Source organism: Phoenix dactylifera, chromosome 2 (genome assembly GCF_009389715.1).
Source record: "Phoenix dactylifera cultivar Barhee BC4 chromosome 2, palm_55x_up_171113_PBpolish2nd_filt_p, whole genome shotgun sequence".
In the NCBI taxonomy this organism is placed as follows: domain Eukaryota; kingdom Viridiplantae; phylum Streptophyta; class Magnoliopsida; order Arecales; family Arecaceae; genus Phoenix; species Phoenix dactylifera.
Genome location: NC_052393.1, coordinates 1,184,293 through 1,248,357, shown reverse-complemented (window position 1 = coordinate 1,248,357; position 64,065 = coordinate 1,184,293). Strand labels below are relative to the sequence as shown.

At 37.8% G+C, this 64,065-nt stretch overlaps 6 protein-coding genes across 19 annotated transcripts; 4 read left to right on the top strand and 2 right to left on the bottom strand.

The window, feature by feature from the left end:
• Window positions 1–4,309: 4,309 nt before the first annotated feature.
• On the top strand, window positions 4,310–7,111 carry LOC103716085 (CRIB domain-containing protein RIC7-like). Of its 3 annotated transcripts, none has more exons than XM_008803950.4 (5): window positions 4,310–4,608; window positions 5,452–5,501; window positions 5,582–5,679; window positions 5,784–5,862; window positions 6,515–7,111. In XM_008803950.4, exons 2-5 carry the CDS (start codon window positions 5,453–5,455, stop codon window positions 6,916–6,918), a joined length of 630 nt encoding a protein of 209 aa, XP_008802172.2. In that variant the 5' UTR covers window positions 4,310–4,608; window position 5,452; the 3' UTR covers window positions 6,919–7,111. The 3 variants fall into 3 exon arrangements, with proteins under 3 accessions (XP_008802172.2, XP_008802173.2, XP_008802171.2); XM_008803951.4 differs by having other exon boundaries at window positions 4,311–4,664; XM_008803949.4 differs by lacking the exon at window positions 4,310–4,608 and having other exon boundaries at window positions 5,441–5,501.
• A 3,023-nt stretch (window positions 7,112–10,134) lies between these two features.
• LOC103716083 (H/ACA ribonucleoprotein complex subunit 3-like protein) lies at window positions 10,135–15,770 on the top strand. 2 transcript variants are annotated; one of them, XM_008803942.4, is made up of 4 exons: window positions 10,135–10,285; window positions 10,673–10,752; window positions 13,942–13,984; window positions 15,419–15,770. In XM_008803942.4, exons 2-4 carry the CDS (start codon window positions 10,699–10,701, stop codon window positions 15,514–15,516), a joined length of 195 nt encoding a protein of 64 aa, XP_008802164.2. In that variant the 5' UTR covers window positions 10,135–10,285; window positions 10,673–10,698; the 3' UTR covers window positions 15,517–15,770. The 2 variants fall into 2 exon arrangements, with proteins under 2 accessions (XP_008802164.2, XP_008802166.2); XM_008803944.4 differs by having other exon boundaries at window positions 10,232–10,318.
• Window positions 15,771–16,868: 1,098 nt separating this feature from the next.
• On the top strand, window positions 16,869–30,736 carry LOC103716084 (dolichyl-diphosphooligosaccharide--protein glycosyltransferase subunit 2-like). Of its 2 annotated transcripts, none has more exons than XM_039116645.1 (19): window positions 16,869–17,217; window positions 19,377–19,569; window positions 19,681–19,770; window positions 19,941–19,997; window positions 20,114–20,183; window positions 20,375–20,439; window positions 22,181–22,235; window positions 23,158–23,285; window positions 23,377–23,492; window positions 24,875–24,944; window positions 25,938–26,042; window positions 26,253–26,342; window positions 26,435–26,583; window positions 27,088–27,199; window positions 27,278–27,361; window positions 29,089–29,169; window positions 29,245–29,469; window positions 29,896–30,018; window positions 30,101–30,736. In XM_039116645.1, exons 1-19 carry the CDS (start codon window positions 17,069–17,071, stop codon window positions 30,215–30,217), a joined length of 2,079 nt encoding a protein of 692 aa, XP_038972573.1. In that variant the 5' UTR covers window positions 16,869–17,068; the 3' UTR covers window positions 30,218–30,736. The 2 variants fall into 2 exon arrangements, with proteins under 2 accessions (XP_038972573.1, XP_038972568.1); XM_039116640.1 differs by having other exon boundaries at window positions 23,143–23,285.
• A 556-nt stretch (window positions 30,737–31,292) lies between these two features.
• Window positions 31,293–36,160, bottom strand: LOC103716082 (pentatricopeptide repeat-containing protein At1g08610-like). Of its 4 annotated transcripts, none has more exons than XR_003387373.2 (3): window positions 35,967–36,160; window positions 33,592–35,526; window positions 31,293–32,192 (listed from the first exon to the last, which is right to left on the bottom strand). XR_003387373.2 is itself a non-coding variant. In XM_026808098.2 (2 exons), exon 2 carries the CDS (start codon window positions 35,507–35,509, stop codon window positions 33,716–33,718), a length of 1,794 nt encoding a protein of 597 aa, XP_026663899.2. In that variant the 5' UTR covers window positions 35,510–35,526; window positions 35,967–36,160; the 3' UTR covers window positions 33,293–33,715. The 4 variants fall into 4 exon arrangements, 1 of the variants encoding a protein (XP_026663899.2); XR_003387374.2 differs by lacking the exon at window positions 31,293–32,192 and adding an exon at window positions 32,475–32,704; XR_003387371.2 differs by lacking the exon at window positions 31,293–32,192 and adding an exon at window positions 32,860–33,055 and having other exon boundaries at window positions 35,967–36,159.
• Window positions 36,161–44,380: 8,220 nt separating this feature from the next.
• On the top strand, window positions 44,381–53,151 carry LOC103716080 (probable methyltransferase PMT3). 4 transcript variants are annotated; one of them, XM_008803937.4, is made up of 8 exons: window positions 44,381–44,711; window positions 45,671–46,161; window positions 46,257–46,421; window positions 46,552–46,734; window positions 46,921–47,515; window positions 50,641–50,753; window positions 50,883–51,103; window positions 52,532–52,966. In XM_008803937.4, the coding sequence occupies exons 2-8, from the start codon at window positions 45,898–45,900 to the stop codon at window positions 52,851–52,853; spliced, it is 1,863 nt and encodes a 620-aa protein (XP_008802159.2). In that variant the 5' UTR covers window positions 44,381–44,711; window positions 45,671–45,897; the 3' UTR covers window positions 52,854–52,966. The 4 variants fall into 4 exon arrangements, with proteins under 4 accessions (XP_008802159.2, XP_008802161.2, XP_038972555.1 ...); XM_008803939.4 differs by lacking the exon at window positions 44,381–44,711 and adding an exon at window positions 45,298–45,553 and having other exon boundaries at window positions 52,532–53,151; XM_039116627.1 differs by lacking the exon at window positions 44,381–44,711 and adding an exon at window positions 45,312–45,330.
• Window positions 53,152–55,134: 1,983 nt separating this feature from the next.
• Window positions 55,135–63,862, bottom strand: LOC103716071 (RNA-binding protein 42-like). Of its 4 annotated transcripts, XM_008803926.4 has the most exons (7): window positions 63,503–63,862; window positions 60,040–60,217; window positions 56,465–56,562; window positions 55,898–55,994; window positions 55,687–55,772; window positions 55,501–55,589; window positions 55,135–55,340 (listed from the first exon to the last, which is right to left on the bottom strand). In XM_008803926.4, exons 1-6 carry the CDS (start codon window positions 63,719–63,721, stop codon window positions 55,536–55,538), a joined length of 732 nt encoding a protein of 243 aa, XP_008802148.1. In that variant the 5' UTR covers window positions 63,722–63,862; the 3' UTR covers window positions 55,135–55,340; window positions 55,501–55,535. The 4 variants fall into 4 exon arrangements, 2 of the variants coding, with proteins under 2 accessions (XP_008802148.1, XP_038972544.1); XM_039116616.1 differs by having other exon boundaries at window positions 55,135–55,589; XR_005507177.1 differs by lacking the exons at window positions 60,040–60,217; window positions 63,503–63,862 and adding an exon at window positions 59,637–59,830 and having other exon boundaries at window positions 55,135–55,589; window positions 55,898–56,151.
• Between the last annotated feature and the right edge of the window lie 203 nt (window positions 63,863–64,065).

Below are 64,065 nucleotides of genomic sequence, written 5' to 3'. Positions count from 1 at the left end.
TGCGGCCGGGCCACGAATGATTCCCCCCGCTGGGCAAGGGGGGCAGGGCAAGGAGGGGCCGATGGGCTCGCACCACTGACCACCCGCTCCCGCCTCGGGTCGGCCGCAGGGGCCCCCGCCTCGGGGCCACTCATCCCGGCCGACGAGGAAGCGCCGTCCGTCCTCGCCCTCCTCCGAGGCTGGGGATTAGCCCCCCCGGCCTCGGCCTCCCGCCTCCTCAGGCGGGAAAAAAGCGACGTGTTGCTGGTCGGCATGCGGGGAATATCTGAAATCAAAAATTTTGTTAAGTGTCAGGCCAGTGGCAGTAAAAGCGAAAGACAAAGAATGAAAATAACGTAGCCGCCCTTACCCTCGGGGCGCGCCGAGCTCAGACCCACGCTCGCCAGGGCGCCCTCCCGCAGGAGCTCGGTCAGGTCGTTGCCCCTCCCGAGGGCTCGCACAGAGTCTAGGATCCTCAGCTCCCTCCCCGTGGGCTCGGAGAGTCTGTTGAGGGCCTTCAGCCGTGGGTGTCCCCACCTCGGCTCAAACCCCCAAGGCGCCGCGGACGCCAGAAAGAAAAACTTCACCTTCCACTCGTGGATCGAGGAAGGGGCGCCCCGGAAGAGTGACATACCGCCCCGAAAGGCGAAATATAGCCACCCTGCGTCCGCCGGGTTCTTCTTTAACAGAAAACACCGGCGGAAAAGGCCTACCGTGATCGGGATCCCGTGCCCGAGGCACAGGGACAAAAACCCGATTATGGTCCTCCATGAGTTCGGAGCCAACTGCGCCGGGACGAGCTGGTACTCGGCCAGCAAGCTGCTCACGAACTCATGGGTGGGAAAACGCAGGCCCGCCCAGAGTGTCTCGCGGTAAACCGCGATCCGACCTGGGGGCGGCTGCGTCACCCTGTCCCCCGGCCCTGCGGTTTCAAGACGAAACCCGGGCTGGAAGAAGAAACGGGAGCGGATTGTCTCCAGTTCCTCCTCTGACATATTCGACCCAACTTCTTCGGGACCGAGACTCATTCTCACAGAAGAATGGAGTAAAAATTAAGAGCAGAAAATGGAAGTTGGCAAGGAGAAGAAAAGAGGAAACTCTAGAGAAAACAGGAAGAAAACCTACTGGACATTGCCAGAAATTGCTCCGAGCACCGCCGGCAAAATTCGGTTGAGGGAGAAAACAAGGGAAAAAAGACGACGAAAATGAGGAGAAGCCAAACAAGACCTTTAGGGCAGACTCGTGGGGTTTATATAGACCCCCCTGATGGCCCAGATCGATGGGGTCGGTTCCCATCCCCCGATCGGGCTGCGCCACGTGGCGACCTCTGAGGCCGAGGCACTGCATCCACTCCGGATCAATAAATCGAATACGAAATCAAAGTGTTGTCCCATCGGATCTCGGGACCTCATTATGGGTCCACAGAACCCCATCGCCTCGAAGAATGAGCGGACGGCACCCCCGCTCCCCTCGTTTAATAAAATCTGGGACACGTGGAGCCCCGGTGTGGCCTCCACTCCTCCGAAATTATGACCCGGTAACACGAAATCGGAAGCGTCCGACCCCTGGTCATGCCGCGTGTCCGTTTTGAAACCCAAAATGGCACGCTCATTGATGAGCGGGAATTCTCGATTGTGGGGCCGAGGCGCCACCCCGTCGAACCCGAGGACCCTCATCCTGGGTCCGCCTCACAAACCAACCTCGGTAATCCAAGAGACACCGCCCCCGCTATAGTCGCCTCGAAAGACGTAGGGATATGGACCCCATCATTAATTCGCCGAACAAAGTAACCTCGAAACGCCCAAGGGCGCAGGTCCTACCACGAAAATTCCAAGAAACATGAGGGTGCGGACGAAGTTCGCCCCCCAACTTTAACGATGGACTTTACTTCCTACGTCCGAGCCCACAAGCCGCTCGAACTCGGAAGTCGGGGGGTAGTGTTGGGGGAATAAGGTTTTTCCCCCAAATGACACGAATGCCCCAAAGAAGCCGCACAATCGTCGACCCTGGAAGGCCGAAGTCGGCACCCGAACTCGGAACCTCCGACCTAAGAGAAACCCCAATGCCCGAGGCCTACTTTTGTCAGCCACCTACTACGGCTATACGTCTCCGAGGTCCGGCCAGAGACCGTACTATGACGCCCCTCCGGCATTTATTGCGCATGACCGCTGTGATCCTCCGGCACACTCCACAATAAATATGGATCTCCAGCTTACTCCACAATAAATATGGATCTCCGGCTTACTCCACAATGAATGCGGATCTCCGGCTTACTCCACAATAAATGCGGATCTCCGGCTTACTCCACAATAAATGTGGATCTCCGGCTCACTCAACAATTAATGCACGTGACTCCTGTCATCTACGGACTCCCAGCTCTCCACGGCAAATAAGCCCAGCAGAGTCTAGTCAACTGTGATAAGTCTCTGATCTCGGCCATACCTCCGACACTGATGCAATAAATTCGCCTGGTAGCGTGCTAGTTCGGGTTGTACAACGCCCTCATCGCCGACATCAGTGCAATTATTCGCCTGACCAAGCGCCGACCTGAACGACATGCCGAGCCGTACTACGGCTTCGCCCCGTTACATCGCAGGTAAACCGACCCCCGGTCTATAAAAGGGGGTTGGAAAATCGATACTGAGGAGACGCACCGTTTACCTCTACTCTACACGATTTGCCCCCTCCCTGACTTGAGCGTCGGAGGGCCGGCGCCGGGAGACCCGGCCACCGGCTCGTGTGCAGGCACCCAGACGGAGGACGCCGCCCACTGTCGGATCGTCGCCCAGCCGCGGGAATCAGCCGCTCCTTCTCGCCGATCGCCCCAGACGGAGGACGCCGCCCGTCGACGAACCACCGCCCCGCCGTGAGTAACCACCTCCCGCTCCCTCTCCTCGACCGAAGATTGCCCCCGGGTCCAATTTCCAGCAACAATACCAATGCACTATATACAGTATGCAAACATGACATCCCGAGCGAAGTTTCCTTTACCATTCAAGAATGTACCTTTAACAATATTAAAATATTATGCCATTTTAGAATGTAGATGGATAAGAAATCACCTAGAAAAACTCTTTTTTCTTTATAAAGTTAATACCTTGTATTTTGTTATTTTTCTTCTTGAAAATAATAATATGGTACAACCTCATGACCAACTTGCTATGTTGGGAAAGTTCGCATTATAGCAACATAGGTAGCTTGCTTCATCTTTTTTTCTCTCCAATTATTCTTCAAAAGAAGCCACTAAAAGGTCATTCAATAACTATTCTACTATATGATCCTAATTGCATTGATGTGCTGGTATGTGAGGCATATTTCACCATCCACATTTCCCTCCAATGGTTTTCCCAATCTCATGCTCTCTTTCTTTGGAGGATAAAAAACTTTTTTGAGAATCTGTATTTTCCTAGGTAAACATTTTCCAGACAACATTTAGATAAAAAATAATTTACCAATATTCTTATATATTATTATATAAATATTAGTATTATATAATAATATATAATAAAATATAATATAATATATAATATTATACAAATAATGTAATATAATATTATAATATATATTACAATAAGTTATATAACATTATTATTTATTTTTATAATATAATATTAGGGCTAGGGGTATTTTAGAAACAAAATAAAAAAGTGGTTTTGCTAGTTGATGGGAAAATGACTTATTCATCTTCTAAATGGACAAGATTTTTTCTTCATTTTGTGGGTAAATGCTATCTATGAAAAAATAATTTATCCACCTAGAGAAATATAAGAATACAGATAAAGTGGTCGATGGAAAAGTTGACTAACTTTTTCATAAAATTTATCCACCAACAAACAGATCGTGTTCCTCCTTTTACTTTCCCTTGAGATTAGCTTAAGGGTCAAAAATTCAAATCCTTTCTCTAATATTAATTTTTAATCTAAATAATTTTATAATTTTTATTAAAAAAATATTTTAGCCCCTCCACAATAGGTCGATTAAACTAGAAACGCCTCGTTGAACAAGAGTTCCTTATGATGTACCAAAAAATAAAAACAAGAGATCCTCATAGCCCCAATGAGAGGAAGGAGAGAGAGAGAGAGAGAGGTGAAACAGCTTAAATTTGACCAAAAAAAGCTTAAGCCAAATTTCCTTCTTCTCACGCTCGTTTTAGTCCCATTTATCATCCCAAAAACTCAACAGCTATTTCCAAGCGATGTGCTTCCGCTTTCAACCTCCAATTCTCTAACCGCTTCTTCCTGCCATTCGCGCCAGGGCCTATAATTAGTACGGAACACTTGGCACCACCCAATGCCCGTGGCTGCAAAAAATAGAATGAAGGAAAACAAAGATTTAGAAGAACTTGGGATTTGGCACCTAAACGTACGTTCCCCGACCCTCTCAGTTCGCCGTCTTCCGTCTCGAGGTGCCGGCGACGAACTACGCGTCACCTCGGGGGACCGAAGATGGCATCGGTTTCTATGGCGATATCATGATGCAGTGCTTCTTCTTCTTCTCCTTCCTCCTCCTTGTTTCAGGGCGAGTGGCAGAAGATCTCTTCGCGTTTCTCTCTTTTTTTCTTGACAAAAGACAGAGCACAAAGATATCGCGGGGTTCATAATTCCTAATTGTAAAGCAAAGGGATCCAAGGTGCTTGATGAATTCACATTCTATATATAGACCATTAAATAGCTTTATCTACTGAGGTATGGCTAGATGACTGCATGCATTATTCTTATATATATTGTCGTTTAAAACTCTTTAATTTTAAGATCCTGGATTCAAACCAATAATGTGGCCTTCTCATTGCATCTCTCTCTCTCTCTCTCTCTCTCTCTCTCTCTCTCTCTCTCTTTTTTTAATTTTGGCATGAACACTTTTCTACAAATTCAAGGTTGCATGGATACCTTCTTAAAATTTGTATTTTTTTTTATATCCTCATAAAATACTGTTTTACACAAATATTTTTAACATAACGAATCTTCTAACACTGTTAATAAAAACCATATTTATTTTAAATAAAAATAAAATTTTGAAATAAATTTTTTATCCCCTATTACGATTCCCTTATAAGAATATTTTATCTACTTTAATTTAAAAATATTATTTTTTAACGGCGTTAGATGGCATAAGTATATATGCAAAAATAAGGATGAAAGAAAAAAGTAAAATAGCAAAACAAGTGTTTTACTAGGATATAAATTCAAGTATCAATTTTGAAAGAATATTAATGCAAAATTTAATCTTTAGGAGGGTATTCATGCAAAATCATGAAAGTGTTTTTCTTTGATTATGCATTTTTAGTATAATTGGTTCAGTTTTCTTTCCTTTTTTTTTTTGCTGAAAAACTTGTCATTATTTTGTTCAAATAATGTCTAACCAATAAGTAAAAACTTAAGTTATGTATTTTTCAAATGATTTTATTTATTTTCTAGTGATCGTACCCATTGCTTGATAAGAATTTTAAGTAATGTCCGTATTTATGACCACCAGGATGAAGAAGGGATTCTTGAAGCCCCTCCGCTATATCTCCCAAATTTTCGGTATGTCAGCTATCGCCATTAAACCATCTCCTCCGGGCTTCGATTCAATTCCCTCTTGACGCAGAAATCTTGGCATCCAGATGGCCGCGAGCACGAATTGCAGATAGGCTTTCCCACGGACGTCAAACACGTGGCGCACATAGGATGGGACGGACCGAACATGAATGCTCCCGGCTGGGTATAAATTACTTATCCATTGTAGCATCCCAAAATAATCCAATGAATTGATCACCACTAGATCTTACTCATTTATTTTTTTCTTTGCTCCAATATCATAAACAGATGAAAGATTTCCACTCGGCACCACTCGGTACAATTGGACCGGATGGGAACACAATTTCCACCCCTTGGAGCTCTCAAGGTATGCTATATATGGTTTCTTTTTGTATGAATACTCTTCTAAATATCAATTTTTATATGAATACTTTTTCAAAATTGATATTTGAATATATACTCTTGTAACATATTTGTTTTGCTATTCTATTTTTTTATTTTTATTTTTATATTTGTACCTACACCATCTAAAAAAATTAACGGTTTCAAATTAAAATGGCTAAAATGTCTTTAATGGATACTTATGCAAAAAAAATATTTATAAAACGATCGCACGAAAGACGAAAATGTAATTTTAAAATTTTATTTTATTTTTAATTAAAATAAATATAGTTTTTATTAATGATGTTAGAATAACTGTTATATTAGGGATATTTGTGCAAAAAATACAAAAATAAATACAAATTTTAAGAGAGTATTCACGCAAATCCAAATTTTTAGAAGGAGATTCATGAGAGAAAAAAACCCTATATATATAATGAGTTGTTAATAAACAATAATTAATAAATATAAGAAATACAATATTAAATAAATATATATATAATTTTGAAGCCCCAGCTGAAGCACAAAATAATTCTCTAAAAATAAAATTTATATATTATTTTATCCAATTGCTACAAAAAAAAAACACTAATATAAGTAAATAAATATAAGTATTTGTGTAATTTCGTTTTTTTCAGAGTTTAAGATCAACGCCGCCGGAATCGAAGACAATCCGTCAGGCGAGATGATGCCGAGACCCTCCCGGCGTTTGTCTGAGCGCACCGTGAACGACTCCCCCAACAACGCCCCGAGGCCGCGCCACTCGCGGCGGCATCGGTCCGAAACCACCGTCTCCGCCGACTCCCCAAATCGTGAGCCGCCCTCCGACGGCTCCCGGAGGGGCAACAGGAGGCCGCGCAAGAAGGACGGTGACTCCGCGGAGACGGTGGCCGGTGGGGACCTGCCGGCGATCCCGAAGCAATCGCGACGGAGATCCAAGGGCTCAGGCTCTGTGGGCAGCGGCGACACCATCCGAGAATCTAGATCTAAGAACGCCACCACCAGAAAGCCCGCGGATGAAGGGGAAGATGAACGATTGTGATTTCATTTTATTTCATTCGATTTCAGGAGTTTTTTTTTTTTTTCCTTTTCGATGAGATGGTGGTGAGCGGTCCCACCGTGCCGGCGATGCTCCCGTTACATGCATTGAGATCGGACCGTCCGAATTGAGCCTGGAATCAGAACAAAAACTTTTCCCTTTACTTCTTCCGGATGGATGAATTTAAATTTTTTTTAAAAGACTTGTTTGCATAAATACCCCCCAAAATAACAAATTTTGCATGAATATCTTCTTAAATTTGACATTTGCATATACCTCATAAAACACTTATTTTGCTATTCTACTATTTTTTATTCTTATTTTGACATATGTACCCATGCCATCTAACACCTTTAAAAAATTAATAATTTTAAATTAAAATAACTAAAATATTCTTAATGAGTAGATGCACAAAAAGAAACATAAGGCCATCGTGATAGAGGACAAAAAAATAATCTTAAAATTTTATTTTATTTTTAATTAAAATAAATATTATTTTTATTAATGATGTTAGAAGAACTGTTATATTAGGAGCATTTGTGTAAAAATAGTGTTTTATGAAGACATAAAAATAAATATAAATTTTAGAAAAATACTCATATAAATTTAAATTTTTAGAAGGATATATATATATATATATATTAAATTTATTGGACACTCGCTCAGTATTTAGCTTCAGAAACAGCAAAAGTTAATCTTTTGCTGTAATGCGTGTGATTTGCTTTCTATATTACGTTTGTTTGTACTTAATAATCACTCGTGGAAAGGAAAAAAAAACAATAATTATAACCAAGAATTGGGAGAACATTTATTGTTTTCTATGCATTCTAGAATTGCAAGCATCATAATATATATATATATATATATATATATATATATATATATATATATATATATATATATATATATATATATATATATATATATATATATATATATATATATATACACACACACACACACTCTCTATGGAAAAAGGTTATATGGAAGGGGTCGTACAACATAGAATAGCCATAGTCCTCCAAATAAATACTTCTAACTTCTTAAAACATTATGAAAGCAGGATTCAATTCCTAAGTCATCTATTAATATATAATAAGAAAGGTATGGAGACGAGCTTCATGCTGCCAATCCTAAAGCTTGAAGTTGTGCCCCATCTAAATAAAAATCTAGCATAACCCATACAATACATAGCATATAATTTTTTCTATTTTTTAAAATATTTTTGAAATACAATATAGCAATATAATAAATTATAAAAAAATAGAAGATTTGTATAGTCGAACTTTTTTTTGCATATTAAGCAATAAATTTAATGATTGCCGAGCAAAAACTTTCATCATAAATACTGATATTCACAGTGAATAAAATTTTTTCCACCATCGGAGTTTTTGTATAGAAACTTCAGTCATTGATATTGGCATCATTAACAACAGCCTCGCTCTATACATAAGGTATAATTTTTTTTCTAATTATTTTTGAAATACAACATGGAAATGTAGTAATTTATAATAAGTAGAAGGTTTCAATAGATAAATTTCTATTGCATTTTAAATAATAAACTTTAATAATAGCCAAGTACATCAATAATGATGTCATTAATATATGTTGCATATTAAGAAGTTATTTTTAATGATAATGTATTAATATCAGCATCATTAAATATATCATCGTCCAAATTATGAATAAAGAGTTTTGCGCAAGTTGAACCATCACTTAAATATATATAATAGATATTAGAAGTCTCTTTGCCTTCTCACTTTCAATTTCTCTTGGCCTCACTACATTACGTACGAGATGTTAGAGAGAGAGAAAAAAATCGCCCTTTTCTCTTTGTGCTCGATCCATTCAGTTGAAACAAGAAAATTTTAGTTTGACATAACTGTCTCAGACTTTACTAGCTTGATAAGTCGGCATGTATTTTGAAAATATATAATATTTTTTTCAGCATAAAATTTTATAAATATTTTTATTGTATATTTATTTTTAAAAAAATTATTATTATTTTAAATTCTCGAGAGAACTGTGCATGCATGATCTCGCCGCCATATAGAGTCTCGCTTATTTTTAAATTGAGATTGACTTGTTGAGATGCCAAACATGGGGACCAATTCTCAAAATCGCAAAATTAATTGTTGCACGGGAGAGCCTGCAATGCATGGCTATGATTCTTCAAGCTAAGTTCAAAGGCCAAATATTCTGCTGCTTCTTCTTGTTGTTGCTGCTAAGATGCAATTCCAATGCTTGTAATTAGAATAGTTCTCTATGAACTTGTTTGGTTCGCAAAAAGAAAAAGAAGAAAAGCGTGATAAAAAAAAATAAAAAATACTTTATATTTAGTTGGATTTTTTTAGGAGAGAGAAGAAAAAATAGCTTTCTCATAAAAATAAGATTTCTATATTTTATAGAAAAAAAATGAATATAGGACATAAAAACGTTAAATTTCCACTAGCTAAAAATTAGGATAATTTCTTTCTTTCAAAAGTACTTTTAAGTTTTTAGATAGAATAAGATAAGGTATTCTTCTTTATTAAGGGTATAATAGATATTTTATACAATTTTTTTAAAAAATAGATGCTTAATCAAACATAAGCCACTTCGAAACATGCCGCTAGTCAACCAAATATGTAAAAACCACTTTATAAGCATTAGCCTCTTAGAAAATAATATTTCAGTAAGAAAAATTCTTCTGCTCTATGATTAAAAAAAACCAAAATTGAAGGTTATATGTTGGGTCCAATTTTTTTATGAATAATTACGTAAAAAAATTTGAACTATTTAAAATTTGTTATTTTTTTAACCTTTAATTTAATTCAATTAGACCATCGGATTTTTAATTTTATATAATTCGGATCTTGACTATAAATTCCGCCTGGCTGCCGTGATAGGATTATCGGAGAAGAGGTTGATGCCTCATGTGACATCATATAATAATTCCATCACGGCAGCTAGAAGAAATTCAGAGCCAGAGTCTAAATTGGATGAATTTAAAAGTTTGGTAATCTAGTTACGCAAAATTAAAGTTTAAAAAGAATTAAAAAACAGTTCAGAGTTTTTTGCGTGATTATTAATTTATTTGATCAGATAACGCCACCGGCTATCCATTAGCAGTTCCATCCCAAATGGCGGTCCTATCCTTAGCTCGAAAGAAGAATTCACCTTTCTTCGTGCCCATCCATCGTTGGATCACTCGCTGCACAGATCTCAAATCGATCCGAACTCTGCCGCTCATCCGCCGGAACAGATCTCACAGCGAGCAGTGCGCGATGATTGGGCGCGCGAGGGTTTAAGCCGACTCAGGATCAAGAAGTAAAACCCATATTTCTAGGGTTTACTTCTAGTGACGTCCAGGACCTCTCAACTCACAGAGGTGCGACTTCTCTTCCTCCCCATTATTTCTAGGGTTTGTTTCTTTTCTTTTCTATTTTGCATCGAATCAAGCTTTCCATGGATCGTATAATCAAAAGGAACAGAGGACTTTGTCTATAATTCTCACTATAGTTCTCTTATCGATGTTTTTCTTTTCCTTTTTTTTTGGGGGGGGGGGTCCGGAGTTTCCTCAAGATATTGAAGCCGCGTCAAAAAGAACCTTTTAATCGATAGCAATTTTTCTGATTCACCTTAAAACTGCTGAAACGGTTTTCGATGCTATTGCGTTATTTTTTGATCGTGATAAGTTTTGGATTGGAGCGAAATCGGCGCACGTCGTTCTGTTTGAATCCTATCTTTTTTTGTTGAAAATACGTGATTTTTGCAGAGTTTAGCATCTCAACGCACGCGGCCATGTATCTTCAATTCTACATAAATGAGAATGGGGACAAGGTTTACACCACCAAGGTAGCTCCTTACGCTCCCTCTTAGATCTGTTTATCGACTTTTATGCTATTTTTGACTTTGGATTTCTTCAATTTTGATTGGTATTGATGATTATGGGTTTCAAGATGATTTACTGATGTTCTCGATAGATTTACATGCAGTAAACTTACTCTATTTTTGTACTATTTCCAAGATTTGCTTTCCTTGATACTATTATAGTGTCATTAGTATTGGGTTATTTTATGGTTTTCTGTTTTAGTGAAACAGCAATGCTTCTTTGGGAGGATTACTTATGTGTAATTTGCTGATGATAGCGGGACATAACTTAAAGATCCGAAAAATTTGACCATCATCTTTGTGTAGCTCGCCCCAATTGTGCATGATGAAAAATATCTCTTTGATGTTTTTATCCGCAGCTGTAGATTAACCATCCACAAAATTGCATATCTTACCACTGCCCCACCAATGCGTGCCAGTATAGGGATGGTGAGAGTTCTATTTTAAATTATGCAAATGTAATGCAATAATTGTAAACAAATACATATGTAAATAACGCTGATGAGTATCAAACAATTATGGGCTTGAGGTCATGCCCGAGCTGCCGAGTTCAACTTTATTGGGTCATTGTTGGTGCACAACTGATCCGGATGATTGGACACAGAATATGCAGGGGAATCAAAATAACTTCAGATACGGACATCCGTATGAAATTTGAACTTAGGATGACATTTCAGATTTCTGTGCAGAAAATCTATGAGAGAAACTAATCTATGTTGCCAAAGACAACTGTTTATATGAATAGGTGTGATTTGTCTAGCCCAAATATAAATATGAAGACATCGTCGAAACGGATTTTACACCACCTCCTTGCCTTTTACAGCTAAGGACTTAGTAAGATGTACTAACCAGGACTTCTCAATTATCTTGGTCTAGGTCTTTTCTCAAAGAAGGAATAAAGCAAATAAGATGCTTTCGTACTTTCTGAAACAGAGAGGTACGGCTACCCGTTATGCCTTTAGCAAGCTGTCTAGACTATCAATGCATGATTGGAATCTGACTGTAAAAAGGTTCAGAAGAGTAAATGCAAGGTGGAACAGGAGATTGCTATCTTATAAGGGGTGGATTACCTTCGTTATATGTTTTTCTTTAAATCCCTTATGTATGCAGCTTGAATAAGCATACCAGTATTTAAAATAATTTCTGAGTAGCACGGACGAGGAACCTAATGAAGGAGTTTGCCTGTCGGGTCTAGTTAAGTGTGTAAAAGCAGCATCCATGGTGTTTTTTAGGAACATGTGTAGAGTTGTTCTGGATAAGCAACTTTTGATTATTGGTAGCTAGAAATGCTAATAAAAGATTCCATTAAAGGATCTGATGTTGGGGACTTTGTAAGTATATATTGGAAGGGGATAAATGTTTGTGGTTGTACATTAGTTTTGTCAAAAGTATTAATAACATAATAAAGTTTTGAAGGAATTTGTATTATTGTTATCAGAATAGTGATTTTGCTGTGCCATTTCATACACTCTATCCTTGAAGCTCTAGCAACTGATTTATGCTAACCGGTGCAAGTTGATGATGTGGGTTTATTGGGCTACAAGGCTTGTCCTAAGATTAACAACCAGATAAATCTGTCAAATCCTTTGATTTAACACTCTTGTTTTGGTGCGACATCAAGTCAATTGGGATATGTGAAAACTTGAATGATGATTATGATGTTGACCTCCATGATCAGGACGGTGAAGATTTAGACCTTTGGAAATTTTGCTCTGCTGTGTTAGACTAGATAAAATTTTCTAGTCATCCTAATTGTAAATATGAGAACTAAAAGATTTCTTTCATGTTTGGCCGTTTTATTAGTTTCTGATATTTGGTTTATGTGCTATAGTTTGAAGAGTGTCTTGAAGCACCCTTTTTATTTGTGCAAGTTTCAAGGTGTTGCATGTTTAATATTTTTTGTAACGAGCTTCAATGGCATGACATTGTTAAAAGGGAATCAGTGTTTATCCAAAATAGATATGTTTGTTATTCAGAGTATAATATAATAGACTGCCTCCATATTGTGGCTTCATTGACCTGGATTTATTTTCCTTTGCATGCTTTGGGGATATTCACAACTTCAATTGGAGTTAAAAGCTTGAATGTTAGGTCGGACAAGTAGTGCTGATTGTAAAATTGTGATTTGGCAGCAAGTTTGGAAATTAGAGAAATTTGAGGCAAAGTAAGCTTTGTTCATATTCACAATTCCAATTCAAGTCAAAGCTTGAATACACTTGGATAAGTACTGCTGATTGTAGAACTTTTGATTTGGCAGCAAATTTGGAAAGAGAGAAATTTGAGGCGAAATAGTATCTTATTTTTGAAAGGTTTTAAAAGATCAACAGATCTGCATTTTGATCTAGCCAGCAACAAGCGATATGTGATTCTTCTTATGAAGAACTGTGAAAGATAACTTGTTTCTCTCCCTTTCTCTTAAAGCGAATTTAGGTTCTGAAGATAGTTATTTAACTAAATCCTGATTTGTTAGGTAAGATAAATGACATAATGTGTCCACCCCCCCCCCCCCCCCCCCCCAAAAAAAAAAAAAAAGAAAAAAAAAGAGAAAAAAAGAGAGAAAAATTTCTATAGCTCCGACATGTTTCACCTTAGTTTAAATTGGACAGAGAATAGGATGTGATGATATCTTCAGGTTGCATATATTACTATTTTGTTAGAAGTATAAGCTAATCGAAGTAATATGTCTCTGAAGGAATGTTGTTGGTCTAAAAATTTGCTGCCGAAAATTGGCCTTCAATTTATTTAAGGCAATTACCTCTTCATCTCCACATATTTTGAATGTCATCATTCTAGTTGTGCATCTGTATTGATTATTAGGATTTCCCTGGTCAATATTACTTGGAATCTTTAGTTTAGCCTATTGTTGATTAGCAAAAAATTTCAAACTTACATTTGAATAACCATTTGTGTAAGCAGTGTTAGTTTTTTTCTTTTTTTCTTTTTCCATCTTGCAAGGAGGCACCTCCATGTAGGCCTTTTAATAAATTATTGTCTTACATCTTGCTTTAATTGATTTGTCATCAAATTGGTACTCCACATGTTTATTAATTTTTTACTGTATTTATTTTTTATGACAGTTTTTGGGCATTGTCTTTTCTATTATAAAGTGTCTATGTTTTTTCCTACTGACATTGGTTCAATTTCTGCTTATAGAAGGAATCACCTCTTGGTATGGCAACACAATCTGCTCATCCAGGTACAGTAAAATGGTTTATCATAACTTGTCTGCTTGATTATTCACTTTTTTAAAAATCTTTTATTGAAAATAAAAGACTTAAAGGGATCTAAGATCACATTGCTTCATAAATGCAATGTCATGAAAATATCTCCGTAAAGTATTTAAATAAGAAAACATTGTCATTACTTGCATTATTCCTTGTTAATTGGACAATCTAATGGCATCATGATGATATTTGCTTTGAAATCCATTTGCAAGAGCAAAGCATCTGGAGTTTGTGATATTTGGTTTAATATTTCAGCAAAGCTGAGCAAGAAACTTGCCTGGGGGTTTCACAGGCTGAATAAACCAAGTTATATCAGGTCAATTTCATTGCTTCTGAGTTTGGTCAAACTAATTTCAGAAGATGTGAGTCTTACTCAATTTGGGATGTAACCTATAATCAAATGCATAATGGATTAAATGGGTATTGAGTACATTGCATTGATTTAGATTCTGTTAACCTAATCGTGTCTTAGGCCCTGGATGGCTCATTGCAAGTCCATGGATATAGTTTATATAAGGACCATTGAATTGCACATTGATCAAATCTTGATCCAGTAGCTTGCATATAAAACTATTGATAACAATAGGTTGCGTCCTCTATGCCCCTCATTTACAGCCAAATGACCGATGAAAACCGCTAAGTCATGCCAGTGCATTCCATTATCATTTGTATCACTTTTTTTTTCCTGTGCTCCCACCTAATATTCCAACACTGTCAGTTGGGAGAAGGCTTTATGGCTTATGGCTTATGGTTATGGTTAAGAATTACATGCATGTGAAGACATGACTCGGTTTTGCATCAGTGGTCGTCTCCAGAAGTCTGTGAAGATTTTAGGTACATGATAATACTTGCGATGACAAGAAAGTGCTTGACATATTCCCTTTAAAAACAGAAAAGCATCTATGTACAGGCGTGAGGTACAAAGGTTTGGTGTTGGGCCTATTGTGGTAAGAAATGTTTGCTGGAAGACCATATACAGTTTATTGTCATAGGGTCGCTCCAACCAGTAGTTTGTGCTGGTTTGCTGTCACAGTTGAATACATCGAGAATACCATGTGCTTCATGGGCACAACTTGCAGATGCAGGACACATTTTTATTTCTTCATGATTAAGGACCGCAAATAGTCTCAAAATTGACAGAAAACTATAATTACTGCATGTAGATGAAACTCACCTTATGCAACATTTCTTTTTTGTATTCTTTCTTTTTGGGTGTGAATGTTTCCCTTTTGGGTGAGGGGAACACATTAACATTAGCTTCACAGCGCCATCTTCATATTAAGAATTAGCTTAGGAATCTCTAATCTGTATTCTTTTAACATTCTGCTAAGCTCATCGATAGCTTCATTTATTGTTGTTCTTGATGCAGTATAATTTCACTAATAGTGTGCCACTCTCCTTTACAGCTCGCTTCTCCCCAGATGATAAGTACTCCAGGCAACGGGTTCTTCTGAAGAAACGATTTGGTCTGCTTCCAACCCAGAAGCCACCACCAAAGTACTGAGGGATCATTGATGCACAATATTGGACGAACTTTATGTTTCCTTCTGATGTCAGAAAACATGCCATGCTCCCGGACAACTTCTGGGTTTCACGAAACTAGAAACTCTTGCGATGCCATTGTATGAAAAACATGGTTGTGTAGAACCTTATGTCGAGGACAATCTGCGGTTAATTGTTTATTGTTTACTTTAGTACTGAAGACTAATTTCAAGGGAATAACTGACATCCATGATCTGTATCTCTTCTTGTCTGTTACAGTGCAAGATCAATTAGATGCTTGATAATGCAGGTAATGCTGGCCTAACCAGGCCATGACATGTATGCCATTGTTACCTGAAAATTGGGTAAAGATGAGAGCTGAGACAGAAACAATTGTCAAGAGGATCCCATCATTACACATAGTTGCAGTTGTTGATAATCATAAAGAATTAATCACCTGTGCTGCAGGATTATAAAAACAGCCTTATGAATTTGTTTTACAATACAGTAGAAAATGGCAAACAATGCTTAATTGCATCATTTTGCCGATGTCATATTGTTCCTCTATGTTTGGTTTGGTGGGTGTGTTGGCAGGTTTTACTTTTAGACTTTGAATGTATATGAAGCATGCAAAAATTTACAGCAGTAAGATCACAATGGTCAATCTTTGTTGTCCCGTATCTTTGCATGCCATCCTCCCCCAATTCCAACAGGGAGAGGGCAAGAGAGAGCGAGAGAGGGACTCTTTGTGAAGTTCTGTCAGCCCATTACGCTGCCGTCGTGGGCTAGACTTGGCCCACGTCAGTCTGCTGCTTTAAATGGGCTACCGTAGCCCATAAAGACTTCACTCTTCGCTGTGAGTAGGAGCCTGAAAAAGCGAGTCTCAGGTCCAGCGGTCTGTCTGATGGAGTTCAGCTCAACTCAAGACGGTCGCTCAATTGCACCTTCGCGCCACTACGTACCACACCACCAGGTGGCTCGCCTGAATGCCGAGTCTTCCTCCGCTGTCAACTCGACGTCGTCGTAACCAAGCTTAACCAAACCGTCATGGTCATTAGTACTTTGACATCACTATAGGTAGGTTTATGTGGGGAACGAGTGACACAAGACGACTTCAGTTTCCACGTGAAAGTGCTTCGAAAGGCACCGGCTCCCAATGGTGAAATTCTTGGTTAGTCTTGCTATAGCCCCTCTTTCTTTTGTGGAACGACTCTTGCAGCTGATCACTCCTCGCATTAGTCCACTGAATACCATGCTTTCCAATTATCAAAAAGGAAAAGAAGATTAGCCCATTTTCAAACCTGTGGTCCCCACGTAATCACAGTGACGGGTGTGAGTTTGGGTTTCGTCAAGATGGGGTCTTTTGCAGCCGGGGAAAACGATACCGGTAATAGCCGGCAAGTTGAACCCCCAGTGGTTTTGGGGGTGAGAAGAGCAGACGGGCGGCGTGGAAAGCTCCTTCAGTCGGCGCCAGTAAACCCTAGAGTTGCTGCTCATTTGATCGAGGTCCCCTTGGATCCTTTCGATCGATTCCTCACCTTGCTGGGCTCTCGATCTCTTCCCCTCCTTCAGCAATGGCCAGAAACCTGAGGCATCTAGGGTTTCTGGCTCTGATATGTGCGTCTCTGTCCATCTCCGGGGCTGCCGTCATTCGGCCGATCAATGATGCCCACCGATCCGCTGCATTGGAGATCTTCGTGCCGACCGATGGATCGTTCGGAAGGTTGGATGTTTTACTCTAATCACCAATGAGAAAAATATAATTCCAATTCGCTGTAGATTTTTTCTAAAACCTTATTCCGGTTCTAAAGAATTTCTTATTGGTTTTAGTTAATCTAGATTCGAATAGTAGTCATATTTTTTGACCTGCTTGACTTGGAATTCTTGGAAACGTGGATCTTGTTATTGCACTCAATCCATTTGCAAAATTTCTTTTCTAGTTAGAAGGTTCCTGATTTCTTTTATTTCTTTTCTTGTTTTTTGTTTTTGTTGGAAGATGTATGATGTTCTGATGTGATGTCTGCTGTCAGACTCGAAAATTTTACGCAACCGTTTATCTTCCAATCGAGAAAGTTCTCTAACCATATTCTTTTCTCGGGTACATCGAGTGACAATTCATGCTTTTCCATACTAGACTGGTTGCCCTGTCTTTGTTGGTGAAGATATTTGGTGAATTTTGACATAAAATCAGTCGTTGTGCTTGTCCTTGTTGCTCCAGTTTTTGTCCTATTGCAGAAGTTGTAGTTCGTAATTCTATAGAACCTTCTGAGATGTCAGCTTTGGTTGATGGAATGATGGCGTATGTTCTTGCTCAATGTTTCTTTGATTTGTGTCCGACTAAAGTATGGTTTTAAAATCATATAGTGCTATCATCCAAATCAATTCTTTCATTTGGTGATCTGTTGCTATTGTATGCTAGTTTGTGCATAAAGCTTTTCTTTTTTTTCAAATTCTTATTGATTTTTCCTATGGATGTGTGCATTGATGCGTCTAGTGACACAGGATTCAGTTGTATCCATTGGACGCTACTTGATAATCAGGTATAATATATGATATTCCATGTCTGTTTTCTGCGTACTGGATGTCCATGTTCTTCTCAAACTAGCATCTCGTAGACTCCATGCAGTTCTGCATGACCAATTTTATATTTATTAATGTTTGTTTCTCAATTTTCCTCGTTTTATCTTCATTCATTCTTATCTCCATCTTTAGTTGCCAACGGCCCCATCTTTCTTCTCCCTCCTCTGCTTTCCTTTTCTTTTCTTTTCTTTTCAAACAAACATCTTCTTGCCATCTACATCAGATTTTTCACAAATCTCTGAGTTGATGGACAGTATTGCTTTAATCGAAGACCTTACTAGTCCTTTTCGTTATTCTTTACTATTTCACATTACTTGATTATCATTTGCCCTTTTTCTATAAACCCTAGGGATTTGAGTAACATCAACTTCAGTAGCTGGCTTTATGTCCAAGTTCGTCTTCACTAGATGTTAGTGAAACAGCAAATGCTAAAAACCCAAGCCCTCCAACCGTAAGATTTATATTTGTTTTCATCTTTCTTTCGAGACCTCAAAGTTTTAGGATATGGATGATTCAACTTCCATATTCATTGGACCCCTTGAAATGGTTGGGCTTGAATTAATTGGCTTGTTTGTGATTGTTTCTGTTTGGTAGTGGTAGTTGTCAAATCATACGCACACCCTTGGGTATGTTTTTCACATCCGTGTGCTAATGTACATTCATGATATATGTCGTAATACAAATCGAAGGATGGACGATCAGATATTTATCCTAAGCCAGCAAGTAGCAAGGGAAAAGGTTCGCAAAAAAAAGACTTGGTATTTTCCCTCCTCTCAAAAAAAAAAGTTTAGGCTTTTTTGACTTGGTTGTGTGGATTTCTAAGATAATGTCAGAGGATAAAACATAAATGATATAAGTTTTTTGAGAAAAGGAGAAAAAGCTCCAATAAATGATTTAGGTTTAATTTTCTATTATTATGTAGATGCATGCAGGGAAATGTTGTACAGTGTCTTTGTGGTTTAAAGATTATGCTGAACTTTCTTCATAGATTGCTTTTTATTTAAGCTTATGAGTACATAGTGATCTTGTGTTTCTCTGCAATCAATATTCAAGCAATCTTCTTTTACCATTGCATGTGCAAACAGCATTTTGCACAGGTGGAAACAAATTTGAGTATCCATATTTGGATATCACCCATTACTTGCCAAACTGTTGAAGGAATTCAATGTTTTTGTTTTCTGAAACTTAAGCCTTGAACTATGATTTCTGCTGTATCACGTGGCATTCACTTTTATTTTGGAATATGTTGTCAAAATTTTAGAACTGGAAATTGAAGATAGCTAACTGCATTGTGTTTTACAGTTTAGAAGAAGCGTATGAGGCATTAAGAACATTCCAAATTCTTGGAGTAGAAAAGAGCCCTGAAATAAGTCATGCAACATGTCCAGTTGTTGTAGAAAAACTTGGATCATCGTCTTTTATACCCAAGGACTTATTTCATGCACTAAGGGTCAATAGCATCTTGGGATGCCAGATTGATTCCAGAACCTTTGAGGTATATTTATAAGATGTCACACCAATTCTTTTTGAACACGTGAGCCATTTTGTAGACTTTTGAGCATTTATATAAGGTCTATTGCTATCTTGTTACTCCTCTTTCTTGTAGGATGTTGCATCAAAACTTCAAGCTGTGATAAAGGATGCAAATTCATTACTTGACTTTCACTATGCTGTTGGAGGCTTGCTTCATATCAAGGTAAGGGCTCACTGTGCTGTATCTTGTTTTGTTTGATCTATCTGTCTCTTACATTTGGCTGGAAGTTTGTGTTTAATTGCATGTTGCTCTGCCATCTTCTATGCTTATCCTTAACCCTTTATCTATTTAACGTTTAATTCCGACTTTAATTCAGTTATTTTCTGATGCAGGATTATGGTATTAATGTTGCTTTGCTGGATACTGATGGTACATTTCATTCCATAAAGGTGATGGCTATAACTATTTCCTACCATATTTTTTCCTTTTCGTACATTCTCTGGAAGTTTCTATTTTCTTATTTTTGTAATAGGGTGTCTTCAGTTAACCGTTAGGTTATTTGCAGGCACTCAGTCAAAGTGATGGCAGATGGCGCTATGATTCCAATAGTGCTGAATCTAGTACTTACGCCGCTGGTATTTATTCTGTTTTTTCATGACCTCTTCTCAATCTAATTTTCTTTAGAGAACTTGGATGCTGTGCGTAACACTTTGTGCAGATGATGATTCTTATTGTCCTTAAATGGCTCTTTTTGTTTTTAAGAAAAATAATAAGGGCAGCCTGGTGCTGTTCTATGTTAATTGTGTTACATATTATGTTGTTGCAGGGATAGCGCTTGAAACACTTGCTGGAGTTGTTTCATTGGCAGATAAAGAGGTGGATCAATCTAAGGCAAGTGTCTAATCCCCCAGAGTTTTTTTTTTGTTTCTTTGCTTCTATTTTCCAGGCCAAAATCATTCTTGTTGGACTGATTAGTGCTGCATCATCTTGATGTTTCTATCCTTAAATGAATGGTCGGTACAGCATCACAGTGTCTTATATGTGTTTGAGATTGTGAGGCGAGTTCCTTCATTTTTTCAGTCGGTATAGGCTAATAATGCCAAAACCCTTCTCATTATGGATGCTTTTACTTACAATCTTTATATATTTATTTAATATCACGCAAACATGTGGATTTGATTACAGCTGCAGAAAGCCTGGCCTGGCAGATCTTTCAGTCAGGCTTCACTGGGTCATATGAGTGAGTACAAGCCAAGCTCAGTCTAGCTGTTCAGGTTTGGCGTAATCGTCAGATTGACTCTCAGGTTGAACCCAGGTTCTTAATATATATGCAAGCTAGCTAATATTTGAGCTGTGGGAGCAGTCTAAACGTGGGGTTTGAGCTTTTGCTCTTTTACTAGAAGAATGAAGTTGACTGAGCTTGTTATTAAGTCAAGCCCATGCTATTTGGAAACTACCTGATTGATTGATACTTCTAAGACTTTAGTAGTTTACATTGATTTTTTAGATGCTGACATACCTTTTTTTTTTGTCAAAATTGCTGTTTTTTGAGATCGTTGTGTATAGTAGGGACTAGGGAGAATGGGTTGGTCAGGTTAGTTTCCTATTAGTTCAAGACATACTATCAAGACTCAACTGTTTTGACCCAAGCCTAACCTATCAGCTGGTCAGATTTCCCCATGCCAACCCAGCTGGTGGCTCAGTCAGGTGGACTTCAACACAAACCGGTTAAGGAGAGAGAGAATGAAGAAGGAAGAAGAAGAAAGAGTGGGGAAAAGGGGCGCAATGGCCATAAGCTATGACGAAGCTATGATGGGGGACAAGTGATACTTGGTGGCAGGCAATATTAGAGTGATGGTAGTGTCAAAATCAATGGATGACAGCAGGCAGCATAAAATCTTTATATAGTGGTGAATTGCATGGGATTTGTGAACATATTTAAGCATTGTTGAGTTTTTGGATGGTGGCAAATGATACCAGAGTAGCCAGCAACAGAGGGCTGCAACATATGGGATGCTGGGAGTGGAGGATGGATAGAGGAACCAATAGGAGGAAAGGAGGAGTTGTGAGATGGAAAAGAAGGGATGGAGGTGAAGGAGGAGAAGATAGAACATATTAGAGGCAGAAGCTTGGGGATTTTGTACAAGTTTAGGATTATCGGCGCTCCATTCAACTTTCAAACCATTTGAGCCATCGATATATACATTTTATAAATATTTGATTTTGTGTATTGGGCTGCCGACTATGACATGATGGATCAGGCCCCATCAACCTGAGCCTGGTGAGAACCAAGCTGTAGGCTAGTCAAGGCCTGGCCTGTGGCCAACCCATGAACCCAATATGTTGGGTTAAACTGGTTGGATCAGGTTTGCAAGATTTGACATTGCCAGCTTGCATACTGCAACTATAGACATCATCTTTTATTAAGACTTGGGAGTGTCATTAATGCTTTTTTTAATATCTATTGTTTCTACTTGCACAAGAATCACTGTCACCACAAACATGCTGCGTAATCATCCTTCATACAGAGTTTTTCCCCCATATTTGTAGCATAATTTCTTTATTTTCTTTTACTAATAAGTGAACTTTTTGGCTTGCTTCCTGTCTAATGCATCCATCTTATTCTTGGCAGATAGGAATTGTAGAACATGACATTGTTAAACTGTTTGATAGCATCAAAAGTTATGGTATGTACGCCTATATCTTAGCCTCCTAAATCTTGTCATTTTCTTTCACTTTTATGCATAAATTATTATTTCAATTTTCTTATCTATAGTTATGCTACAGAATCTAGTTTTGAAGAATTTGTCTTCATCTGGAAGAACACAATATCTGAGTGTCGTTCTCAATGAATGCAACATGTTTATTGTGCAATTTCAAGTCTTAATTATATTATAAATCTAATTTTTTGTATTCTTGAGAAGAAATTTGGTTTCTATTGTCTTCTTGGGTCTTGGTCCTCAGATGTAGTCTCATATCATCTGCGCCAACTTCTCTTTCCTCCAACCTGTAAACATTTAGCATTCCCTTTTTCAGTTTTTACATCTGATCCATTTAGTTGTTGCCCTGTATTTTGATGTATGTATTCTATGTCCAAAGAAATTTTAATGGGATGAAGGTCTAGCACTCTACCTTCATCAGCTGCTTTGTTCTTGAAAATATGATTTCATTTTTTGGGTACAGTTTATTCTGTGGATATGCCCATGGTTTGATGTTTTGTAGCTGGATCACTTCCAAAGATTGTATTGAATGCATTTCCATGGAAAATGGAACATATGACATATATCCTCATTTTGTTTATTCATATAATGTGGCAGCAGAATAATTTTATAATGGTGGTTTAATTATTAAGTATCAGAGTTGTATAGCATAACCTTTTAAGCTTAGAAGAAGCTGATTACATTTTATGAATCCTGCTTTTTCTTTTAAAAAAAAATGTTCAATGGGAATCATCATGAAAGATGTTTTAGAAGATATCGCAAATCTACATGAATTTTTATAATTTCAATTAAGATCATTATGAAGTTATCAGTTTTGTTTATCTTATTTTTAGTTGATCACAATAGCATATCTCTGATACAAGTATCTATGGAGCTTGGCTTAATGTAGATGATGACACCTTGTACTTTGATGAGAAGCATATTGATGCTAGTGAATATAAGGGCCCTCTTACAACTTCAGCTTCAGTAGTACGGGGTGTTACTGCATTTGCAGAAGTTGCTTCTGGTAGGCTAAATGTGAGTCAGATATTCCTAAGCATATGGTATCTGCTTTATGAAAATATTTTTTTACCAAAATGTTTCTTATTTGACTTAAGCAAATTTGCAGATTCCAAGTGATAAAATGTTAGGATTGGCAAAGTTCTTTCTCAGCATAGGAATTCCTGGTAGCACCAAAGACTTGTTCAACCAGATAGAATCCTTATCATGCTTGGAAAACAATAGGCAAGTAATATATTGTGATGTTTGCCTGACCAATTACCTAAGTGCTTTAATTATAGTGAATCTACTAACTTTTTGAACTTTTTGTACATTTTAGTCTTCTTGATCCCACATACTTGTTTGACCATAAATTCTGTTGTTTCTATAATTGGATTGATTGTCATATCTACTATCTAGGATATGTTTAATGGCATAAGGCATCAAAAAAATAAGCTTGTTAATTTTGCATATAAAATTTTCCGCGGTTCATAAGATGCATTTTTGGAACCATTTTGCCATGCTCTCTCCTTGCATGTCTGGAAATTGTTTGTTTAATTTCTTTGTTATTTATCAGTTGTCAAACTGTGAAGAGAATGTCAGCAAAAAAAAGTGAAGATATGGAAAAATCATCAGCTTCATATGTAAATTAAATTATCATTACATCTATATTGCTAACATGAAAGTGAGTTTAGAAGAGATGGGTGATACAGCACTGGTTTTGGCTTGGTATCTGAAAACTACTTGTTGAACCTTGTGAAGTTGCATGTCTAGCTTGAGGGTTGAGATATGCGGATAGCTCTTTGGACATCTACCATGGCTACATATTGTTTAGAACAGGGCTTTAAAAGACAGTGCAATTAACCCCCAAAAAAGCCACCGTTAGTGGGCATGCCATTCACATGTCTCTCTCTCTCTCTCTCTCTCTCTCTTCCTCTCTTTCCTTATGCTGCTGCCGGAGGAGAGGGGGCTCAAAAGCCCTCTCCCTCTCTCGGCCTCGCCCCCCCCTCTCCTTCCTTTCTCTCCCTCTCTCTCTCTCTCTCTTTCATTATCCCTCTCTCCTTCCCTCTCTAGCTCCCCTTTGTCGGTATGCTGCGATTTGGCATGGCATGGTACCATACCATACCCTACCACCGGGCAACCGGTATGGGTCCCTGTATAGGTTTCGCGTACCTTGAATGAAATAACTTGTTCTTTTGGGTGACATGTGATATTGTTCCTTTAGTGGTAATGCTAATATGTTTTTGTGCCAATTGTATCCATAAAAAAGGCACAATAATGGGGGAAGAATACAAATTGAGATCCATATTCAGAAAAAAATGAGTCTGTTTTAAGTAACAAACTCCCTATTAGTTTCTGCTGGGAAGCGCAAAGTTCTATTCCTGAGGTGGGTGTATCGGTGTTTTGCAAGAATCCTCAACTGTTGTTTTACCATGTTGATCATGCTGGTATCTGAACTTTGGCATAGCCATCTTAAAGGAGAGAGGTTTTTTTTTTTTGATCTGATTTCCTTTGAAGATCTCTGTGATAATGCTTTCTTTTTGTTGATATAAGTAAGATACATCTATTTCTCCTACCAAATCATGTAACCTAGGTACTAATTCAATTATCTGTTTTGCTTGCAATAGGGTCTCGATTCCACTGATTCTTTCACTTCCATCTATGGTATTTTCATTAACCACAAGGGACCAACTCAAGGTAATTGATTGCATCTCATTCTGCTGAGCATCTTGTTGTCTAATTTAGCATTAATTTTTTGTCTGCCTTTTTTATTATTTTCTCACTGTTTTCTTGGACTTTCAACCTGCTATCATCTCTCTACTCTCTTTTCAACTATTTGTACTTTTTTTGGGTGTTCTATGAGCATATGGTTGCAGGAAGCTATGTTCTTTATAGAAACGAATAGCAAAGCATGACAAAGTCAACCCAAATAGATGGAACATGACATGCTAATTACAATTATGGTGTTGAAGTTAGTATTCAATTTTTCTTCCTTAGTTGTTTCTTGACCCATTTGTTCTGACAATGTTCCCAGTCCTCAGTCATGTAGGCTGTGCTTGGTTTAAAAAAAAGTTGGCTAGGAACAATTACTATGTTAAGAATAGGTCTTTCAAAGATAGTTATAAACATGTGGCATAAATTTCTGTATAACTTGCTGACGATGATTTTGTTCATAAAAAAGGTAGGTGGAATAAAAGAAGGCCTTACTGTAGGAATAAAGATATTTCAGTTCTCCTTTGAAAGAACTTATTCCAGGAGTAAACAGGTTTGACCAAATTACCAAAATAAGTAAGGTCTTATTCCTGCTTTTTGTGGAACCAAATGCAGCCTTAATTTTGCACGTTGTACATGTCTATGACCCACCATCCATTTTTTATCTTCAACTTCTGGTATCCCTAGGCCTGATGTTTCTTGTTAGAACTTCTGCAGTGACTTTGTATACTATGATTAAGTGGTAAGAATGCTTTAAAAACAGTGAGCTATAAGCTTGAACTGAAAGCAGCCAGAATAGTAATAATGTGCTTAAAAGAAGTTGACTTCTTGTAGAGCCCAGTTAAAATTAGAAAACAACAAAATAATTGTACCTGCATCGTCATCCATTAAATACCCCAAGGAACAGTTAACTAGACAAATTTGATTAAATTTGTTTTTCCTTGATTTAGTGGAAGTGCTTTTTTGAGCTTATTTCAGGTTGAGGTGACTACCGTTTTAGGTTCTGCAGCACCACCACTGACAGTGAGTCTGGTGCAAGCTTTTCGTTCTGATTCAAAAGACACCCCTGTCATGGAAAACCAGGTAGTGCATTTCATTGCATTGTTGATTAATACCTTCTTCATTTTTGATTGGTCTCTTGGCTTTGTATACTTTTTGTCTGGCTCCATGTTTGTGCATGTTAACTATCTGCCTGATTTAATATCTCTATTTCTCTTTCCCCTGGATAATATCTTTTATTTTAATTATTTTTGTTGCCCATCCTTGAGATTTTTTGAATGTTTTCTATTGCAGGAGCTCCAGTTTGACTCAGAAAACACCATCCATTACTTGGATATCATACCGCTGAAATTAGATGTTGGAAAGTACAAATTAATGTTTGAGGTATTTTAAGAATCTTCATTAGTTAGAGATGTCTGTTCCCTATGTTGATTAGCAAGTATCACTTGTGAGATGGGTTGGTCCATATTGTGCAGATCTCACTTCATGACCCTGAGAATATTAATACATATGCTACTGGAGGACACACTAGTGTGATGGCATTTATCACGGGATCTATCAAAATTGACAAGGCAGAAATTGGAATTTTTGATAGTGATCCTGGAAATTCGGAGACATTGCAAAAGTAAGCCTTTAATCTTTTTCCTGTACACGTGCTTGGCTTCTATAAATCTCTTGGTGTTGAGTGTACAGTGTTATTCTTCCTGAACATTCCTTACAGTGTTGAGAAGATAGTACTTAATTTAACAACATAGAGGTCTCAATTTATATCTTAAATTCATTTAAAGACAGGATGTTTGTTATATTGAGGCCTTCTTTGGTAAGTTCCACCGGATCTGGTGGGATCTGCAGGGAAGAGAGCATTGGAAGGGGAGAGAGGGAGGGAGCCTGAGCGTGAGAGAGGCTAGGGGGTCATGGAGCTTGATCCCTGTTGGATTAGAAAAAAGACCTCTGGAGACCTTTTTTAATCCTGCCAAGATCAGGCCTGCCGCCCCTCTCCCCCTCCTCTTCCCACCGCCAATCCCCCCCACCCCCCCCCCCATTGTCTCTTGCGGACTTGAGACATGTTACAGAAGGGTGTTATTAATTCACTCATATTGCTACCTCATTTTTATCATTGATTTTGCAGATTAGATTTATCAAGAGACAGCACACTTTCACTAGCAGCAAACCATCTACAGAAGTTACACCTGTCTTTCCATCTAACCACTCCTCTTGGGCACCATTTTAAGCCACACCAGGTTCTTAGGCTAACTCTAATGACATGTCTGGAAGTACTATTTTTTGGTTTTATTTGATAGAAAGACAATTGATTACAGGTGTTTCTCAAACTGAGACATGAAACCAATGTTGAGCATATCTTTGTAATGGAGAGTTCTGCAAGACAGTTTAAAATAGTTTTGGTAAAATTTCTGTCACCGTAAATTCTTTTACAGACTTTCTTTTTTATTCTGTGGTGGCAACTTATTGATGTCAAAGAACTTTCTAGCATCAGACTTTACTTTCAACTTTAAATTTAAGTGTGTTGAAGTTTTGGTATAGGTGCTGCTCTATGACAATTGTGTGTGGTTCTGAAATGAACTTGATGAGATTAAGCTTGCTTGGATTAGTGTTCTGACTAGTTCTTACTAGAAGGATACTGCGCTAATTTTAATGATTATGTAGAAATCTTTTTTTAAGTAAGTGTAAATTTGATAATAAGGTTACTGCAGCAAAAGGGCATCAGCAAATAAATAAGAAGCTTACTACTAAGCATTAGATTTGGGAAACATCTTGGTCCAGTGTCAGGCCAAAATGCTAGGCTTTCATTTACTTGTTTTGTTCGGATGGTCAGGCTGAGACTAGGGAAAACAAAATTCAGTAGTAGAGATATAAAGAGTGTCTATATTATAGACAAAATTGTAGTATTATATCATAAATATTTTATCATATTACATGACTTCTTTTTACAATTGTCATTCAGTAATACTAAAAGCTGATACATCAATATTTGTTTATAGTTTCATAAATGTGTGTTCTATTACAAGCATAAATTTTATAAATTATAAGTCCTAAAACAACTTAAGCAGGTTATATGTCAAAATATAGAGTTGAGGATGGTAGCAGGCAAATCTATTATGTTCGATGTAGGTGAAAGAGGACAAAATGGTACTGAAGCATATATATGCTGTGTAAGTTAGGTAGGCCTGAATATTTTGAAAATGTCGTGGATAAAATCTAACCGCACTTGCTGTAGAATGTTGCTTTATGACTGAGCCGGCAGATGCAAATGTGTACCAATAACTTGAAAGACTAGAGTAAATAATTTCTACTTTTCTACATTTATTAAGTCGGACAGCATGATTTCATACTGGAAGATACTGTGCCTGCAAATGCCCGTCACATGCATGTGGATGTGGCTACATGTAAGAGGCTTATCCTTGTACTGCACTAAACGCCCATCTGTTTCACACTATTCCAAAGATTAGTGCTAGTTGTTGACAGTGTTGCCTGTACATGTACACAAGAATCATATTCGGACACATAAGTCAGTATTTGACTTGGCGAGAGGGAAAAAGAGAGATATTAGGATGACATATAAATTTAACTAAATCATATATTTATACCTTTAAACCTTATATTTAAATACTAAAAAGGTGTTAAAAGGATATTATTTGTTAAGCTCCTTGAGTATACATGTTTCTCATTCAAAGCTCCCAATTAACTTAAGGATATCAGAAAAATAATATTTTGCAAAGTTGTTTCACTACCTATATTCTTAACAAATCTCAGAAAAAGAACAAATACTCACTTTTAATATCAAAATAACGGATTAAACTCAATTGTTGGAAGAGTTCAAATAGAATAGTTCAACTCTCTTCCAATCTTTAAAGTGGCTACGAAAGAACTTCAGAAGTCACCAGGTATCTAATACGTATCCGACATGTTTTTGGAGCTGGATGCGGGTGTCCAAGTACCATCCTAGATGCCAACCATGCACATCCTAAATGGCGGTGCATGCTTATAGTGGCACTATTTCGTCTTGCATTCCGTGTATACCTATGCAGACTATATATGATGTTATTGCAATGTGCGTGGCTGTTGCAAAATTCAGATGTCTAATATTTTATATGCTTCAACTTTTTTGTAGGACTTCCTTGGTCTGGTGGAAAAAATTTATTATCTTTCTGGAAAATATGAAATTGAACTTACAGTTGGTGATGCAGCAATGGTAGTGCTCTTCTTGCTTCTTTAACGAACTTTACTTATTGATGCTGGCCCTTACAAAGTTTTTGTGATTATGCAGGAGAATTCTTTTCTACAAGCCCTTGGTCATATTGAGTTAGATTTACCAGAACCACCAGAAAAGGCAGCACGTCCTCCTCCGCTTCCTGTCGACCCATACTCAAGATTTGGACCGAAACAAGAGATAGCTCACATCTTCCGGTCAGCAGAGAGGAGACCACCAAAGGAGCTCTCTCTTGCATTTTTGGCTCTTACTTTTCTTCCATTTGTAGGATTTTTGATAGGGGTGAGTTAAATATTTTGTTTTTAAACTGGTGCATTTCACATACTTATGGTAGCTTACATCTTGTATTGGGATTCTTGTGGTGCCTTTTAACTTGAATTATCTCTCTAGCATTATATCTAAAGATGCTCAGAGAAACTAATTTTTCTCTATAAAAACCAAATTTCTTTTCCTATTGTGCACTTGAAGTATGGAGAAATCAAAATTATTTGTGTTCTTCAGTTTAGAAAGTCTTTCAGAGTTTAGGCCCAAAGGTTTTTGTTGATTGAATTATGTGAGAATCAGATTTATGTACATCATATTTCCATCCTTCCTTATAACATATTTTAGCTCAAACTTGAATTAGAAAGGTGAATTCTTCTTAATTGTTTCCAAAAAGTAAACTGTTTCACATGGTATGTTGTAATTGACTCTATGCATTTTTCACAGCTGATGCGCTTAGGAGTAAACCTGAAGAGCTTCCCTTCCTCGGCAGTACCAGCTGCATTCTCCACTCTCTTTCATGCTGGCATTGCAGCTGCATTGTTACTTTATGTGCTTTTCTGGCTGAAGGTCTGTTATATCTCTTCTATCAGTTGTGGTCATATTTTTTGATCCATGCATATTATACTGAAGCTTCTCTTTTATGGAACAGTTGGATCTCTTCACTACTTTGAAGGTTCTTGGGTTCCTTGGAGTTTTTCTGGTCTTTGTGGGTCATAGGACCCTTTCCCACCACGCTTCAGCAACAGCTAAGCTCAAGTCCTCTTAAGTGGATTTTGAGAATCTCCAGCGTTATTTCAATTTTGTAGGCTTTTCAAGCACTGGGAGACTTTGATCAGGGATTCCTTTTTGTGTGCCAAGAGAAGCTAGCAGTTTATGCATCTAACATGGCTGTTGTAAATGTTCCCATTTAGCATATCCCACTGTTTCGAGGGACATGAGTTATGAGATGTTTTTTATTATGAGTGTTGATACGGAATCATTGGCGGGCTATTGGGATCGGCTATGCCTGTTTAGATGGACAAGGAGAAAGACCATCATCTTTTTATTGGGCTCAAAGTTTAGTGTGTCACCGATGCTTTTTTATATTGAAAATGTTGTAGTTCGCTATCCAACTAGATAATGTGACAGAAAATGTGCAACGTCTGTTGTACAAAGTTGTTTTTGTTATTCCAAATTTTGGTGGAAATTCAGAAGCATGGCATGTATGTTAGAACATTTGTTTGTTGATCAGGTGCTGGCATAACAAGCATCTCCAGCTATTAGAGAGAGATTGCTCTATTTCATATCTCAGATACATTTTGGGCAGTTTGGTTGCCAGATTTTTGCATTTTATCTTTATAAAATAAGTTTCACGGGTAGATTTTTCAAAAAGATGCTATAATGTTGTCGTCTTGGATGTCCTGGTTTTATATATTTAATTGTTGGCTATATTATGTTAAAACAATATCCAGCAAGCGCATATTAAAACATTGTTTGGATAATTTTGGGGGGAAAAAAAATGTTTGGATGGCTATCAGTTGGGGAAGGAAAGATATAGCAATTTATACCTATACAATGAGGAAGGCAAGATATGAGGAGCCTAATTCTTCCATAATAGTAGAAACCTGTCAAAAGGCTCTCTTTGGTAACCCTCCATCCTTATGGGTTTCCCTCTTTTATGATTATTGCTCGGACGGCACAAAAATTCACAAAAAAAAAAAAAAAAATCCCAAGAACACATCCCCCTGATCTAAAAGCTATTCCTTCAATTATCCCCAGCGAAAAATATTCCCCCCCGCCCCTACTCCCATCTTGGTGATGAACTAATGGTTTTCTCATCCAAGGGTCCAAGATTTTTCTTTCCTGTTTACAAAGTTGGAAGATCTTGCTGGTAGACGGGGGCATTGGAAGAAAAGGGACTGGAGAAGAGAACTAGAGAAAAATGAGAATCCACCATTTTTTTTTGGTAACCCTCCAATTTTTCATAAAACACTCAGATACATGATTTACCGCAAAGAATAAACAATGAGGTCTAGATTCTCAACCAGACAGCGATAAGAATAAACTATTATTTATAACAACGTACCGTCTAAGAGCCTCAAAACAATGGTCAAGCTTCATTAACAGGAAGCAGCTATAGAAAATTGATTCCCATGTTTCGTTTCTTAAAATTGAAAAGGAAGCAGAACCAAATCTCAACAAGTTGATGAAACCCTTTTGCCTACAAAGTTCATCTAATATCTGCATTCAAGAAATATATATATTCTTCAATCTTCATAGATGGATGATATATTCACAAGTTCAGGTCTCAAAACGTTTCTGAACCCTGCTCGCAGTTGCTTATATGATGATGCATCCCCTAAGGTGCACTCTCACAAATTTCAGCTGTTTGGATGCACTATTGCAGCTTGGAGTGAGCAGTACGTAGGCCTTAAACATAGTTAGAAAACACAGGGATACCAAAGAGACTGGTGTACCGCAATCAAATGTATGTGAATCGAAATCCATTTTCAGGCAAGCAAAATAGAATGGAGCCATTTATTGCAGGCGAAGAGCGTCCAGATAAGCTCGATAGAGGAATTTTTCTCAAAGGATTGATAAGCCAGAAGTTCTCGTTACCTGAGCTACTTCTTGGCATCAGAAAGTCTCACAGAAAAAGGGTTAAGGCCGATTGCAATTCTAAATACTCCTATGCACTCATGAGTCATGAATCAGCTTTAGCTTCTCAAAAGAGAACCAATTTTGAGAATCGTGCTTACTACCTGCCAATCAAGAGAAGGTTATATGATGGGCTGAGACAGTCATCTTGTTGTGTGTGGAAGGAATACATGCAAAATCTTGAAAAATGAAGATTCTACTTGAAGAAACTTTCAGTTCCAATGCCTATAGGATCTGTTTACCTTATAGCCCATCCAAAACAGTAGTTTATAACCAGCCTAGCTAATATTCCACATGCTGATGACATATTAGTCTTCAACCATACAATGGACCCGAAACCTCCATAAAGCATGCAAGAGCAAGCCATTCCAAATGTACAATTGAGTAAAAGATGTATAAGCTTGCTTGCCTTCTGGTTCCAAAAGTACATAAATGACTTGGCCACAAAGCTTGCCATAGCAAATATTGTACAAGAGAACAGAGAGCAGAAAATGAAGAAGGTGCTTGGGACTTATTAAGTCACATACAATAACAAATTACTTTAATTGTGAAGAAAATTAATAATATGCATCAGACTTTCAAGGTGTTTAATGTTCGACATATGAAGTAGCTTGTCCTAAAATAATCACATTTCCATACATCAGAACCTAGCACTAAGAGTAATTTCAAGAGTACACATAATGTGTTCCCAAGGAACCCGAATCTGCAAGATTTTGAACATAATACATGTGACAATTAAAGTAAAGCAAGAAAAACTCTTGAGAAGGAAACTTGCTGCGCTGATAACTTAAGACTATATTAAAATAGAAAACATGATATTACAACCTCTGATTTGTATAGCAAAATGTCAGCAGTTCTAAATAAAGAAAGTCGAACAAAGTTCTTGCAGTGTTTCCCCTCCTCATTATGTCAAACCTCCATATGAAAGGGCCTTCCAATAGATAGGTCCATGATTCAAATATACACCCTGACATCAGCAAGTCATGAATAATATTAAATGGATTGAGCTACAAGCACATTTTAACTACATCAAACTTCATCTCCGCTCTATTTGAAAGGAACATTTATGTTACTATAATATTTGATTATCCAGCATTCTCTTTCGATAATCCACTGTCGCTCACTATTGTAATTTCAATATTCCCATACGTGTTGGAGAGGAATTTAGTTATATATGCAAAACAGCTAAAATTTAAAGAGAAGGTTGGAATAAAAAAAACCATTACACACCAAGACAATAATAAGTTATAGAACTCAATGAACAGTTCAAGATATTATAGGGCAATGAGCATTGAATGTTTAAATTACAAAAACAGAAAGAAAATTACAAGTGCAGATCAAGTGATCTATCAATGTCTTTGATCAGAAAATGGCTATCATGACTACGGGGGTAAAAGATTATCTTAACTGACTAATAACTGACAAATTTAGGAAACATTGAAGCTCGAAACCAAGTTCCAGCAAGTAACAAATATAATTGAAGAAGATAAAGTCTATTATTACCTCTTGAAACAGAAGATACATAGCAACCCGTTGCAGCATTCAGAATCAAAAGTGCAGGAGACCCAGAGCAGCAGCAGCTCAAATCAGTGGAGATTTGCATCTCCACAGTCCCAATTCTACCAACTCAAGAGTCTTCCTTAAGGATCTTGTACTCGATCAACTTCTTACGCAGTTTGGTAGCCTCTTCTGTCATGCCAGAGGCAGCCACTCCTTTTACCAGCGATGCATAGATTGCTTTGTTGGGCTTGCTACATCTTGATATCATCATATCTAAAACTTCAATAGCAGCATCCACCTTGCCATTTCTACATAATGTCTGTATCACAAGGGTAAACGTACTGCCTCTTATTCTCCAGTTGATATTAATCATCTCCTGCAACATCTCAAGTGCCTGCTCCACCATATCTTCCTTGCAAAAACCCATGACCAATGAACCATAAGTGATGTCGTCAGGAGTAATGCCATCATTGACCATCTCATCAAACAGAATCATTGCCTTCTTAATATCACCCATCTTTGCTAATCTATCTATTACAGTATTATATGTTATGACAACCAAAGAGAATCCACTGTCCCTCATATAGTGAAGTATATCCACAGCCTCCTTTGTCATGTCCTTCTTACACATAGCTGCCAGGAGAGTGTTGTAAGTGACTATATCCGGAGAACATTCTTCACTTACCATTCTATGTAAGACATCAATTGCCCGATCCAAAAGCTGGTATTTACACAAACTGTTGATCAAGATATTGTAGGTAACTACAGTAGGAGGATAAGAAGCCTGGTTCATGATTGCAAGTACATCATCAGCCTCAGCCCACTTTCCCTTGCTGCAGAGACAGTGAAGTAAGGTATTATATGTGACCGCATTTGGTTCCAAGCCATGTGCCAGAAGATCAACAAAAACTGTTGCTGCATCCTCACACTTCCCTCCCTTACATATCAAATTGATGAGAGAGTTATAAGTCACAAGATCAGGATGACATCCCTCAAAAGCTAAATCATCCAGAACCTCCATAGCCCGTCGAATACCACAGTGCTTGCATATGAGTTCAAGAAGTACCGTGTAAGAGATTAGATAAGGAGGGCAGCCTTTATTTAACTGATCTTTCCAAAACCAAACTGCCTCATCATACTTACACTGGTCAAACATGGACCGGAATAAAGTGTTAAATGTGATCACATCAGGAGGGCAACCACTGAAACTCATATCTTGTACAATTCTAATTGCAGAATTTAGTTGTCCTCTTTTACAGAGACCTCCAACCAATTTATTGTAGGTGATGACATCCGGGACCCCCCCAGACATAACCATCACCTCAAGAACGCGAGTGGCCTTTTCCATTTTATCAGCATTGACTAATCCCCGGATAATGTTAATGCAACAAGGGAAGTCAGGGACCTGACCCAATCGTGCCATGACATTAATCAGGTTGCAGGATTCAACGAGCTTCCCATTTGCACAGAAATTACGAAGAACATCATTGTTGGACACCTCATCATGTTCCACATAGTACCCATCAAGAGTTAGGGCATTTGCATTAGAATTCGATAGCTGCACAGGTCTAGCGTGTGTGGATATCATCGCCTTTTCAGCATTATAAATGACCTTGCTACTTCCATTAACCACATCTAAAGAACTACCTCTCTGCTCTGACCTATAATGAGCAGCCTGGGAAGAATTGACACTGTCATGATGCAAACAAGGGTCACGCTTATGCTCGAGCTTGTTCACATGATCTAGGTGAACCGCGGATGCTCTCATCCATGGGCATGATTTGGAACTGTAACAATGGTTTGAATAGTATGCGAATAATCCACGAAAGCAATGAACATCGCCCATGGTGTGTTGTGTGAATACCATATGCCCCATATCACCAATTCCAATCAAACAAGATGTAAAGTTATTTGCCAGCATACTTCCTCAAAGCACGACTGTAGTGGAAAAGGGGACAAGAAATGACACAAGATTTATACCTTTCGTGACAAAATTCCTCACCCAAAAGGATAGAATTATGAATGCAAGAAAATTATAGGGAAAAATAAAGTGAATTCAAACTAAATCGGTCCATTTTTTATCAAATAGAGGTAAATTGATATTTATTCACTAAAGTGGACTAAGCTCAACAATTATTCGGAAATCACTCTCTCCAACACCCCAAACAAGAAAACGAAAAAGGAGCAATTTTTTATTAAAAAATCTTCAGAACACCGAAGCAATTCTTTGAAAAAAAAATCACCTGTTACTGATTCAAATATATCGGTCCATTAGCCCAGAAAAAAACCATGAATCAGATCATAACCATTCAAAAAAAAAAAAAAAACGTATATAAGAGCAAACGACAATCAGAATCCGTAATTATCTATGAGCTTACGTTGAATTGGGCCATGAGAAACGGAGCTAACGGAAAACCCCTAAGAGATGCTCTCCGTATGACCTCTTTCCTGAAATCTTTCCCGACCTACAGAATCGTGGGTTGCTAAGGAAGGAGAGAAGAAGACGGAGAGGATTTTGTTAGGGTTTTGGCGAACCAAGGCGGCAATCCCGAGGAGAGGCCATCAGAATGGCATGATGCGCGATTTGAAAGTAAGATGTAGCTTTGAGATTTGTGTAAGAACGGGCCAAATTTCCATCAAGATGTTTGGGCTTAAAAGAATGCCCAAACCGTTTACTCCTGATTTGTGAAACGTTGGTCCTCATTTTGGGCTGAAAATCCTATTAAATTTATGGATTACATACTAGAATGAGCCTATATTCATAAATACTTAAGAATAACTTCGAAGTGGGCTAGTCTGAATCTTATAGGAAGAAAAGAAAAGACATGCTGTCAATGTTTATAATCTTTCGAAATCCTCTATTATTGTGATTAAACAAGATATTTAATATTTTATGGGATGAAAACGATAGTCATGTAAGTGATATGGAATATAAAAAGAGTATTTTTTTAACAATTTTAGGATCTATTTAGTTATTCTTATAGGATTAGGTCGAAAATTCTATAGGATTCATAGATTAAGCTGCCCATTTAAGCATAGCTTTATCAACTAAACACCTTCCAGCCCACATTCTATAGGAAGAAAAAAAAATCTTTCTAGGTCTTTTTTTTTCTTCTACAGTCGAAAGGCTAGGATTTGGCAGGGCCCCAGAAGATGTGGACTAGGTAAGTTAACAAGCTCAATTTCTATAGAATTTTTAGACCAATTCAATAGAAATATCCAAATAAACCCTTAATGGTATCGTCAAACCATTCTTGTCTAAAACCCATTTATGTGTTCCTTATCTCATGTTTCCACTGTACTGTCTTGAAACTATATAATTATTTTGATGTTTTGTTATTATTTATTAATTAAACATGATTTCTATGGGCAACTATTTTACTTATTTAGTCGAAGTTGCCAAAATTAATAGTTCATGAATTGTATTGTACTTACATGTTGAAAATCATGTTGATATTTTTTGATCATTGTTCGCATAGTAAGAAGAAGTAAATTACAAACTCCAGAGGGGATAATATGTTTGACGAGGTAGGATGTAGAGAAGAACAGAATTTCTTCAGCTATTAGAATTTTGACTAACCCATAAATATTGGGAAAGAAAAAGATAACCCAATTAAAGGTACCAATTTTTTTTATAAAAAAAATTAGATCAAAGCATAATCATAGGAAACTACGCACTTAAAAAGAGGGTAGAAACCAAAGGGGACTAAGAAAGGAATTCAAACAATCAAGACACTGTACGAAGAAACAAAAAGAAAAAGAAAACTAAATGAATGAATCAAAGGGTTCCGCAGGAATGTAATGAATAAAAACCTAGCAAGAAATGAAATTCCAAAAAATCATCGTCAGAATTCCACCTACAAATCAAGCATGATCAGAGCAAATTTGCTGTACTTCAGCAACTTCAGCCCATAGGAGGAGCAAATAAAAGATCGGCTGAGCGGTGAAGCAACGGAGGGAGAAGAGAAGAAAGAAGATGAAAGGGGGAATTGGATGAAGGAAAAATTCTTAGCAAAGTGGTGAGAAATTTGAATCTTATTCCTGATAGGCTGAGCTAATATAATGTTATGGTCAAATCCGATCACCAAAAACAAACTTGGCTATGATTAATTTGATTTCTTGACCGCCTGTTTTTGGAATAGGCTATAGATTTAAGTATCCTAAGGTAGATCGATCAACCAAAAGGTATAAATTTGAAAATGTTCCTTTGTATTGCTCTACTGAATAATAACATATTGCCCACTCATTTCTCTTTCCTCTCTAAATTTGCAGAATTGGGACAGTGTATCTTTTATGTTTGGAAGACATCCATTTTTAGTATTCCAGCTGAGGTTGATGCAAGAACTATGATTGAATTATGCTAAAGAGGACCAACGAATCCATTGCTATCAATTGGAAATTGTCTTGTCGAATTCTGTACTGAATACTAGCAGTATTGAGTATCAAATTAAAATACCGATATTCCCACTTGTTTCATTTTCTTATCAAAATCTATAGAATGAGGCCTGCATATTTACTATATGAACTTCGATTGAAGTATGCCATGGTGGACCGAGCATTGGACTACTGATACACACTCTTGTCTCTTCTTTTTTTTTTTTTTTGTGCTACCTATTTTTCATGCTCCAAGCTTGTCTTTATATTCCAATTTTGTTCAGAACAGCAAGTAGTGTGTAATAACTCAGGAGGCTCACTGGAAGATATTTTTTAGATTTTTTAGTTCTACATATGCCACAACCTAGATTCGGAGCATGATTTGTCGTACCTTAGATCCGGCGTATGACATGGCCGTGCTACCAAGGGTACGACCTACGATCACACGAAGCCAAACATTTTATTTAGTTTTCAAATCCATCCCAAATATAATAGAATAAATAGAAATCCAATTTTATTATTTATTAAATAAAAACTAATATTAGTTCAAAGCTTCTAAATCCAAATATAAATACCAAATCTATAATCCTCAACATTTAGAAGATTATTAACTATAAATTTGTAGTCAATTTAAATACTAAAATTCTTCTACAAAATTATCAAACTTGCTAGCATGAACTCCACGCCTGAACCATCTTCCATCCCTACTAATCCTATTTGCCTGGAGAGAGAACAATAAAAATAGAGGTATATGAGCGACACAGCTTAGTAAGTAAATATTTCGATACCTTACTAGATCAAGCATAAGTTTTTCATACCAATACATTATTTAAGAAAAATAACAGATATTCCAAAATAATCATTTCATGACAGAGTATATTAAAAACAGATCATAAAGCAAATCATGCATGAACAAATTATTCATCTTTCATAAATAAATTCGTAAATTATTTTTCATATCATGTAATTCTATCAGGAATTTCAAAATATTACTCACATATATTCGTGCTATAGTCACTATAATCTGTGACAGAGTCGTTTTCATAGTCGACAAGATTTCATAGTTCATATTCGTTGCCAACTTTAACCCGTTGGAAAATAACTATTTTCGTTGGATGCTAGCTCCAGGGTGTTGATTAGCCTCCATTTCTAGAGGCGGATATTGCTATCTGAGAGCCTTTAGAAAACGTATATCTTTTTCTTAAAAGATATACATAAATAAATCAATAATACTAAATAACATGATCAGATTCATAACAAAGCTATTTTCATTAAAATATTAATGAAACTTTTTTTTATAATAAAGCATGATTTTTATAACATATATGCTAATCTATAATTTTAAGGAAAGCATGATACTTTTCAACTAGATTTTATGCACGAAAGACATGATCATAAAGAGTGCAAGATCTACTTATATTTTGAAAACTAGTAAGGAGTATAAGATTTACTTACCTCTTTTGTCTTAAGCTGTCAAACTTTATTGGGTGATTTAGTTAACCTTATTAGCAACATAAAAAGCGGATTAATCTCCATTCGAAATAAGAAAGGAGATAGTTGGTCGGACGACAGTGTTTGGTCGTTCCAAGTGGTTTAGGCCCAAGCGACTCGATCAACAAATCATAGGGCATGGTCTCAATCAGGGCTAAAGTTAACCAACAAGGTTTCAAAAACATTCAATAGAGCCAGGGTAATCAGTTTAGTAGGCAGATCGGGCACTAAGGCAGAACCAAACCCTTTATAAAGGTCAACTTGGGTTTGTAGATTAGGTCGACATGACCCGATACTAAGTTCCTTGGACATTCTAGAGAGAGAAAATAGAGAGAAAAAGTGGAGAGAGAAAATGGAGAAGAGAGTGGAATAAGAGAGAGAAAGAGAGATGATTCTCTCTCTCTCCTCCTCCTCTTCTTCTTCTTTCTTTCTTCTTTCTCGGCAAAACAGAAGAGGGAGAGAGGACGGTTGGTGGGTGTGGTCAGGTGGTTCGGCGAGGTGGCAGTGGTGACGGCCAGTGGTGGAGGTCGGCAGGCAAGGAAAACCAAAGAAAAGGTCCGAAAACAAGGGAATCAGACTCTCCTTGACTTCCGGCCATTGGCCGCCGACTGCGGACCATAGCTCTATCGTGGAGGAGAGCAAGGAGGTTGTGGCCTTTATCGGAGGTCCGACGCCCAAAGGTGGCAGCGTCAGTGGCCGAAAAGAAGAAGAGAAGCTCAGCCAAAACTGAGGTAAAAGTAGGATCCTCATGCCGATCGATTTTCAGCCGATGGCCGTGGATCTCGATCATGAGAAGAAGAAGATGGCACATGAAGGGAGTCCAGAGTGTTACCTCGGCTCCGGTGGTGCCCGACACGGCTCTGATTTTTGATGGGTACAAATTTGAGTAGCTATGAGGTCAACTAGGAGAAGAGAGAGAGAGAAAAAAGACAAGAAAGAAAAGTTGGGAGGAAGAGGAGAACGAAAGAAAGGTGGAGGAGGAAGGAGGGAGGGAGTGAACGGCCGTAACAGCCTTGCTAATCATGCCAGCTAGCTATTGGGCAGGCAACCGCCTCCAAAGGCTGCAATACTGGTTCTCATAATTGATGTGAAACTAATTAGAGCTGTTAGTAGTAGAGCTTTTGGAAGTAGAGCTGTTGGAAGTAGAGCTGTCTGAAGCAGAGCATTTATAAAAAGCTGTTTGCTGTTTGGTAACTACATTTCTAAAGTGCTGTGGCACTTTAACATGTATTTGATAAACAAACTGAGAAAGTACTTTTGTGTGACAAAATGACCGTAAAGGACATTACCAGTATTATACAACAGAGAATAATAAAATATAATACGTATTAATACATAAATATATGATATAATATAATATTAGTGTAATGTAATATAATATTATTATAATATAGTACTATAACATTATGTATTATAGAATAATAATTTAATATAGTATTAAATTATTTAACATAACATATCAATGTATTATGATATAATGTAATATAATATTATATTTATAGTATAATACAATAATAAATATATAAAATATTATAGTTATTAGTGTAAATTAATTTTTCATCCTTTAATGACCATTTATCTTTCTAACAAATTTTCTAACTAGGTGATAAAATTGGTTAAATAATTACTAATATTTTTATTTATTTATTTATTTATTTAGATCAGAATATTTACCACTCACTCATTATTTTTCTTTTTATTTATTTTATTTAGTTATTTAGTTATTTATTTATTATTTTATTTCATTGAAATATAGAAGAGTCGCCGGCCATGGGTGGTGGCTGGCATGGTAGCTGCCACCGTGGGCAGCCACGATCTCCCAAAACAAAAAAAAAAGAAAAAAGAAGGAATAGAGGCGGCGGCATTGAGAGGAAGAAGAAGATAGAGAGGGAGAGGGAGAGGATGGGTGAGAGAGTAAAAGGTGGGATGAGGGTTTTGGAGAAAAAAGTGAGATTTAAATGAGGGTATTTTCGTCCAAAAGACAGATTACCGATAAAACTGAAAACAGCATTTTCGGAAAGCTCCAAATTGAAGCTTCTCTTCAAAATCTGTTTTAAGCTTCCTACAAAAGCTGAAACAGCTTTCCAAAAATTTTATCAAATACTATTTTTTATCTAAAAATATTTTTAGAGGGACAGAAAGTGCTTTTTGGTCCTCCAAAAGCTCTCCATACAGGGCCTAAAGCCCTAAATACACTATAGTGAGCGGAAAGAATAACGCTGTCTTCCGTATCGTAAATTGTAAGCTTTATATGGGCTGAGAATTATGACGGTGAGAATGACAGGTGTCACGAGAGTGGTTCTTCCTCGAACTAATCCACTTCCTCCCAATCAGGGATTCTTGTTGTATACTGATGGGTTCACGTGGGTGCGCGCTGAGAAGCTTTTTTTTTTTTTTAAATAATCGCAATGGAAAAAGATAGTTTTGTAAATTGTTTTTGCTCTTCAGCCCTTTGAATGTGGCGCTGAAATTTTGGTTGCGAGCTTATCGCGGGCAGCAATGGATTCATTGTTTTGCTTCAACCCGAAACTGCACGCTCGAAAGAAATTGTGCCAACTGATGTAGCTTCCATTTTTAACCCGTCTTCGGAACACCGTTACACCACCAACAAAATAGTACTTAGGCCCTGTTTGGGGGAGCTGTTGGCAATAGAGCTGTTGGAAGTAGAGCTGTTCGAAGTAGAGCTGTTGGAAGTAGAGCTTTTATAAAAAGCTGTTTGCTGTTTGGTAACTACATTTCTAAAGTGCTGTGGCGCTTTAACATTTGTTTGGTAAACAAACTGAGAAAGTACTTTTGTATGACAAAATGACCATAAAGGACATTAATAGTATTATACAATAGTGCATAATAAAATATAATATATATTAATACATAAATATATGATATAGTCTAATATTAATGTAATATAATATTATATTATTATAACATAGTACTATAACATTGTATACTATAGGATAATAATTTGATATAATATTAAATTATTTAACATAACATAATATTATATTTTATTTTATTTATAGTATAATGTAATAATAAATGTATAAAATATTATAATTATTAGTATAAATTAATTTTTCACTCTTTTGATGACCATTTATTTCTCTAACAAATTTTCTAGCTAGATGAAAAAATTAGTTAAATAATTACTAATATTTTTATTTATTTATTTATTTATTTATTCTTTCATTTATATACATATTTATTTATTTATTTATTTTCTTTTTTTTCTTTTTTTTTTCTTTTTTTTCTTTCCTTTTTCTTCTTTTTCTTTCCCTTTCTTTTTTCTTCTCTTCTTCTCCTTCCTTCCTCCTTTTCCTTCTTCTCCTTTCTTCTCCCGCGAGGCCGGTGGCGCCGGAAGAGGGCCGAGTCGCGGCGACCGCGGGAGGAGGCCCGGGAGGGGAGTGGGACGGTGGGCCCCGGCGACCGCGGGGGGAGGGGGGCTCAGGAGGAGGCCGGAACGGCGGGCTGTGGCGACCGCGGGGGGAGGGGGGCTCGGGAGGGGGCCGGGACGGCGGGTCGCGGGGGGAGGGGGGCTCGGGAGGAGGCCGGGACGGCCGGCTGTGGCGACTGCGAGGGGAGGGGGGCTCGGGAGGGGGCCGGGACGGCGGGTTGCGGGGGGAGGGGGGCCTTGGGAGGGGGCCGGGACGGCGGGCTGCGGCGCCTGCCAGGGAGGCGGCGGCCATGGCCGCTCCTTCCTCTTTTTTTGTTCTGGTGGGTCGCAGCGATGGCTGGGGAGCACGGCCACGGGTGGCTGGGCAGCCACGGGCTGCCTCCCAAAACAAAAAAAAAAAAAAAGGAGGGCCGGCGACATTGAGGAGAAGAAGGAGATAGAGAAGGAGAGAGAGAGAGGGGGGGATGGTGAGAGAGGAAGAGGCGGTGGGATGGAGATTTTTGGGAGGAAAAATGAACTTTTAAATGGGGGTATTTTGGTCAAAAATACAGCTTCCCGACAAAGCTGAAAACAACGTTTTCGGAAAGCTCCAAAATGGAGCTTCTGCCAAAAAGCTGTTTTCAGCTTCCCGCAAAAGCTGAAACAGCTTTTCCAAAATTTTACCAAACACTCTTTTTTACCTAAAAGTACTTTTGGAGGGCCAGAAAGTGCTTTTTGGCCCTCCAAAAGCTTCCCCAAACAGGGCCTTAAAACCTCTCATTTTATATTTATTACATATATATACTTATTAATTTATAATATTTATGTTTATATCCAATTAAATTAACGATGCTATTAAAATTGTTTATCTCATATAAAAAGTTAAAATTATTTTTAAGCCAAAAGAAGAATATATATATATATATATATATATATATATATATATATATATATATATATACATTTTTTGATGGCTGTTATATGGCATAAAATTATTTTTGAAATATTTTTTGATGAGACATTTAGATTTTATTTAAAGTTGATGATTTAATTAATATTCTGTCATAAATTAAAATATTGGATAAAAATAAATTTTAGTGTAATTTTTTTAAAAAATTATTGAATATAAATATAATTTATCTATTTTTTAAAAAAATATAATTTATTTTAAAATTTGTGGGCATGGGCATATGAAAATAAAAAAAAAAGCATCAGAGGTGGCAAACTGATTTGATTTGCCTGCACGCTCCGTAAACACCGTGAATTGATTATTCGCACCTTGAGATATGAATGAAATGATATATCGTTGTTCGTTTCCTCAATCGATCAGACTTGATTAACTAGCATTAATGAATTCCCGGACCCCTCGTCCTCAAACGTGGGACCATGAAAGTTAAAGGCTCACGCATGGTCATCCAAATATGCTCTATCGTCGGTGCATCGTCTTAGGATCAAATATAAAAAAAAGCATGGTCAGCCACAAAGAAATCAGCATTAATTCCTTCGCTTTGATTTTGCTGATATAGAATTGAAGCATAACTTTTGAAAAAAAATTTAAGCTCTAAGTAGTACCCAGTAGGTACTAGATAATTAAATGAGCACTTCTTCTCAGAACTTATTTATTATTTCTATTTCGGGATAAAGAAATAAAAATATAGTAGTGTATGGATCCTCGGACATAATATAGTAATAATAGTAATAATAATAACAAGAAGTATCTATTTAACGCTACCAGATCTACATTCTCTTCTCTTCGTCACTTCCCTTCTGCTTCCGCTCCCTCTCCCCACTCTCGCTTTACAAATCCTCTCAAAATCTAGGGTTCTTTGTTTTCATCTCGTCTTATTGGAAATCGAGATTCCGATCCGCATCCCCAGCGTTGGAACCAGTAAGTTCCCCATCTTTCTTTCTTTTCAATCGACCAGTGGAATTCGATCGGTTTGTCCTGCCCGGTTAAAAATTCCTCATTTTTTTTCACGGATTTGATTGAATAACTGCCACCGGGCAGTGACGAGTCTGCTTGTTTTGCAAGCAATACAGCTTGGATTCGATTGGTTTCTCCTCGTGGTACAAAATTTCCTCGCTTCTTCACTGATTTGATTGAAGTTCCGGCTGGTTGGGATGGTTCTGCTATTTGTGCGAGTATTAAGTTGGATTTCTTTCTTTTTTTTTTTTTTTGCGTGTGTGAATTGCCTCGTGAGTTTCGATTAAAAGCCATCCAATTTGTGAAGTCATCAGGATTCGAGATTAAAATCGGGAGAACGAATTCGACGAATTCTTGAATTCGTAATTTTTTTTTATTTACTTGTTGATTATTTTTCTATTTGCTTATTATTGGATTCGTGGGAATACCACCGACACGGTTTGTCGTGGTGTGTCGCTATCGACCGATCTCCTTTTCTTTAATTTACTGCCGTGAGGGGCTTTTATTACGTATGGTCTGTCGGCCGTTAATGTTATTGATGGATTTGGCTCCTCCTGAGTCAGGCTAACTTGCGCCAGAAGAGGTGGTGTCTGTTTTCCCCGCTAACATTATGAGTCGAGGCATCTTTCACACATGAATACTGTTTAGTTTTTCACGGTTCTCTGCCATCTCCTCCGCTGCTTCTTCGAATTCTTTTAGGATTCCCTGTTTTCTCATCGGTGAAATTTGCTTTCTTGATTTGCCAAAGAGATCTACCTGGTACTGCTTTGTATTTGGTTTTTTTGGCCTATCTTTGGCAGAAATATGTGAGCAATCATTTCATATTTCATTCATTTTCAATCTAGTTTACGTTTTTCTTTCCCGTTATGTATTCTTAATGTGGTAATTGCTGATGTATGGTTCATGGCTCTATTGTGTCACAGATTTGCTTTGGTTTTCGGAGCATCATATCCAAGAACTTCTGTTGTTGATTTTTTTTCTTCTTCAATTTGGATCTGATTTATGCCGCTTGGAAATTGATAGAACTTGTGAGAAGTGAGCTCATTATTGGGTACGCTATGATTGAAGTTGGAAGACAGCTCATGTGGTGTTGAATAACAAAATCTTTTATCTTATAAAGTTTGCCAGCTTGGGCTCAGCTCCTAAAACAATGAGGGGAAGAAGTGATGGAGGACAGAATAGGCATTTGGTTACTTTGATGTGGGTTATGGTGGTCTTTCTTGGTTTACTGTTTCTATATTATGGATCTTTCTTTGGTCCTGGAAAGCAGCATGCCAGCACCACTATAGAGTCGGTTAGTAAATTACGAACATTCAAGTGGGTTAGCGATAACAATGGAGGGAATATCAAATCAGATGAGTCTATTTTTGGGCAGGAAGGTGGTGATGACAATTTCATGCTTAAGACCTTTCCAGTGAGTGTTTTTGAATTACCTGTATCTGCTCATGATCGTAGATTGTCTATAACTTGTGTTGATTTTTTTTTTTTAATCATGATCTGCTTGTGTAGGTGTGTGATGATCGGCATTCTGAGTTGATACCCTGCTTAGACAGAAATCTTATATATCAGATGAGATTGAAGCTGGATTTGAATTTGATGGAGCACTATGAAAGGCATTGCCCTCAGCCAGAGAGGCGCTACAATTGTTTGATTCCTTCACCACCTGGCTATAAGGTAGAAGCATATTTTCTTTTTTTCCCTTAATGTTGTCGTGTATGCTTTCCTTGTCTCCTGTTTAAAGTTACACTGTAAGATTTATGGCATCTGCATTTTAGTTGAGTGCATCAACAATTTGGCGTTACAGGTTCCTATAAAATGGCCAAAAAGTCGAGATGAAGTTTGGAAAGTGAACATACCTCATACACACCTTGCACATGAAAAGTCTGATCAAAACTGGATGGTTGATGCGGGAGAAAAAATTAAATTTCCAGGGGGAGGCACTCATTTTCATTATGGAGCAGATAAGTATATAGCATTAATTGCAAATGTAAGTTTATTTTGATCATAACACATGTCTAAAGTTATTCCATAGATTTTAGTTCTATTTTTTCCATTCATGGAAAGCTAGTACTATTGCTAAGTTGATGTTAGGAGTCTTTGACTTGCCCTTTTGAGCATGCTTTCTTTGGTGGGTGCAACATTGACAAATCTGGTTCCTGATTTGGATTGACAGATGCTCGGCTTTCCAAATAATAATCTCAACAATGAAGGAAGGATCCGGACAGTTCTAGATGTTGGCTGTGGTGTTGCAAGCTTTGGGGGTTATCTACTTTCATCTGATATTGTAGCAATGTCTTTCGCACCCAATGATGTGCATCAAAACCAGATCCAGTTTGCTCTTGAGAGAGGAATTCCTGCTTACCTTGGTGTTTTAGGGACAAAGAGGCTCCCGTACCCTAGCAGATCCTTTGAATTTGCTCATTGTTCTCGTTGTAGGATTGATTGGCTTCAAAGGGATGGGATTCTTCTGCTTGAGTTAGATAGATTGCTTAGGCCTGGAGGCTACTTTGCTTATTCATCTCCTGAAGCATATGCACAGGATGAAGAGGATCTTAGAATATGGAGGGAAATGAGTGCTTTTGTTGAACGAATGTGCTGGAAGATTGCTGTTAAACGAAACCAGACTGTAATTTGGGTCAAACCTCTAACAAATGATTGCTATATGAACAGAGAACCAGGCACTCGACCTCCTTTGTGCAGAGCCAATGATGATCCAGATGCAGTATGGGGTGTACGGATGGAAACCTGTATTACCCCTTATTCTAAACGTGAGTACCTTTTCCTTATGGGATATTTATGGAGTGATCTTCTAGAATCTATAAAAGCCCATGGGATTTTTAAGAAGCTTCTTGACTACATTTACCTGACTACCAAAATTTTTTGCATGCTTGTTTCATTCTTCTTCAGGACATTGATGAATTCTAGGATTGCATCCATGGTATGCTGAATCGGCCCGTACCGGCTGGTTCTGCACGTACCGTACTGGTACTGAGGCCAACTGGTACGGTTCAGCCGTGTAAAACGGTTCCGGCCCCTATCCGGAACCGACCGGTTTCTGCTGCATACAGGTGCGAACCGGACCGGTTCCACCGGTACGCACAAGGCAGCGCGCTCGCACGCGCGGGGAAGAAGAAGAGGAAAGAAGAGGAAGAAAGAGGAAGAAAGAAGAGGAAGAAGAAGAGAAAGAGGAGAAAAAGAAGAAGAGAGGAAGACGTACCGGTACCAGGCCTCGCGCGGGAAACATCCTTCCTTGCTCGCTGGAGAAAGGGGGAAAGAGAGGAGAAGAGAGGAGGAGAGAGGAGAAGAAAGGAGAAGAAAAGAGAAGATTCGGGAAGAAGGAAGAAGAGAAGGAAAAGAAAACGAAAAGAAGAAAAGAAAACAAAAGGAACGTGGCCGCGCGCGTCCTGCGCGGGAAAATGCTCCCGTGCGTGCGGCCTCACCCGTGGAAGCGCGGAGAAATGCGTGGAAACGCGTCTCGCGCGTGATGGGCAGCGCGCCTGTGCGCGTTGGGAACCTCGCGGGCGCGTTCCCACGGCTGACCGGGTTGGTACCTGTTCGGTACGGCCCAAACCGGTACTGACTCGGTCTGGGTCGCCACCGGTACCGGTTCGGCGTACCCTGATTGTGTCAATGACCATGCATTGAAATTAATGTTCTTTACTGGGTTATTTAGTTGGTTGTGCTGTGTATTGTTATAAACATCAGATTTAATAATTTTGGTGCTTAGTTGTGTAAATTAAAATTTTGCATTTAAACTTCATATCTCCCACATGCAACTACATGAACATGATCATTATTTAATTTAGTAATTCATAATGCATGTTGTTTTATCTGATCATTTTCTGTAAGAAATGATAGATTCACGTTTCTGCGTATCTGTTGTAGGAACCTTCAAAGTTCCTGATTTTACTTTTGGTTCATTGCATGGACAGTTAGCTGGCTTGGCAACAAATTTGTCATATACTAATGTGTGAAACCTCAATCCAACAAACAAGCCTTAGTGCATCCGTATTTTGTCAGCTTCATGGACTAGGGCACAATAACTTGATCTCAACTGTGTAACTATCAATGTCCAATTCCTAGTCAAGGCTACTTTGTTGGAGGGGCATGCCATGAAATCTAGAAGACTAGTTGGCAAGTAGGGAAATTTCCTTTGTTGATTATGGAATTTAAGTTTGTAACTAGGATGCATCTTGTCAAGATTCATGTTGACTTGTGAAATGCCTTGATGAATATTGAGAAAAAGTTGAATCAAAACTGTGTTGTTAATGCCGAAAATAGCCATAGGTTTATTATGTTGTCAAATATAAAATATAGAAGAGCGTAGATATAAATAAAGAACTTTCCATCAGAAAGAAATGATGAGACTATACCTGTGTCAAACATGAATCTGTTGGAGGTAGATCTAGATTGTTGACTCAAGGTAATTAGGGAGAGATATGGCTGAAGCAAGACCTGGACCTAACCCATCCCACTAGCTCCGCTATTTGCAGGTTTCTACCCGTTGATTATGAGCTTGTCATGATAATGCATTTCAGTGTCAGTGCATTTCATAACTGTTTATATGTAGCACATCAGAGGCCATGCTCATTGAAAGTGTTAAGACTAAATTTGCTTTACCAGTACCAATGGAATTAAAGAAATTAATACTTTGCTGCTAGCATTACATATTAATTTGTCAATGCTAACATCCTTTAAAGTATTGAGTTACCTAGCCATAAAATCTCTCCACCTTCGAGGGCACCAAATAGAATGATCTTAACCATATATACATATTAAGAAAACTGCTGCACCTTTCTTGCATATACCCAAGTAGGTTTTGCTTGTGAATATTTGTATTTTGCAACAGGCGAACTTGCTTATGAAAAAGGACAAATTACTCCAAATGATCAGTGCTAGTGTGTGCAGGTTCCCCTATAAGCAAACAGTTTTGGGCATTAATCCTGATTTCGTAGGGTTACTTATCTGCTTCATATTAATTCAGCATTGCTCTAATAAGAATAGTAACAAATGAGAATAAGAGTAATCTTGTCATATAAAAGAGTACCAGGGACTTCTTATGGTGGGATGCCTTGGTTTAAATCAATAACTTGGTATGGTTGGTGAGCACCAAATACATTACTGGAATTGGAAATTGAAGAAAAACTTAAACTTGCAATAAATATACCAAATAGGGTAAGGAATTAGAGTTAAAATGCTTACCAGATCATCACTAGGTTTCAGAACTAAATTTTTGAACTAACTAATAGCAAATATTCTTCGTCATTAATTCAATCCAGTCATTAATTGCATGATTTCCATATATTGAAACAGAAATATGACATTACAAGGGACTAGGAATAAAATGGGTCATGAAGATAATGTCCATCAATGTTCAGTTATAGCTCTTGAACTCAGAGCCACAAGCCTAAATGAGGGTATGGGAAGGATAGGGGGGATCTGGACAACAGTTATTTTGTCTTCCATTTGTTTTGAGTTAGTCTGTGAATCATTTTTCACTTTTCCACAGTTCTACATAGATACTTTAGGAGAGGAAATATGACAAGACACCATATGTTTTATAATAATTAAATAAGCATAGTTAAAATTTCTTTGTTTTCCTTTTTTGTCATGGCTTGATTTTCAAACGAATCCTGTGTATCTATGAGCTTTCCCTTCCAAAAGGTTTCATATGACCATTGTCATGTCCCATAGAGTATGATAAAGTTTACTACTTGTTGTAACATGATGCTTATACTGGAAAAGTTTTCAAATTTGATAACTGAAGTACGAGGAGCTCTGTTCGAGAAGAAGCAATGGCTCTTATCGAAATTGACCTTTTGGCCATTACAATCAGCTTCTTACTTCTTTCCAGAAAGATTTTCAGTTTCTTAACAAATCTTGTTTTTGACAGAGATGCATAGAGCTAGGGGTAGTGGATTGGCTCCTTGGCCTGCTCGCTTAACTACTCCTCCTCCCCGTCTTGCTGATTTTGACTATACCAGTGAAATGTTTACAAAAGACATGGTATTTTACTATCTTTGAGTTGCATGTTTCTTTGTACCTGCTTTGTTGTTGTCCATATAGGTTCATTAGCAAGCATAGATGCTTTGACAAATGGAAATCTGATAACTTATAGTTTCTAATATGCTGTAGGAAATTTGGCGAAGAAGGGTTGACAAATATTGGAGCTTATTGAATCAGAAAATCAAACCAAACACTGTAAGAAACTTGATGGACATGAAGGCAAATATGGGGTCATTTGCAGCTGCTCTCAAGGACAAGGATGTTTGGGTGATGAATGTTGTGCCAGAAGATGGACCAAACACCCTTAAAATAATTTATGACAGAGGCCTAATAGGGACTGTACATGACTGGTAGGCTATTGTTAGTTTTAGATTTTAATATTAGTGCATCTTTTTTGAGACAACTCTAATCTACTTTTTTGCAGCTGATTGTTAATTGCTTGTTCTTATGCATCATAAAGACAATCAGATCTAGCACAAGGATGCCTGAATAATTAGGTTCAATTGGGCAAGGCACACAATTGTGAAAATAATGAAAAATAAATCTTCAACCATTAACTTTTTGGCAAAGAAACATCACACTCAAGGCAGGTTAGGACCATCAGTATGTGATGACAAAAGAGTTCCAATATCCTTGTTTTTTGGCAAAGGATGTGATAGGACTTTCAAATTTATCAACAGATTTGCCAAGATTCTATATGTGTCAGTGTGTGTGTGCATGCATGTGTGCATGGTTTGGCATATCGGCCCAAACCAGGTGGTACATGGCATACCGTACCATACCGATTCGGCACCGGTACCCGGTATGGATAGCGTATTGACACTTGGTACGCAGAAATCATCGCATAGCATACCGTACTGACACAGTGCTAGTATGGCACCGGTACGAGGTCCGGTACCAAGACGGTGAACTTTGCATGTGTGTATATGTTATTTTCTTCTTTACCCCCGCCCCCCCCCCCCCCCCCCCCCCCCCCTCCCCCCCCGCCCTCCTCTTTTTTTTTTGAAGGGAGAGGGGGGGAGGAGTTGGGGATGAACCTTCATTTTACTTCCACATTTTCATATATGCTTGGAGCGGAAATGTATGAGATTTTTACTAGTTCTTTTGTAATGAGATTATATTGTTCTCGTGCCCTTGAGAAGCACTTTGTAAGTGATCTGAACATAATCGTGGTCATCAAGCTATGCTCCATCTACTGGGGTCAGCTTATGCATCGTATCTCTGAAGTAGTTTTTGTGAAGTCTCTTGTCCACCCAAATCTTTATTTGTCTCCCTTTCTTTTTGACCATTTAATATTAAAATGGGTTACCATCTTATAACAGTTATTTCTGACCTAAGCTGTTCATGGTAAACACATTTGCAGTCAACCCTGGCTTTTTGAAGGCCATCTATCTAAAAGATTCATCTCTCAATAGTTGTGGTTCTTTTTAGTTGCAGAAGTGTTTTGTTACTTTCGCATATGCTTCCTATGTCAGTAGAAAGTGATATATATTTAATTTTCATGTGAAGATTAGTAAGTACAAAATCCTTTCTTCATTAGGTTTACTATTTTGTCGTCTTTTTTCTTCCATTATGTATGAAATATTTTTTCCCTGGTCAATTTGGCTGTACTCAATAGAAATGATTGAGGGAAAAGATCATATAGGATAGACAACCTGATTTTTTGTCTCAATTAGAAAGACACCGGTATCTTGCTTGCAGCATCAGTCAAAATATCATGTGTTTATCTATTTGCATATTTTGTGTTTGCCAACTGACTTATGCATCACTCTTGACAGGTGCCAAGCCTTCTCAACCTACCCTCGAACCTATGATCTCCTCCATGCATGGACCGTCTTCTCTGATCTTGAGAAGAAAGGCTGCAGTGCTGAGGACCTTCTCATTGAGATGGACCGTATACTCAGACCAACTGGTTTTGTAATTATTCGAGACAAGCAGCCAGTTGTGAAATTTATAAAAAAGTATTTGACAGCATTGCACTGGGAATCAGTAGCTGTGGCAGATGCTGAGGCCAATCCAGATTCAGAAGATACTGAGATGGTGTTTGTGATCCGGAAGAAAATGTGGTCTGCAGATGGGAGCCTCAAGGATTCAGCATAATGTTATCTTGACTGTGCAGGTTGGGCCAAAGAAGCGTTGCCTGATTGCACAGATCATTTCTGTCAGCTGCATATTTTTAACTCTCCAGGTGTTACAGTTGATTTTTAAACCCCTAATCAGCTGATTGTGGCTCTTTTACAAGCTCTTCATGTTTGTTCTCTTTTGTTAAGTAATAAGAAAACTGTCCTCAAGTGGCTCATAATTTGATAGGCACATGTCCCTTTTCTTTTGTTTTCTGCAGTGTGTAAACGAAGTTGAAGTAGATTCCAGCAAGACAAGCCGTTATTATCACCAGAAAGTTATTTGTTCAAGTTAATTATTCAGGGAATGTCACCATATGAGTTTTTACTGCTGGGTTTGTAAACAAATTCCGAATAACAGCAGAATAGAAGGGTTTGCCCAAAAAGTTATTTTTTAAATTTTTATTATTGAAACAACATTGAAGTAAAGGTTATTATAATGGTGTGACAACAATCTAATGGGACAATAATAGTTTTATCTTCCATGTCTTTTATCAGATAAAAAAAATACTATTTTGTACCACAATTATTTTTGGAGGGAAGTTTTTAAAAATATTTTTAGGGCTTGCTTGGATAGTGTTGTGCAATCTAATAAGATTCATAGGGATGTAGGCCAGGCTAAGCCTATATTCACAGAATGCATAGAAATTTTTTCAGCAGGCAGGCCCGAAACTTATAGAGAGAGAAAAAAAAAATGTACTAGATCTATTTTTTCCTATCCTATAGAAATGAACTAGGAGAGGCTCAACTGACATGGGCTATAATAGATCTCATATTCTACAATACTAAAGATTCTGTTTCTAATCCTAAAGATTCAATAAGACCATGTATATATTTGTTTTTAAGATTGGTCTGGTTTCCAACTTCATATATCCTATACATACACGCCCTCACCGAGCAGACTGAGCATAATACTTGCAAAAGCGGGATACTGAAGGAAAAAAAGGAAGTATGGAAAGGAAGGTTGACACCCTTCAAAACCGAACCGTCGGTCTTCAATGGCCATACATACATGGCGTGCGCAAGCTCTCAACCTTTCTGGATATCTGTATTCCCAAGAAATACTGTCATCCGAACGATCTCTTCACACACAACTAGGTCATGCGAGTTTAAAGTTTAGCTTGATCAATTAATGAGCAAGCCAAGCTGAAGCGAAGTTTTACTTGGACTCAATTTGAGTGAAGCTTGAAATCGATAGACCAAAAAAAAAAAAACAAACAAAAGCATTTTTCATTATCATTCGTTGATAGAAAAATCTTTTCATATTATAAATATAAAAAAAATTAGCATATTCGCATACAACAGAATATATTTGAAATTAGGTCGTCGGTGTTAGAGCAATGTATAGGCCCCTGATCATGTATTATTATAGCAGATGGGAGCTATACCATTTCTAATGCATAGGCTCCTCGAATCCTGGAATCTCAACCGTCAGTTCCCTCACATTCAACTTTGATCAGAAATTCCACTTTCAATATATATCAACGCATGCCGGATAAAACATTGCACAAGCCAATAGTTTGGATGTTCAGTTTATGCCTAAGCCGAAGTACTCAAGCCAAGAGGAGAACTGCGCAACCAGGGGAGAAAAAGAACGCTCTGAGTTTTATCCGAAGATGCAACGAAAGATGACGTCTAAATCGTGACTCATATAAGCATTCTCAAGTTCGCAATAAGTGTTTCACGACGTAATTAAAGCCCAAAAATAAGTTGCTGCACTGCCCTCCATACCAACGGAAAACATTAATCAAGAGACGCGGTCTCCAATTTTGAGGAGAATGATAGCCATCCCCCCCCCCCCAAAAAAAAAAAAAAAAAAAAAACCCACCACCAAATAATAATAATAGTAATAGTAATAATGATGATGATGATGGTGGTTTATTTGGTTTATTTATGCCAATAGCATAAAAATTGGAATTCGAAAATTGCTATCGTCTTTAAATAAACAGTTATTTAAATTCCTGTTACCAGTATGTGTATGGGGTGGTTTTTCTTGTTATTAATCTAGCAGATGAGCTCATAGCTAAAGCAAACCTAGCATAATATACCTTCAGTCTCTTACTTTTTCATTACCCCTGGTATCCTGCTTTCTTCGGTCCTGGAGTTCTCAAAGCAACTAGCAGTCAAATTTCACTCACACCACGCCAATATATTTTTGTTCCCCAACTTAAAATAACAACAATAGCATACCCGTACCTGTTACAGAGGGCTAATCCATTCTTGGTCTGCATGATATTATTTCAGAAGAAAGTAAAAGCTGGTAATGAAATACCAATCACCTGACATTCAAATAAAACTGAAGAGGTACCCAACTTAAACATGAGTTTCCATTCAAATCTGAAGAACTCCCAACAAATGTACATTAATGGATGAAATTAATTCACTTTACAACCAAGAACATCTAACCTGAAGCTAATTCAAAAGTTGATAAGTTTAATCCTGTCAGAGATGCTTTTGAAACTTTCAGCTGACACAAGGACAAGACAAAAATAAATATATAAATAGATAAAAATAAAAACAACTTGCATTATAATTTTCAGCGAGGTGCTAGTCTAACACGAGCAAAACAAAAACCTTTCAACACGAGACACAACGGCATTTAGTTTTATGGTTAACCAAGTTATTACCAGTGTTCAGTGACTCATGGAACCAGAGCGGAGCATCATTTGTGGAGGATGCCTTTCTTTGGCAGTTTAGGTTTCTTCGGAGCCTGAGTCTAAAGATCACAACATAAAACTAAAAGTGAGAAGAGACATACGATAACACGAGACTGAACTGAAAGGAGTTATTTGGGTGGAAGAATGAAAATCAACCTTCTGCTTTTCCATAGCCTCATAATCTATCCTGTCCTTCCAAGTGCTCTTCCGCAACTTGATTGGACGATTTCCAACATATTTCCCTGCAATATTTCGTCGATAAAAATTTGTAGCATGAGTAAATTAGTTTAGTATAAAAGAGGTACAGTCTGCATAGATGTACACATATCATATGACATTTTAACTGCAACAACAAAGATATACAGACCGTTCATTTCTTTCAATGCTGCTGTAAGGTCCGAAGCATTTGAAAAACTCACAAATCCGTAACCTTTAGTTTTGCCAGTCCTCTTGTCCCTCACCACCTGAAGAAAGAATAATAAAATTATATCTAGTCATAAACATCCGAAATTCTTCAGTTAACAAGAAGGAAAGATCATCTTAGCTCATTGATATTTCTGGCACCCACTTCAAGTCAACTCTAAACTCAGTTGAGGTTTCTCGAGTTTCAGCTATAAGGAACTAATCATTTAAAACAATAAAAGAAATTAGTATATAAATTGAACATCAAATATTAGAACCTAAGCCATTAACTAGCCATCAGGGAGACACACGACACTACAGTTAAATACAAGGAAATAATGATTCTCTCAGAATTCATAAAGCTTTCCAGAATGCTGCCAAAGATCAGATTGATCACTGATTAAAACTAGTAAATTATGATATTGCGAAATTGGGATGAACAGACTTCAACATTAAACAGTGCAACCAAAACTGCACAGAAAGAAAGAAAATAATAAATATTGATAATTTCAAGCAATGCCAAGCTACTCACTCTTGCCATGTTGAATGACTGAAATCTTGCAAATGCTTTTGTAAGAACATCATCATTGACTTCATTGCCCAGATCTCCACAAAATAAACGAAAATCATCTGCACAAAAGAACCAAAAACAGAAAAACTAAATGAGGAACACTGCAAACTAAATGGGTGTTTTCCACAGCTATTTTCCGAGTTTATGGCCATAATAATTGAAGGCAGTCTAAATATCAACAGCAAAAAGGACCGGAGTTGAGTGATTAGCCATACAAAAGAGTAGATGATGAGTAAAATATGCACAAATGGATCGTTGTACATAATACAAGCATACAGATGTGTGTGAAAGAAATACATGGTACACACATCTCTGTGCAGTCATAAGCCCATCTTCATTGATAGCGCGTCCAAATTCTTCCCCAACTTATAGTCATAGTCCATGATCAAATTTACTTCAAGTCAAATTTCCAATACAAATGGAAAATTTGGAATGTCTTTATGTGCCTCCAAAGTCCTTTAACAGGCATCCAATCTGTCTTGACATTGTCATATATAAGATTTTTCTAAATTACAAAAATTCCACTAACGTATAATCTAATTTGATGTTTTACCAGCAACATGATTGACACCTTACATATTTCCTTTTTTCTTTAATTTGATACTATAAAAAAAATTGTTTATAAGCAAAGGCACCATGTCACGGATGTCATGGGTAAGGTTGCTCTATTCTAACATAGGTGTCACAGATTTGGAACAAGGAAACAACACCCGTATGCAGGGGTAAGAATGTGTACATCGGACCCTCTCTAGACCCCACAAGTAATGGGAGCCTCATGCATTGGCTTACCCTATTTTATCATGTTCCCTTGGGCCTAACAGTCAAGGAACAGAGAACTGTCAAAATTTTTGAAAGTTGATACATCACTTGTAGAACACATATATTTGGAAGCTATGCCCAACATCTAGGTAACACAGATACCTACAGTGCAAACCCCAAAATCTTTCCACAAATATCTACAGAATGCCCATATTACAAATCAATAAATATTTCTTTGCTATTAGTAATTATATGCCTCAATCAGCATTGCATTGGATTTGAAAGCTTGAACTTTCTTCATCTTTGCTACACTCCATTATAATTCTTCTCGCCCTTAAATCTCTACCTAAATTAATGCAAATCCAGAATTCTCACCAAATCATTTGGAGGCGTTTCTCCAAGCATGATCCCAAATATCTCCCATAAGGGTCTGACCATCTTTATCCTCCACGTATCCAGTGTAATCTCAACGACCAGTGTGTCATGCTATTTCAGGCTTGTTACAGAGAATCATATAGTCTTGCATGTTTTGCCACATTAACTATTCTACTATTTGAAATCTATATTGTACTCCTTTGCAGTACATGTTTTGGAGGTATTGCTCAAGAAAACCTCCACCTCCTACCGCTCCCTTGTGTATAATCTTTTATATTTTACCGCTCCATTTTGGTTGGTTTTTTGAATGACCCCATCAAGGATCCTGCATGGAGTCATTTGAAAATATTTGCTATCCTATGCATTTTGCCTGGTAAATGTTTCAGTTTCATCAACTGACAAAAAAAAATACTCCACTCTTTTATTCTTTGTACAAACAATTAGAACATGTAAGCCCACAATTGCCTCACAAGAGGATGATTGCTGGTAGTCAGCAACATGTAAAACAGCTATAGGAATGATAAATTCGAAAAATAATAACATAGATGAAACTGCAATCAAGATGAATTAGAATTTATAAAATCATAAAGAAGCTATATATATATATATATATATATGTATATGTATATATATATACATGTATATGTATATATATACATGTATATGTATATATATATACATATATATGACATCATGCTCTGACATATGGTAACTCCGCTTTCTACTCTTCCCGCGCTAAGAAAACTGCCAACTCAAAAAAGAAGATGTGAACTAAAAATCTACAAAAATGGAAGGCAATTTTAAAAGAAACAATCATTCAGACAAAAGATCACCGGAGACTTCTCAACCATGAAGAGTGTGTCTAAAAGCACCAAATAAAATTACTTTTGTCCTTAGAGAGAATGGGATGATCATGAGAAAATGTTATACAATCATCATGTGATGCCAGTAGTCAAAAAAGTATCTTAAAACAATTCAGAGGTGCCAGTTAGGAAATGTGCCATAATGTATATCAGTCATAAAACCCCACCTCCTCAACACTGCACATGGAGACTGGAAATGGGGACAAGATGACAATTTAGAAGTAACAGATGGGCCAAAACAAAGAAAAGAAAAGAAAAGAAATGGAGAACGAAGGCAGGACAGAGCTGAGTATGAAAGATCACTGAAGGTTCTTTAGAACCATGAAATATCTCCAGTACTTCCAGGAAAGGTTAGGAATCTGTTCCCATGGTATAAAAGAATGAAAAGCTTGGAAGATCATGAGAAGTTATATGATTGTCAGATTGCAGCAATACTCGAGAAACTTCGGCATAATTTCAAGATGCATATCAGTTGGGAGAGAAGGAAAAAAGAAAATGTTACATGCTTATGAGTACAAAGATATCTACATAGTTGGTAATGGAAGTGCAGAACTTTTATGTGCACTATTTTTAATGAGTGTATCCAATAAATTTTAGGTACAACACCAGCAGATAAAAGATATTACAACTTGGATAGTTTTGTTATTTTCAACAAAAGCACACGCAATATCATGCAAATATGGCCCACCTTATGCAAAAACTAGTTTTTCTTGGGAAATAAAAAGCAAGATGGCGAGCGAGGGAGGGCAAAAACAGAGAGAACTTCGTTATGCACAAGAAACTGATATCATAAACCAACTTGTGGTGTTTGAGAAGTGAATCGAGGACTCTTATGAAATAACATGTATTTGTATAAAAATGGATAGGACGAAATAGCATGCGCGTATCATAATGGAAAGTTCTGACACACCGTAACATTATATAACATTTCATATATAACCATGCATTAGCACCCACATGGCTCACAACATTTTCTTTACATATACACAGTTTTTTGGATAAAAAAGTTCTTAGCAGTTCTGACGCCACTCCTTAATTGTACCCAAAATCTCCACAGTAAACAATGACATCATTTAACTAAAATAACTCTTAAGACTAAGCCAAGTGGTAAGAAATAATATTTACGACAACATCACCTGGCCCACCTAAATCCCTCCAAAGAAATTTGAACCAACTTCATGTGGCTTATATGTGTCAAGTCTTATACTTGCTGTATTTATGGGCTGTCATCAGATTCTTGCACCACGTTCCACAAAACCCAAAGAAGTAGCACTTCTTGTTCAGGAGCAGAATAAAAAATAGCAGTGGGAAACATACAAAAGTCAAAGACGAACTCAACTTACATCAAGTTAATGCAGGGATGCACAAAACAGGAGCGTGTGAGAGGCAAGGATAGATCTATTATTCCGCATGACCAAGACAGTTACAACAGACGGATTAGTGTTCAAAAATAAACCTAATAACCCAGTCACAGCCAAAACCAGGATGTGTTTAAATATAAATAAAAAAGAAGTCGAGTAACTTGGTTAGAGTTCATACTTTCAGGCCAATCTGCTAATGTTGGATCCTCCCAGGTCTGGCCAGCTGCTTTACGAGGTATTGCTTTCTTTTTTGTTTCTGCTTTATGCTCAATTTCACTGCTTGCAATAGCTGCTTTTACACTTGCCAGAGCTTCTGGTGTAATTTTTTGAGCATCCTTTTGGAACAATTGCTGTGCCTATTCATAAATTAAACCACAAAGCCATGTCATAACAGAAAAAAATCATGATTGTGACAGCATAAATAGATTCATCAAAGTAACAGCAACAGTATAAGAATAAATACATAACCATTTCCACTGATATACTCGTTCTTCAATCTTAGGGGATAACAAAGCCATCAAAGAGTCAACGGCAAAAAGAAAAAGCTACAATTTTCTAGCTGGCATCCAACAATTTGTTGGCAACCAAATACATCGAAGGTAACATGTTCTTTTAAAATTCAGAAAAAAGAAAAGCAGATGCACAAGATGATTTCACCTAATTATCAAACATTTTGAGCTCTTGATCAACCATGAAGCGAAAAATAGACTGGCGAATCCTGTTGGGATCCCACGCACGCTGCAGAAAAATCAAAACACAACGGAAGGGACATGCACGAGATCCCGTTCATCGCATGAACGTATTTTAAAACCGTCGTTCGTAGATAGATTAGGATTAAAAACTTTTTACAATATTAGGAAGACCAGATCTTTACCTTGTGTGGGTAGATGATCACCACAAATCTGATGATCGTGAAATTATTGAAGGTTCGCTTGAAGCCGCACACACGTTCGGCCTCTACAGGTATCCACACGAGGCAGAGGACCAATCTAAACACCTGAATCTTTCCGGAGTGCTAGCTCCCTTGCAGAGATTTGTTTTGATGGCTGAAGTTCTCCCTTTTGCAATCCACTCTTGATTGATTTGAGAGAAAGAACAAAGGAGAAAAGGGAAGAAGATCAAAACACCCCTTGCAGCCTTTTCTTTTGTTCTTATGGTGGAAGAAGGAATAGAGGAGGAAATAGCCCACAAGCCTTCCTCCTTTTGTGTTGCTTGCGGCTGAAACCCAAGAGGAAGAGGAGAGGCTTTCACGTATATCCCAAGAGGAATCCCTTAGGAGGGGTGCCGCAAGCCCTCCTTTTCTTTTATCCCTTTTTAGGAGCTCAAGTCTATCTCTAAGAGAGAATGGGCGTAGCTCCTTTAGGAGCTCGTATGATACAGTCCTTCTATCATGGATCCCTACAGGACGGAGGTCATAGATAACTCGTCAAACCCCATCGTCTGTCATATGTCTGAATTTATTCGACTGAAGTTTGAGAGTGGAAAACTCCTTTTTCATTGTACATACAGCCCCGGCCGAGGTCTTACAAACTTAATCTTATAAATCACATAGGATCACTCGTTATCTATCAAAGTTGATAGATTTCTTGTAGGTGCATACCTTACTTCTACAGTGAACCTACTGCAGCCAATCTATACCACAATCCACAAGAACCTATATGGCTAGAGACCATGTATACGTGCAGTCAAACTACAGCAATCTCACTGTGAATAGCCGAAGCACTGCAGGTCAAAGAACTAGTCACACTACTGCAATATCAAGTAAGTCACTGACGAGTGAATAGACATCCAAGTGACTTCTTATTTTGGTCAAGCTCAGTATCCTTGTTCTCTAACAAGCACCTGCACTATCACTTCAGTGTCTCTACACTATGGACTCGAGACTCGTCCACCCAAAAAGAAAGTGATCTGTGCACTGATCTCATCGGATTGATCACCGTCCTCGTGATGATCCATCAATCAAGAGCATTTAGAAATTAATAACCAATGATACATGGCTTAAATTCTCAACTCTTGAGAATAAGCATCATCTTATTAATTTCTTGGACGATTCATAGACACATACACAATATGAATGCACAAGATGCCCATTTATTAATCAATAATAATAAAGTCAAGTACAAAACTATGCCCCAGAATTAATAATGTGCCAGCCAAATTAGCTTCTAGGGCATATATCTAACAAATCGAACCTCTAACACAAGAATATTTCAAATGGTAAGTGGAAATAAATACAGACTACATGATAATGCAATTCAAGAAACATAATATTCAACATAGCATCTGCAAACTTCAGATTGCATGTTAAGCTGCTTCAGATTTCTACAAGACCATGATATAATTTTGTAACCATAGGCAGCAAATTTGGAAAAGCTATGGCGAATTTATGATGAAAAGGTAACGTTTGGCGGTGAACAAATTTTACACGACTTCCTATGACATCCACATGTGCATTTATCTCTCCTCAAACACAAAAGTAAATTCTACTTTAGCATAACTACATAATATTGTAAAGTAACAGGACACTTAATGTTGCCAAGGTAAGCGAACCCCTCTATACCTGGAATCAACTATATAAATAATTGGATTTTTTGCGTACATGTCCTCCTATATATTAAAATTTATATTAATACATTTCTAAAATTGATATTTGCATGTATGCCCTTATAAAATACTTGTTTTGCATGTATACCCTTTTTTTTTTCTCTTTTCTTGCATATAGAACCAGCCAATCACCCTATGTATCTCTTTGCTGCCTATTTTCATAGGTCTAACATTCACTTCAATATCTATTAAAATTGCAGTCCATAATCTCATTTTATTTTTGTTTTCTGTGGCTTCCTTTAAGACTCCCTCTTCACTATTCCAGCAAACATTTATCTTGTCTTCCTTCCATCGATCAACTTTATGTCATCTACAGATGACATGCACCAGGATTTATCTTTCAGAATCTTAGAAATAAATTCACCTATGGCCGGAGAGAGAGCGAAAAAAAAAACGCCCCCAGCACTGACACCCTCCAGTTTTGTAGGAAAACGTGCCACAAATTTCTTCAAATCAGTATGTGCTAACAAAAAGACGCTTTCTCATTCTTTTTGCCACCTCTTCTATTTGTATCATCAGAAACAATCAAAAAACAACTTTCCCTTCTTCTACTCAAATAGGTTTTGTAACAAATCATGTAACAATCAAGGACATCGTTGGTTCCATCAAATCACCGATTCTAACACGGGCAAAATAAAAAATTCCCCAAAAGGCAGCTAGAAAAAACCGATAAAATCAACCATCTTAACTGGATCCATAACAAGATCATCCGCACATATTAATTACTAAACAGAACAACCCTAAAACCCTCTTCCCAGCGGTCCTCTCGCTTGGTCAGCTCTTGGCCAATCTCTGCATTCGAGCGATTCGTGCCATCCTTGGTTCTGGCTCTAGTTGTCGGACATTTCCGACACTCTCCCGGTGAGAGATAATAAGGACAACCTTATTTTTCTCTTCCAGAAGAGTTTTGAAGGAGATGCCGCAAGGTCCGTTTGCCCATATGCATCATCAACGCATCATGAGTTCATCAAATCTTGATAAATATATAATTAAAGATCAAGATATCCTCCAAAAAAAGAGGAGGAGGAGAGCTATACCTGCTGGTATTGGGGAAACGTATACACGGCGGGGTAAACCGGAACAACGGCCGGCGCCGGCACCGCCGGGAGGTTGATGGCCGGGGCGTACTGCTGATCGGTGGGCTGCTGGACCGTCCCGTAGGCGTTCTGGAGATGGAACGGTACGGGGAAGTAGATCGGGGCAGGGTACACGAACTGGGACGCGGCGGAGGAATTCGAAATTGATTCTGCCGCCATCACCGCCGTCGATGGAGCTGAGGATGGGATCGAATTCAAGTGAAGGAGAGAGGGATTTGATATAGGGCTTCTGGATCGATGCGATCGAAGAAGAAAACAGCCTGGGGTTTTGGAATGGATTTCTCGAGAGGATAAATTTCAAGAAGGACGACCGGAATTTATAAAGGAAAGGATGTTCCAGAACCGTCGGGAACACGTGGCATGCCTGGGCGCCACGAGTGACAAAAGTAACGGGATGTGGGCGGTGGGCTCCGTGCACGAATCAAAAAAAAAAAAGCTCGCCACCCAATTCTACGATTTCATGAAACAACCCACCAATTATCGTACAGAAAAATTGAAATAGA

Bases quoted from the DNA above. Each gene is read 5' to 3' on its own strand.
- LOC103716085 (XM_008803949.4), top strand. From the start codon at position 5,441: ATGACCACCAGGATGAAGAAGGGATTCTTGAAGCCCCTCCGCTATATC. The intron at 5,502-5,581 runs GTATGTCAGCTA...CTTGGCATCCAG, and splicing joins CTATATCTCCCAAATTTTCG to ATGGCCGCGAGCACGAATTG. The intron at 5,680-5,783 runs GTATAAATTACT...TATCATAAACAG, and splicing joins ACATGAATGCTCCCGGCTGG to ATGAAAGATTTCCACTCGGC.
- LOC103716083 (XM_008803942.4), top strand. From the start codon at position 10,699: ATGTATCTTCAATTCTACATAAATGAGAATGGGGACAAGGTTTACACC. The intron at 10,753-13,941 runs GTAGCTCCTTAC...TTCTGCTTATAG, and splicing joins ACAAGGTTTACACCACCAAG to AAGGAATCACCTCTTGGTAT. The intron at 13,985-15,418 runs GTACAGTAAAAT...TCTCCTTTACAG, and splicing joins AACACAATCTGCTCATCCAG to CTCGCTTCTCCCCAGATGAT.
- LOC103716084 (XM_039116640.1), top strand. From the start codon at position 17,069: ATGGCCAGAAACCTGAGGCATCTAGGGTTTCTGGCTCTGATATGTGCG. The intron at 20,440-22,180 runs GCAAGTGTCTAA...TATTCTTGGCAG, and splicing joins AAGAGGTGGATCAATCTAAG to ATAGGAATTGTAGAACATGA. The intron at 29,470-29,895 runs GTGAGTTAAATA...CATTTTTCACAG, and splicing joins TTGTAGGATTTTTGATAGGG to CTGATGCGCTTAGGAGTAAA.
- LOC103716082 (XM_026808098.2), bottom strand. From the start codon at position 35,509: ATGCTGGCAAATAACTTTACATCTTGTTTGATTGGAATTGGTGATATG.
- LOC103716080 (XM_008803939.4), top strand. From the start codon at position 45,898: ATGAGGGGAAGAAGTGATGGAGGACAGAATAGGCATTTGGTTACTTTG. The intron at 46,162-46,256 runs GTGAGTGTTTTT...CTGCTTGTGTAG, and splicing joins TCATGCTTAAGACCTTTCCA to GTGTGTGATGATCGGCATTC. The intron at 46,422-46,551 runs GTAGAAGCATAT...TTGGCGTTACAG, and splicing joins CTTCACCACCTGGCTATAAG to GTTCCTATAAAATGGCCAAA.
- LOC103716071 (XM_039116616.1), bottom strand. From the start codon at position 63,721: ATGGCGGCAGAATCAATTTCGAATTCCTCCGCCGCGTCCCAGTTCGTG. The intron at 60,218-63,502 runs GTATAGCTCTCC...ATTTATGAATAG, and splicing joins CGTTTCCCCAATACCAGCAG to GCACAGCAATTGTTCCAAAA. The intron at 56,563-60,039 runs GTATGAACTCTA...TCTTTTGTGCAG, and splicing joins ATTAGCAGATTGGCCTGAAA to ATGATTTTCGTTTATTTTGT.